At 45.4% G+C, this 59,202-nt stretch overlaps 3 protein-coding genes across 15 annotated transcripts; 2 read left to right on the top strand and 1 right to left on the bottom strand.

Annotated features, from left to right (window-relative positions):
• Nucleotides 1-1,689: 1,689 nt before the first annotated feature.
• Nucleotides 1,690-7,474, top strand: NDUFB8 (NADH:ubiquinone oxidoreductase subunit B8). 2 transcript variants are annotated; one of them, XM_055560463.1, is made up of 5 exons: nt 1,690-1,824; nt 2,177-2,303; nt 3,766-3,865; nt 4,464-4,619; nt 7,288-7,474. In XM_055560463.1, the coding sequence occupies exons 1-5, from the start codon at nt 1,743-1,745 to the stop codon at nt 7,378-7,380; spliced, it is 558 nt and encodes a 185-aa protein (XP_055416438.1). In that variant the 5' UTR covers nt 1,690-1,742; the 3' UTR covers nt 7,381-7,474. The 2 variants fall into 2 exon arrangements, with proteins under 2 accessions (XP_055416438.1, XP_055416436.1); XM_055560461.1 differs by having other exon boundaries at nt 1,757-1,915.
• Nucleotides 7,475-7,599: 125 nt separating this feature from the next.
• On the top strand, nt 7,600-44,133 carry SEC31B (SEC31 homolog B, COPII coat complex component). Of its 12 annotated transcripts, XM_055560455.1 has the most exons (27): nt 10,648-10,760; nt 12,841-12,927; nt 13,279-13,402; nt 20,346-20,541; nt 20,751-20,846; nt 21,832-21,975; nt 22,315-22,457; nt 23,312-23,411; nt 23,530-23,691; nt 24,240-24,374; nt 27,296-27,526; nt 28,507-28,581; nt 28,844-28,942; nt 30,380-30,479; nt 30,974-31,152; nt 31,418-31,544; nt 31,905-32,050; nt 32,732-32,905; nt 33,387-33,548; nt 38,082-38,259; nt 38,899-39,207; nt 39,435-39,493; nt 39,795-39,896; nt 40,234-40,350; nt 40,813-40,884; nt 43,330-43,437; nt 43,657-44,133. In XM_055560455.1, exons 2-26 carry the CDS (start codon nt 12,849-12,851, stop codon nt 43,387-43,389), a joined length of 3,369 nt encoding a protein of 1,122 aa, XP_055416430.1. In that variant the 5' UTR covers nt 10,648-10,760; nt 12,841-12,848; the 3' UTR covers nt 43,390-43,437; nt 43,657-44,133. The 12 variants fall into 12 exon arrangements, with proteins under 12 accessions (XP_055416423.1, XP_055416424.1, XP_055416430.1 ...); XM_055560448.1 differs by lacking the exons at nt 10,648-10,760; nt 43,330-43,437; nt 43,657-44,133 and adding exons at nt 7,600-9,831; nt 41,120-42,252; XM_055560449.1 differs by lacking the exons at nt 10,648-10,760; nt 43,330-43,437; nt 43,657-44,133 and adding exons at nt 9,960-10,528; nt 41,120-42,252.
• Nucleotides 44,134-46,300: 2,167 nt separating this feature from the next.
• WNT8B (Wnt family member 8B) lies at nt 46,301-50,353 on the bottom strand. The gene is made up of 6 exons (XM_055561085.1): nt 50,343-50,353; nt 50,211-50,244; nt 49,323-49,461; nt 48,353-48,478; nt 47,056-47,198; nt 46,301-46,846 (listed from the first exon to the last, which is right to left on the bottom strand). Exons 1-6 carry the CDS (start codon nt 50,351-50,353, stop codon nt 46,301-46,303), a joined length of 999 nt encoding a protein of 332 aa, XP_055417060.1.
• Nucleotides 50,354-59,202: the final 8,849 nt, after the last annotated feature.

The following is a 59,202-nucleotide window of genomic DNA, read 5'->3' as shown; positions in this document are numbered from 1 at the left end:
CACCTAAGGAAGTCAGAAGGAAAAGCAGTTGTCCAATACATAGATGTTGAGCAAAGTTTCATCTGAAGTCCTCTGCAAAAAAATACATGGCAACTTGAATTCTTCCGAAATCAAAGGCGTTTTCTCTTTTTCTTTTTTTTTTGCTTGGCACCATTTGATTTCTCTGCTATCTCACCTACTTAAAAGGCATTTTTTTCTTAGTCCAACTCTGTTTCTCGACTGAATTAGATCAGGGTTTGCTGTTGATCGAGTGCAGATGTCATCCCACCATTCTGAACATCGATTAGTTGCTCATTTGCAAGAGGGCAAGTTGCTATAATTATCCCCCAAATTTCATATACTGAAGAGTATGTATCAATTTTTATTGCTCTGATATATATTTGCGAATGTCTATAATAATGGATTCTACTCCAAAACAATAATCACCCTAAAAGTTCCTGGAAATATGTGCATGTATATACTGTAAATTATGCAAATCATACCTGTGTAAATAAAAACATTCATATTCGGACAATAATGCCCCTCCCATTGTTTTGTTGGGCTGCTGCTGCTGCTAAGTCGCTTCAGTCGTGTCCGACTCTGTGTGACCCCATAGATGGCAGCCCACCAGGCTCCCCTGTCCCTGGGATTCTCCAGGCAAGAACACTGGAGTGGGTTGCCATTTCCTTCTCCAATGCATGAAAGCGAAAAGTGAAAGTGAAGTCGCTCAGTCGTGTCCGACTCTTCGAGACCCCGTGAACTGCAGCCTACCAGGCTCCTCCGTCCATGGGATTTTCCAGGCAAGAGTACTGGCGTGGGGTGCCATCGCCTTCTCCGTAGCAAATCTGAGGCAGGTTCAAATAATAGGACTGATTTTATATTTGTTGGGTCGAGGTGACTGAGACATTCGGATGTAAACACGGGACTGAAACTGAAGAACAGTTTGTGGGGCCGGGGGTAATTCCCTGGTGGTCCAATGGTTGGGACTTCTCGATTTCAAGGCCAAGGGTGCGGATTCAATCCCCGGTCGAGAAATTGGGATTCCCCCAGCCGCGCGGCTGAAACAAAACAACCGGTTTGTGGCCAATTTGTGTGTTGCATCGTGCCTCTAAGTGAAGAAAAAAATTACTCTAGCTGAAGGAAAAAATTAATGTGGAAAACAAAACATGAACAAAGAAAACCAAGCACTAAATTTGAAGAATGATCACGTTTGAATATGGAAAGAGGAACTGCCACTCAAGGAGAGAAACAAGGCAAGCAATCAGAGAAGAGATTCTCTTCTCTTTAGTCGCTAAGTCGTGTCCGACTCTTGTGACCCCATGGACTGTAGCCTGCCAGGCTCCTCTGTCCACGGGATTCTCGGGGCAATAACTCTGGAGTGGGTGGCCATTTCCTTCTCCAGCGGATCTTCCCGACCCAGGAATCGAACCCGAGTCTCCTTTATTGCAGGCAGATTTTTTTACTGACTGAGCTATGAGGGAAGCCCTAGAAAAGAGATTAAACAGGCTCATTTTACTTATACAGGTCCTGGGGGAGGTGGGTCAGCTGTCCACCCAAGATGCTCAGGTTCCGAGTGCCCGCTATTCCGGGATGCGTCTAAGTCAGCAGAAGGGAGAAAAGGGACTCAACAATCAGAAATGTCAAAGCAGTGACCCGCTTGTTTTTCTGTCCTTTCCTCCTTGCCTCTCAGCCTCTACAGATCAGCGCACCTTCCTTCTGGCTTCCCAGCACCGTTTAAGCCCCGCCCTTAGTGAACCTTTAACATGTTTCTCCCTAATCGCGTTTGGCCCGGCTCAGCCGCCGTGACAAGGTCTTTGCGCATGTGCGGGGTGAAACTGAAAGAAGGTGAAGATGGCGGCGGCCAGGGCGGGGGTCCTGGGAGTCCGATGGCTGCAAAAGGCAGCCCGAAACGTGGTGCCGCTGGGTGCACGGACAGGTCCGCTAGAACGGGCGAGGCCTCAATGTGGGTGGGAGGGGGGAGTGCCTGAGGTTTATTGTGTCGGGCGCAGGGTGGATTTGGTGGGGTACCACGGCCGCCGAGTCCGGGGAAGGGCGGAGGTGGAGTTGGGATATCCACGAAAACGGAAGGAAGGTCTGCTGGTCCCTCGAAGCCTCGGGCTCTGACCTTGAAGCCTGAAGCCTTTAGAGTGGCAGGACAAATGGGGTCGCTTCTGATCTGCCCTCGTCTGCCCTCCAGCCTCCCACATTACCAAGGACATGCTCCCGGGACCCTATCCCAACACTCCAGAAGAACGGGCTGCCGCCGCCAAGAAGTATAATATGCGGGTGGAAGACTATGAGCCGTACCCAGATGATGGCATGGGGTGAGATAGGGTCTGCTCGCACCCGGGTAGTAATGGGAGAAGTTCGGACTGGGTGGGTGGCTCTACTTTGACCCTTTTCCCCGAACCTTTTCGTGACCCCTCAGAGTCAGTGGTGTGGGTGCTTTTCTCGGTGGAGAGAGGTGGGAGGGGATCGGTGAGCAGCTGCAGTCGAGAGGACTTTAATTTTCTCCTTGGCTCAGGCTGTTTCCTCAGATGAGGAAGCTGAGATTTTAATAGCTCCCTTGAGGACCCCTGAATAGCGGGAACCTTCCTTGGTCCATCCAGAGTGCAAGGTTTCATTTAGATTGAGCATCTGCTGGGCTCAGGTGGTGTCATCCAGGCACGTGACCAGGCTGGAGCTGGACTGCTGTCATGAGAACCTTATTTGTAGATAGAGTACTCTGCCTTAATATGTGTATATTTCTTTTTTAATCGTTGCTGTTAGCGTTGTGGAAATCTTAGCAACTTTAAAAGGTTAAATAGCTAACTCTTACTCCAGTTGATGATTTTCCCCCATACCCCATAACATCTCTGTGGTTAATTACCTGAATTGATTACTGTCACCCTCATTTTCTCCCTAGCATCACTCTTTCAGCGGTGATTTCAGCAGCTCCTATTCGTCTTGTTGTTTTCCAATCACTTTCTGTGACACATGTCTAGTTGTCATCATTTCCTATGACCTTTATTGTGTTGTGGACAAGAGCAGCCTCCGTAGCAGCCTGTATAAGTTGAACCTGGACTTGTTGGTGAAAAATCCAGCCTATCACACCCATAAGATGTTTGAGACTTGGAGATATGTGTCAGTTTTGTGGTTGAGAAACACAGTTGCTAGGAAGAGTGCTTCTCTCATCTGTACCTTTTTGTTTTTATTCCAGTTAACTGGGCAACCTTAGGTTCAGACTCTAAACTTCAGTTTCTTTTTCTGTCTACTAAGGAAAACAGAGTGATTGATTGTTAAATTCCCTTCCATTGCTAACATTATAACATGGTGTGACTTTTTTTCTTTTTTTTGAAAGAAGATAAGAAAAGCTTACATATGTTAATGTTTCGGAGTTTGACATGAATTTTTAATAACAATTTGGACTTCTGCAGTTAGTGCTGTGCTTAGTGAGTAAAAATTGAGATTTAATAAAACAATAAAATAGCAAATATTTTATTAACGATAATTTTGATACTGGAAAGCATTCAGGAAAATTAATCTCTTTTATACCATTTGTAGGAATGTAAATTGCCATAGTCTTTCTGGGGGGATATTTGGGATATTTACCAGCAGCCCTTTAACCCAACATTTCTCAATATGTGCACCACAGGAAAACACTGAGATCTTGATTGGAAGGTTAGTTCCTCTGTCCTTAGGGGGAGGCCATTATCTTGTCACTTGGTTTCTCATCTCAGAGATGAGAAGGCTCTGCATTGTCGGAGGCTCTCAAAGCCATGTCCAGAAGTTCTTGCTGTCTCTCAGGTATGGTGACTATCCGAAACTGCCTGACCACTCACAGCAGGAGAGGGATCCATGGTATGACTGGGACCACCCAGACCTGCGGTTGAACTGGGGTGAACCGGTGAGAGAACCATGTCCCATTTGCCCTTTCTTCCTTTTCCCTATGTCCTCTGTAGATCAGATGGCACTTTTCTGCCCAAGTGGGCTTTCCTGGTGGCTCAGTGGTGAAGAATCTGCTTGCCACTGCAGGAGACATGGGTTTGATCCCTGATCCGGGAAAATCCCCTGAAGAAGGAAACGGCATCCCACTCCAGCATTCTTGCTGGGAGAACCCCATGGACAGCCCATGGGGTCACAAAGAGTCGGACATGACTTAGCGACTAAACATCAACAACACTAAGGTTTTTCTGCCCAAGGAAGCAGGGTCAAGTTCTCTGAGATCTGAGGTTCCCTGTGTGTGTGTGTGTGTAAAGGACTTCTGAGAATAATTGAAGCTCTGAGTTGTGAATGTTCATGATTGGGACTGTCTCTGATCAACCAAACCCAGACATAAGCCAGCATCCAGTCCTGTGGTCCAGAGTATCTCAGATGTGGCTCTCAGAATATTGCCCAGGGCAGGAGAATGCCTTTCAAGTCTTGTATGAGGCTCTAATCACTCTGGACTGCCTGCCTTTTGCAGGAAGAGCAGTATGTGACGGTGATCTGCCTTTCTGTCTCAGATGCACTGGGACCTGGACATGTATATCAGGAACCGTGTGGACACGTCCCCGACTCCTGTTAATTGGAACCTCATGTGTAAGCACCTCTTCGGCTTCGTCGCCTTCATGCTGTTCATGTTTTGGGTAGGGGAGACTTACCCCGCCTACCAGCCTGTGGTGAGTATCTGATGAGTGCTCCCTCAGGCACACTTTCCTGAGGGAATGCAGTCTCTGGAGTAGAGATCTACCCGATACCAAGCTTGGCTTCCTGGTGAGGCCTATAGAGGGCCTTAGCTACTGGCCTGGAATAAGTACCAGAGCACAGCTTTTGCCTGTATCTTGGGTCAGTCTGAGTGCAAAGAAACTATGTAGGACTAGATGAGGAATGAGAATGAAGAAGCCAGCTAGTCTTTAGAGTTGCCATTTGGGGAACTGTACTTACCACCGTATTTCAGCAAGTGATCTTTTAAGGTAGAGTCCAGGAATCTCAAGTTGAAAGCTTATCCTTTATTGGTGTGAAGGGCATTTTCTATAGGAAGCAATTAAATGTTTACTACAAGCATGGACAGTTAATTTAGAGAACATGAAGTGAAGTGAAGTGAAGTCGCCCAGTCGTGTCCGACTCTTTGCGACCCTGTGGACTGTAGCCTGCCAGGCTCCTCTGTCCATGGGATTCTCCAGGCAAGAATACTGGAGTGGGTTACCATTTCCTTCTCCAGGGGATCTTCCCGACCCAGGGATCGAACCCGGGTCTCCTGCATTGCAGGCAGACGCTTTAACCTCTGAGCCACCAGGGAAGCCCTAGAGAACATGAAGGACACAGCAAATATACTGTCTGTATAGAACAGACTTGTTGCCAGGAAGAGGGTGGGGAAGGGATGGATTGAGAATTTGGGATTAGCAGATGCAAACTAGTATAAATAGAATGGATAAACAACAAGGTCCTATTATAAAGCACAGGGAACTATATTCAATATCCTGTGATAAACCATAATGGAAAAGAATATGAAAAAGTTAACTGATTGATTCAGTTAACACATAACTGAATCACTTTGCTGTACAGCAGAAATTAACAAACATTGTAAATCAACTATACTTAAATAAACTAAAAGAAGAATGAAAATATACTCTCTAGCTTTGAGGACATTTAATTTGGATAAGAAAATTTAGATATGTGATGTGAGCAACATTGGAACATACATAGGAATTTGGCACAGTTTTTGTGTATATATGTGCGTAGTGAATATATGTGCTTGTGCTGTTAGGGAGGATTATGCTAGATGCTAAAACAGATATATTTTTAGATGATGGAGAGAAGTTGAAGAGAACATTTGGGAAAAAAAAAAACAGAATGGAGGAAGAGGACAGTGAGTTAGCTGGAGTGGAATAGGTTTATAAATAGCTCTCAGACAACCAGCTGCACCTGGGGAACTGCTAAAAAGTCAGATTCCTTAGCTCTTGGAGAGCCTAATTCAGTAACTCCACAGTGGGGTTCTACAATCAATATTTAACAAGTTCCCAGGTAATTTTGATGTGCTGGGAAATCAGGTGTGGAAACTGCTGTGTTAGAAATATTGTGAAGTGCATTTGATCAGTTTGGTTGGGCACCTTTTATTGCATGGCTGAGGGATCTGGACTTGATGGTATAGTAATGCATTAATTGAATAAATGTTTATGAAGCTCCTGTCATGTACCAGGTACAGAAGGTGCTAAGGGTTGGGAATACATTGATGACTTGGCCTGCCTCTAAGAAGCAGGGAACCATGTTGGGATTTTGAACAGAAGAATGCTGTAATGATGCCTAGGTTTTTAAAAGATTAACCTGGGAATAGTTTACAGGGCGGACTGTGAGAAAGGTACTGAAAGCGGGAGGCTGCCGTGTCTCCAGTTGGCTGCACAGTGCTGCCTCTGCTGAGATAGGCAGTGTCCTAACGGTAGCGCGCATGTCTGTGCACGGACACAAGCCTTTCTACCGAGCCCCAGGGGCCCCAGGCTGGAGAGTGCACATAGGGCTGGTGTGAGCACTAACTTCACTTCAGGAGAGCAAGAAACGCAGTGTGGCTCCTCCATTTTTCAGTTCTGTAAGCACATCACCCTTTTCTCCTCCCCTTGAGCTGTTCTCTGACAGCTGTTTGTTGGTAAAGCCAGCAGCCCCTAAAGCACGTCCAAGCCACGTTTCCTCTGTGCTCCCCCCACTGCTGCTCCTGCACGCCTCATTTGCTAGGCCACTTTAGTGGTGGAGCCATTAGAGGCTGAGTGACTTAAAGGAGATTGAGTCTGCCTCGACCCCGAGAGAGTGGGATGGATGGATGCATCATCTCATTTAGAAAGCTTCCCTCATGCTCTCCCTTTCTCTCCCTCCCTCTCCCTCCTCTTTCTCTCTCTCTCACACACACATATACTGTAGGCACCACTTCTCTTACACACACACACACTCTTTCTCTCTCCCTACTCTGTAGGCACCCTTTCGCTTACACACACTCTCTCTCTGAAGGCACCCCTTCTCTTACACACACACACACACACACACACACACACACACTCTCTCTCTCTCTCTCTCTGTAGGCACCCCTTTTCTCTCACACACACACACCCACACACACCCCCCCACACACTCTCTCTCTCTCTCTCTCTCTCGGCACTACTTCTCTTACAGTCTAGGCTTTCTCACTGCCTTGGGCTGAGCTGGGAAAAAGAGTGCTGTCCCTGCTGTTCTGGCCCAGCTGGGTCTCACCAGAAGCTACTGTGTACCTGTTTACTGTGTGTGATTCTTCACTCAGGGTAGGCTGTAGCCAGGTGTTGGCTGGATATATGTTGTTCTTGCTGACTTGTGTTTTCTCCTTAGGGGCCAAAGCAGTATCCTTATAATAATCTGTACCTGGAACGAGGCGGCGATCCCAACAAAGAACCTGAGCCAGTGGTTCACTATGAGATCTGAGGAGGCTTCATGAGCTTTGTGTTCCCTAACTGACTCCTTCAATCTTAGAAATTTAACTTTAATGAAATCCCTAATAAAACTTAGTGCTGTGGTATCTGTGCCTCATTTCCTCTGGGAATAGCTACTGCTTAAGCATGACTCATTTGACAAGACCCTGATGCTGGGAAAGATTGAGGGCAGGAGGAGAAGGGGACAACAGAGGATGAGATGGTTAGATGGCATCACCAACTCAATGGACACGAGTTTAGGTAGACTCCGGGAGTTGGTGATGGACAGGGAGGCCTGGCGTGCTGCAGTCCATAGGGTTGCAAAGAGTCAGACATGACGGAGTGACTAAACTGAACTGAAGCATAAGAGGATGTTGATTTGTTAATTTCGCTGGGAAAGGTAGTTGAGGGTTCCAGTTGTGCAGCAGGTAGTTACGGGTAGCTCCCCATTTACAGGGTTTTCTGACTTTTCAAATTGGAACAGATTTATTTCCCATAAAAAAACGTTTAATAATAGTAGTTAGCTAAAAAAAAGTGTATTTTTACATGTTTCAAAATACTATAGGATAAATAGGTGTTCTGGGACAGGCCTAGGGCTGTGATTGCCTCTAATTTTGTATGTATCTCATAAGAATATGTATTTATTAAAAACACACCATTGTAAATAACTATACTTCATTAAAAAAAAAAAAAGAGAATATGTATTCCAAAGCAGCTTCTGAATCCTAGACTGTTATAAGTTGACATTACCTATATTTATGAATTAGAGGATAGTCACTGAGTTATTACTGAACTTATGCATGGCTTTCATTACCTTAATGATTCATCCAAGCTCCTATAATATAATAGCCTTAGAAAGAGAAAAAACATGTTTTTAAGGGTCTATCTCAATGCATCTGTTAAAGAGAACCAATTTATGTTCTTTTCTTCCCTTTAGGGACATTTTCTTAAATTACAATGATACTGCCTAAAAACCTGTCCCATAAAAAAGTATACATTCAGCATGATCTGTGGAAGCAAGTGCATTCACATTAGATAAGCAGTCCTTTAGAGGTGTGAAGACAGTGAAAGATGTTTATGAGATCAGGGAGTAGGTCTGCTGAAATGCCTCTTTTTTTTTCTTCTTTTTTGAAATGCCTCTCTTAAGGTCTCCACTGCTTTTTATGTCTTCATTCTCTGTCCTTTAAAGCATTTGATAATCATTTAACAAACGTCTGCCTAATATATATGACACTGATAGGCCTTGAGGATATAAAGTTGAACAAGAAAATAATTGCCTTCAGTGAGTTACCTAGAAAAGAAAACTAGCATTTATAAAACAAGGTGAAAAGAATTTCTAAGATGTCCCAGTTGCAGAAAGAGTGTGTTTTTTGTTCTTTTTTAAATCATGTCCTACTTGAAACTGTAACCTTATGCCTTTGGTTCAGATTTCTTTCAGAACACACACCTTGGCCTCATTCCCTCCTTTAAGGTGTTGCCTGAGGTTCAGTTTTCAATCCTGTTTCTTCACCAGTACCCTACATTCTTTTCTGTTCTGAGTTCAAAACTCCCATATCCATGTGAAAAGGAAATCTAGAGCTGTGTCACAAAGACAGGGCCCAGTCATAATCAGTTCACCATCTTTGGAGGTATATCAGACTGGACTACAGTAGAATTCATGCATTAAAGTTTTGAATCAAAATAACTTAGGTCCAAAATCTTCAGCTGCCTACAGAACATTTTATTTGGAAATGCCATAATTCCCTCAATCGACATGTATATGATCATAGATATCCCTGCCAACTGTTTACCTGTATCAGTCACAAGAGCCTGTTCAGCTATTACAATCTGTTACAATCCATCAATCCAAGAGTTCATCACCTGGTACCTGAATTGTTCTGTTAGCCTCCTAATTTGATTCCCTGCCTCCAGCTCTGTTCTCTCTGCAAGGGGATCCAGATTGCTAGTGATATAATCTTACTGCATGTTGTTCAGTCACTAAGTTGGTTCCGACTCTTGCAACCCCATGGGCTACAGTCTGCCAGGCTCCTCTATCCATGGTATTTTCCAGGCAAGAAAATACTGGAGTGGGTTGCCTTTTGCTTCTCCAGGGGATCTTCCCAACTCAGGATCAAACCAGAGTCTCCTGCATTAACAGGCAGCTTCTTTACCCCTGAGCCACCATATCTACCTATAATTTTCAGTAACTCCCAATTACCTGCAGAGTGTTAGTATTCCACAATCTGTAGTCAGCCCAGTTCCCCAACTGTAGCCGCTTTCATTCACAGTATGGGAAATGCCAGGGCGCCTATCAGTCTGTTGGGCCCCTTTCTCTTTATTGGGACATCACCTATCTTCTTGAAACTTCAACGTGCAACACCTGTCTCGTCTCTGATACCTTCCGGGTAGCCCCTGGTCTCAGAGAAGGCAACGGCAACCCACTCTAGTACTCTTGCTTGGAAAATCCCATGGACGGAGGAACCTGGTAGGCTGAAGTTCATGGGGTCGGGAAGAGTCGGACACGACTGAGGGACTTCACTTTTACTTTTCACTTTCATGCATTGGAAAAGGAAATGGCAACCCACTCCAGTGTTCTTGCCTGGAGAATCCCAGGGACGGGGGAGCCTGGTGGGCTGCCGTCTATGGGGTCGCACAGAGTCGGACACGACTGAAGTGACTTAGCAGCAGCAGCAGCAGCCCCTGGTCTACGGTACCTCGCTCTCCGCCCATCTACAGCCCTTAATTAGTTTAACCAACGTTTGGGAGCACCAGTTTTTGGTCCGCCACACAAAGTCACTCTGCTATTAAGGCCTGTGCGGGCTAAGTCGTTTCAATTGTGTCCGATTCCTTGTGACCCTATGGACTGTAACCCGCTGGGTGATTCTGTCCACAGGCTTCTCCAGGCAAGGATACTGGAGTGGGTTGCCATGCCGTTCTCCAGGGAATCTTCCCAACCCAGAGAAGGAAGCCGCGTCTCTTACGTCTTCTGCATTGGTTAGGCGGGTTATCGCTAGCCCCACCTGGCCTAGATTGCTTATCACCTCTTCAGCTAAGTGGATTCCACAGAGCGCGCCTGGAGCTAGGACCAGGTCTTTTCCGCTTAATTAGTATTTTCCCTTTGGGAAAATACACCAGAACTTTAATAGTCGCTGGATCTGACACACTGCATAATCACAGGACAGGTGAGGGAAGCCCCACTAAAAGCTACATTTCTATGAGGGAACGTTCTCCGTGGGTTGTCCGGGTCCCGGGCCTGGCGTCTGGCGGCGCCTGTGGCGGTGCCGGCGGCCTGCACTACTTTTGGCCCTCTGCAGCCGCCGTCCACAGCGCCCGCGGAGCTCCAAAGCCCTGAGGGAACCGGCTCCCGATTCCAGCTCTGCGGCGTCAGACCCTTGAGCTGGGCTCTCCGCGCAGGTTGGTTTTCCCCGCCTGTCCCGGGGCTCCTGAAAGCAGAAGGCGCGCCGGGGACCCAGAGCGCGGTTCCTCTCTCGCAGGAGTGCCGGGAGGCGCTCGTCCTCGGCGGAGACCCCGGCCCGCCAGGCTCCTGCCCGGGGGCTCCGGCCGGTGTGCCTCTCAGGGGGCCCCACGATGCCCGCCCTGCTGTCGGACTGCAGCCGGCTCACTCTCCCTGCGGCGCCCGGGCCCCGCAGCCCGACGACGATCTCTCTCCAGCGCTGCCCTCGCGCCTCCCTCAGCAGCCCTGGGCCCTGACCTGTCCGGGGCCCAGAGTCGGCCGCGGGTCCGTGCGTCCCGCCCGGGCGAAAACGCCCGTCGGTGCTGACGCCGGTGAACCGCGGGGAAGGCCGACCGTCCTCCAGAGGGAGTGGACAGCTAAGGAAGGCTGGCTTTCCCCCTTCACTGCACCAGTGTGTCCAGCTCTTGGTTGCATGATCATAGCTCTCCCCACCTTTGACGCTTCTAGGCCCCGCCATTCTGACCACATCGGGGACCATTTTTGCCAACAGTTGTCTCTGAACAAAGTAGATGACAAGCCTATCTTCTCAATTTGTAGGCTGGTATTTAAACACTATGGAGTTTACTTTAGACTGGTATAATGGTTAAAAGCAACGGGCTCTGAAGGCTGGTTGGGGTTCACAGCTTGGCCTAGCCAGTTTTCTTCCCTGTAAAATGGGGATAGTAACTACTGACCCCGGAACCATTGTTAGAATTAAATGGGAGGTGCACGTTAAGTGCACTGAGCTAATTGTAGCTCCCACTTCAGAGACCTTTCTCCAGAAACGTGAAAATCATCTTGACCAGCAGGTGGCACTGGTGACCGTATAGTATGGTGTGCAATCTCGTCAGAGGAGTCCTGTTGTAGCCTCAAGTGTTTAGAGGTGCCCGGGAAGTCTTGGTTGAGTTGGCAGCCCTAAGCTTTCTTCAAGCTGGACAGTACATTTGAGATTAAGTAATAAAACTTTAGTTTTTGTTGGTCAAGACTAACCTGGCTGTGGGCTTGCTCAAGCAGGTCACAGCAGGTCCCAAGTTTACTCCATCAAGTTCATTGTGAAGTGAAGTGGTAGTTGTGAGCAGGGCTCAAGGGGGTTTGTGTTTTATTGAGTGTGATAGAAGCCACTGAAAAACTTTATGCATGGAATGTCAAAATCCTGTTTTTTATTTTAAAAGTTTACTCTTGCTCTATGCAAAGAAAGAATTGGGTGATGGAGATGAGCAGCAGGGAGATGACCAGTAATCTAGGTGATAGATGATAGTGTCTTCAAATAGCATAGTGGTGGTGAAGATGGAGAAAAATAGATTAAGATATATTTTGGAGGTAAAATCTGGAAGACTTAATGATAGATTAGAAGGGAAAGAAGGAGAAGGAGGGATCTAGGATGATTTGCAGGGTTTGGGGTTGAGCAGTTGGCTGTTTGCTGAAATGAAGAAACCTGAAGGAACAACAGATGAAGGGGTGAGATGGTAGAATGGAGAATTCCATTTTAGACAGACTAACTTTTAGGTATCTTTACTATACCCAAGTGGAAGTATTTGATTAGCAGTTGTATATAAGAACTTGTAACTCAGAGGAGAGATTTGTGTTGCTGATAGAAATTTGGCAGTCATCAGCATATGGATAATGTTTAAAACCAAGGGAATGGATAGAGTGGCTGAGATTTTCTGGTTTGATGGTTATCATCACCACTGGGCCTGTGGCAACCAGTGTGGTTCAGTATCTTTTAGGATTTAAAGCCTTAGATTTCAGTAACTGGGTAAGTTCAGTTCAGTGCTCAGTTGTGTCTGACTGTCTGCAACCCCATGGACTGCAGCACACCAGGTTTCCCTGTCCAACTGGGTAAATGAATTGTCATTACAGATCTGCAGTTGATCATGTATTTGTCACCCTGTATTGCCCCCAAATACTCCATCCTATGGTGGAGCAAGGAAAACAGGTGCTCGTGTCCACAGGTGTTCCCTTTATCTGGCCCAAAAGCTTGTGGTTTCTACTGTTGTTTTCAGTAGGCTGAGGATCATGTCACTTTTCTGCCACCCACAGGACAGACCATGAAGCTGAAGGAGCTTGAGCGACAAGCCGTCCAAGTGTGGAGCCCAGCCAGCCAGTACCCTGTGTACCTGGCCACAGGTATGGTGGTACTGTAGATGAGGATCCGCTGGATAGGTTGAAGGGAAACTTAGTATCCAGTGCTCTTGATTGTGCTTCAGAGACAGTTTCAGAGTCACGGAAAGGTGGGGTTGTCTAGCAGCATATTCAAGGGGATATTAGGAGTTTTGGTCCCTGGGGACAATCTTCAGTTATGGCTCAAGGCTAAGCACCTCATGCTTTCTTGCTCTTTTTTGGAGGTACCACTTGAAAAAGGATGTATCCAGTTTTCCCCCATTCCTCCTTTTCTCTACTACCTAACCATTTATACCTCAAATCCATGCATATATTGTTGCTCACATGCTGCCTCTTCCTGACTTTTCTTGTGCCTAGGAACATCTGCCCAGCAGCTAGATGCCTCCTTTAGTACAAATGGCACATTGGAAATCTTTGAGGTTGATTTCAGGGACCCCTCTCTGGACTTGAAACGCAAGGGAGTCCTTTCTGCCTCCAGCAGGTACTATGTCTGAACTGTTGATGGGTATGCAGGGCAGATCCTGATATAAACCTTGATGGGGAATCTCAGGAGTGGTGTGTGCTTCTCAGGGCTCATGAGGGGACAAGTGAGGGGAGAATGATCTTTAAGTTAGAGAGAAGTTAATTCTGGGTTTATTTTGCAAGAAGATTTTGAAAACTCCCACTCACACCTTTGTGGGGAGCAGCAGCAGCAGGCAGAATGATGTGATTGAGACGCCTCACACAAGCCTGGACCCATGAGTACCTGATCTCTCTCTGGAACCCAGAGATGTTGGCTCCTTCCTCCCTTGGCTCTTGTGAAAATAACAGCCTTGCACAGTATCTCCCTTTTCTGCCAATGAGAGGCAAATGAATGATCCTCTCCTTATTGCTGTCAGGCACTGATTGGGCACTCATGGATTTCATGGCTCTGGCAGACTTACAGGGCTGGGTATGAGCATTCACTGAGCATGTGTACACATGCCAGGCACTATGCTGGGGCTCTGTATATTGTATTCATTTCTCAAAATGAGTCTAGCCAATAAATACCATATTCCCATTTTACATAGGAGGGAACCAAAACCCCGGGAAGCTAGAATTTAAGTCTGGTCCTAGCTGACTCCAAGACCTGCTTTCTATTATTCAACTGTTTTTTTATTAATTTTGTAAAGATGAGGCTTATAGTCTGAATCAGTGATCCCCAGATTTTTGCACCATCAGGAGAAATGTGAATATTCACTGCCCTCAAGTATATTTTCAATATAAATAATATACATGTATTACTGTATTATTTTTTAATATAAAAATATAAATCCTTTTCTTATATCCCAGAGGATTTTCTTGCCATCCCCCTTAAAAGATTGCTGGTCTGTTATGTAACTTTTCGTCTTACGCCTATTTTGGTTCGTCTGAGTGATTAAGATACATAGAAGTACCCTCCTCTTTCTTTTCATGGCTTAACTTAATAATGAAAATTAGTTATTCTTCTTACTTTCTTGAGCTCGTATATCACTTTATCACTCCTTTATTATTTATCACTCCTTTATCACTTTATTACAGTATCCCTTATTTTGCAGTTTTTTACATTTCTTTCTATTTCCAGTACCTGTACCTTTTGAAGAGAGGCCTTGGCAATTTTACCAGTAATGATAAGATATTCTTAACCTGTAAGTAGGCATTTCAGAAAGGGCTGCTGAAAGAGGAGAGCTAATTTAATCATGTTTATACTCCTGAAGATAAGAAAAGAGGCAGTGGGCAAGGGCTCTTTTCTTAAACCAGCTAAGTAGCAGCTTCAGCACAGTAATGGCTCCTTAAGGCCAAGAGTTCTTAAGAAAGAGCTAATTGCTTAAGAAACCTTGAAACTGAATCCTGAGAACCACGTAGGCAGAGACTTTTGTCTGTTTTATTTATTGCTGTATCTATAACATCTTAGAATAGTGCCTGGCATTAGGTAGTTGAAAAAATATCTGTGGAATAAATAAGTGATATTAGAAACTTCTGGATTACCAACCTGTGCATTCATATCCATCACTTCAGTTAGTTATGGTCAGTCTTCTGTTGGTCTTAGTGCCTGAAGAGCTTTTCAAGGGTAACAACCTGTTTTGCAGCCAACTAGGTTGAAAAGGCTTCCTTTTTTCACCTCTGTAATTGGGTCTAAAGATTGATTCTCATTCTCGAAGACCTAGGGGGTTACCTTTGATGCAGTTCTGTTGAGGCCGTTCTGAAAAAATCATCTTAGATGCTCCAGGGTCTAAGGCACTCACTTCTTTTCATTCTAGCCTAGGTTAGGCCACTTACTCAAAAGTCAGCATCACAAAAAATTGACCAAAATGATCAGGGTAGATAAAGCTCAACCCACCCTTTGCTTTATGCTTTCCTCTTTTCTGTGTCATCTTCTGCATGGTTAAATGGAAAGCACAGTTGTGTTGGATTGCTGCCTTGCCTAAAACTATGTGACTTCGAGCAAATTTAATTCCATCAGTGATTTTAGGTTTCCTCACTTATGTATAAAGAAGAGGTTGCATAAGATGACTTCTAAGAACCTCAGTTCAGTTCAGTCGCTCAGTCGTGTCCAACTCTTTGCGACCCCATGAATCACAGCACGGCCAGGCCTCCCTGTCCATCACCAACTCCCGGAGTTCACTCAAACTCACGTCCATTGAGTCAGTGATGCCATCTAGCCATCTCATCCTCTGTCGTCCCCTTCTCCTCCTGCCCCCAATCCCTCCCAGCATCAGAGTCTTTTCCAGTGAGTCACCTCTTCGCATGAGGTAGCCAAAAGTCTAAGAACCTACTGGGCTCCAAATTTAGGTCTTATGTTCTACCCTTTTTCTAGCTTAATTTCCTTCCTTTTTCTCTAAAAAAAAAAAAAAAAAAACAAAAACAAAAAAAAAAAAACCCTCTCTGTGTCTCTCTTATTATTGATTTAACATACTTTTCAAAATCTTCCCTCTTCCATTGCCAGCCCTTTTTACCAGACCCAGGCCTCAACTACATTTGAATCCTGAAGATCCCCTTATACTCAATCCATGATGCATCAGAGAAATATTATCTACTTAGAAATACCTGACTGAAAGAGGAATGTTTTGAAAACCATGAGTGTTTGAGTGTAGATAAGAGATAGCCAAAAGCTATAAATAGAGTGAAGAGAGCGTATGGATAAATGCCACTGGATGCAATCAGCATCAAAATGGATTAGCATGTGCACTGATGCGAGTGATGTTTGGTTTGTTAGATGAATCCCACTCAAAAAAGAAAGCTTTTGGTAGAATAATACATTGTTTATGTATTGACTTTTGGGTTAGGGACACGGCTGCCTGTGCCGGAATGAGTTCAGAGGTCAGTGGGTGATTTGCTGCACTCTACCTCTGTCTACACTGAGGTTCGAGATCTCTGAGTGGCCGCTGTAGCCTATGTCTAACTCATCTTCTAGTAACATGGAGAAAGTAAGTGATCTATCTTTCAATACAGTTATGTCAGTTCAGCTCCTTGGCGGGCAGTATGACCCCTCTTTAGGTAAGAGATCATTTTGTTACCACTCCTAGTTTTCTTGTTTCTAAGACTTGCCTTCTCTTTAGAGACATCAGGATCACAGAGTAGAGAGAACATGGGCTTTGTTGTTGGGTTCGAATCCCAGCTTTACCATATTCTGTCCTATTGGGCACCTTATTTTAACTTCTCTGACTCTATTTTCTCTACTGTAAATTTGAGATATATAGTCGGCACATTGTAGCCTAGTGCATACTAGGCAGTCAGAAAAGTAGTTCTCCTCTCAAACAGCCATTGCTCCACCCCACTGTCTTCCTTCTCCAGCTTGGAGCACTGCCTTCATTGCTCTGTTTAACTTCTAAGGAAACTTGGATTTCCTCAGTTATTTTGGCCAGGATGTGGACAAACTCATTTTCAGTCTAACCCACTAACATGAGGTTGGGGTTTTTCATAAGGAACGTTACTAAGCAAATAAAATTAAAATCCAAAATACAGAAGTACAGAAATCATGGGGACACGAATTTATATAGCATGTATTCCTAATCATACGGCAGCTGAAGCTTGGCCTCCGATGAGCTTAGCCGGTTATGATAATCTGATCTCACAGGTCTCAGTTTATTCTCTCCAGCCTTGTCTTTTCCTTTTTACCAAAAGTGTAGCCATGACTTCATTATTGGGGCTAGTTCATTCTTTATGAATTCAGCTACTTCCTGTTGTTGTAGGCTGGTATGCAGCCTGATGTATCTCAACCTTGGCAACTTGTTAGAATCACAGGGGGCACTTGTTAACAATGTAGATTCTAAGGGCCTGACTCTGGACATTCTGCTTCAGAAGGCCTGGGAGGGAATGAAGGAAGCTGTATTTTCTTCAGGTGCCTCCTCTCATTCTGTGATGCTGTACAGTCTCCATCACTGCCATCATTATCCTGGGAAACTCTAGCAAAGAATTCCACCTGTATTTTCATGTTTTCAAAGTTCCCACTTTCCTATACAAACTCTTCTCCCTATACCTTCTCCTTAAATCTTTTAGTTCCTATTTTCAGGCCATCTTTTTTGTTTGTTTGTTTTATAACTTTTTGTCTTCAAGATATTCAAACATAGAAAAGTTGCAGAATATTACAATGATAAAGGCTTCCCTGGTGGCTCAGTGGTAAAGAATCCACCTGCAATGCAAGAGACTCAGGAAACACAGGTTTGATCCCTGGGTCAGGAATATCCCCTGGAGAAGGAAATGGCAACCCACTCCAGTCTTCTTGCCTGGGAAATCCCATGGGCAGAGGAGCCTAGCAGGCTACAGTCCATGGGTTGCAAAGAGTCAAACATGAGTGACTAAGCCCACATACCTTCACTTAGACTCATCAGTTGTTAATGTTTTAACACTAGCAGACATCACATTTGCTCACATGCTGTGTGCTCTCTTTGTACATACACACACACTACTAAATCTTCTTTGCCAGACTCTCCCAGGTGTTCCCCACTCCCAGGTGGTGTCTATCACAGCCATTCAGGCTCTAGTTCCACTCTCAGTGAAGTGTTAACAATAGGAATGTACTTTCTACATGCCTACACAAAGGATAATGATTTTGTCGCACCCTGTATTCTGCAGTTCAGCCACTCTAAAGTAACTGGGCCCTCTTCTTTAACCCTGTGGTGACTCCTTTGAGGTCTTGGGTACCTTTTACTCTGATTTGTATGTCATGTGCTATGACCATACTGAGGTTGCTGCATTCCCATGTGAGTTTCTCTAGGTGCACCTTCCTCTGCTTCTTGTGTGGACTATTTCAGGCTTCTCTGGGTAATCTGCTGTCTTGCTCTCTGCCCATGCTGAGCTCTAGCCCCTGGATGACATGGCATCCTCTGGAGCCAGCATGGAACCATTCTTCTGCCATGGTAACATCAGCGTAACTTTAGAAAGCAGCCTTTCTGACAGTAGCTTTAGACCCACTGTTTGTTCAGCTGTGCTGTTTCTGTTCAGATGCTGGCCTTGTCTGAATTAGTGCTCAGCTCTTCACTTCTGAGAGGTTAGCTCTGATCTAAGGACTGGCTAGACAGGTTCTTGCCTGGTTTCCCCATTCAATTTCTTTGCTGACTGTTCCCAGAGTGTGGAAACATTTAATTTCAGTTAGGGATCTTACATGACATCATTCAGTGTGAAATCTGCCTTCTCAGAAGGGCTGTGGAAATATCCTTCGCTAACAGCTGTGAAATGGAGGGAAGACGACCTGTGAGGCATTGGGGGTTTCACATCCCTTCCCTAGGAGCTTTTCAGGGGACCTATTCTTGACCAGTGAGCCCAGGGTCCATCTCTTTCTAGTGTGCCAGAATGCAAGATGCTCAGAAAGCCAGAAAAGTGTTTCCCAAACAGTGCATTTATTCTTCATGCCTCTGTGTTTCTCTAAGGCTGGCCCACAGAATACATATGGCAGCTCCAGTAGACTAGTCACATGAGCATGGCATGGGAAGGGCAGGTCTATAGATCTTTTCTCACTTCCTATTTAAGAGGGGACAGCAACTGTTGGCCTAGGGAACCTGCTTCTATTCAGGTGTAGAAGAGTTCGGATCTTCCTCTCAATAGAAGACCATATTTTATGATGGTTAAGAGCTCAGGCTTTGGCATAAGATGGGTCTGACTTTGAACCTTGAGTCTGTCACTTCCTAGCTGTTGCTGCTGCTGCTAAGTCGCTTCAGTCGTGTCTGACTCTGTGTAACCCCAGAGATGGCAGCCCACCAGGCTCCTTTGTCCCTGGGATTCTCCAGGCAAGAACACTGGAGTGGGTTGCCATTTCCTTCTCCAATGCATGAAAGTGAAAAGTGAAAGTGAAGTCGCTCAGTCGTGTCCGACTCCTAGCGACCCCATGGACTGCAGCCCACCAGGCTCCTCCATCCATGGGATTTTCCAGGCAAGAGTACTGGAGTGGGTTGCCATTGCCTTCTCCTTCCTAGCTGTCAGTTCAGTTCAGTCGCTTAGTCGTGTCCGACTCTTTGTGACCCCATGAATTGCAGCTTGCCAGGCCTCCCTGTCCATCACCAACTCCCGGAGTTTACTCAAACTCAGGTCCATCGAGTTGGTGATGCCATCCAGCCATCTCATCCTCTGTCGTCCCCTTCTCCTGCCCCCAATCCCTCCCAGCATCAGAGTCTTTTCCAATGAGTCAACTCTTCACATGAGGTGGCCAAAGTACTGGAGTTTCAGCTTTAGCATCATTCCTTCCAAAGAACGCCCAGGACTGATCTCCTTTAGGATGGACTGGTTGGATCTCCTTGCAGTTCAAGGGACTCTCAAGAGTCTTCTCCAACACCACAGTTCAAGAGCATCAATTCTTTGGCGCTCAGCTATCTTCACAGTCCAGCTCTCACATCCATACATGACTACTGGAAAAACTATAGCCTTGACTAGACGGACCTTTGTTGGCAAAGTAATGTCTGTGCTTTTGAATATGCTATCTAGGTTGATCATAACTTTCCTTCCAAGGAGTAAGCGTCTTTTAATTTTATGGCTGCAATCACCATCTGCAGTGATTTTGGAGCCCAAAAAAATAGTCTGACACTGTTTCCCCATCAAATAGGAGTAAAATTACTAGCTGTATAACAGAAGTTTTGTAACTTCTCTGTGCCTCACTTTCCTCAATTGAAAATAAGGTAAATACCTCATGGGATTGTTGATCGGCTAATACATGTAAAGCACTTAAAGCAGTGCCTAGTACATAGGAAGTTATCAATAAGTATTGTTATTTGAGTTGGGAGGATTAAGTGAAGTAATCTGTTTGAAGTATTTTTTTCAGCCAAAGGGCAGGGCCAGGCAGAGGAGACTTCTGTTCTGCATCTGGGAAATGAGGGAGACAGGCAGGCCCTAAGGTTGGGGATGCCTGCATAATGGCAGAGGCTGACAAAATGCCCATTCTCTATTGACTGATGTGGACCTGAGTTGTTGCTGATGCCAGTTCCTCCTCTTTGTAGGTTTCACAAGCTGATCTGGGGGAGCTTTGGCAGTGGGCTTCTGGAAGCCTCCGGGGTCATTGCAGGCGGCGGGGACAATGGCATGCTTACTCTGTACAATGTGACCCACATCTTGTCTTCGGGAAAGGAGCCTGTGATTGCCCAGAGACAGAAGCACTCTGGGGCTGTCAGAGCCCTTGACTTTAATCCTTTCCAGGTACTAGCATCTCAGTTGATCAGACCTGGGAGGCACGGAGCAACAGATCTGAAGGGAAGCATTTACTTGTGACCTCTGGTCTGTAACTCTGAGCCTTCCCAGGTTGTTACGGGGGTGGCTTTGAACCCAAATGTGGGTCTCTTTCCCCTTTTTCTGCTTTCATCTCTTCCTGGGATGGTATGTCTCCAAAGGCATATTCCTTCATACAGGGCAACCTCCTGGCCTCAGGGGCCAATGATTCTGAAATCTTCATTTGGGATTTGAATAACCTGAGTGTGCCAATGACCCCAGGATCCAAGTCACAGGTGAGGAGGCTCCTGGTGCTGCTGCTTAAAAGTGTGCAGCTGATTTTCCCAGAGAGAATTAAATTCTGGAGGCAGCCAGCGCACAGATTTCAGTCTTCACCACTGGAGAGCAGTAAAGCTCCACAGACTAACATGTTGCCTACCAGCCAGATAATAGGGGGATGGAGGTGGGTGGGGACTGGTGCGAGGTTGGGGAATAGGGGTAGGGGTGGAAGTGGCTTGTGGTCATTGACTGTCCTAGAAGTTTCTGGAAGGCAAGAAGAGTGAGGGGAGTAAAAGACACTGAGAGAAGGGGTGACTGTACTGTCTATCATAGTATAATTTAAGCAAGGCTGGGCCCTGGGTTTAGCCAACCAGGGGCAAGAGTAGGACACCCAGATACACACTTGTCCTTTTGTGGAGAGGTCAGCTTTGTCCCTGTGTCTTGTTCCCCCATGTAGCTGAGGGGTCTCCTGTATCTCTGTGTCTGAGTGTACATGTCTTGTCAGTCTGTAACTGGGCCCCCATCTTTTTCTTCCTGGCTTTTCTGTCTTATGCATACAGTATCGTGAGGTAAGTTCAGTATGAATTTGATAGCATTTTGTGCCCTAAAGCATCAATGGCTTTTCTGTCTGCCTCATTCTCCCTGGGGGTCTTGGGTGTCTATATTTCCCTCCTTCCTACCCTCACCTTTCTCCTCTCCCTTTTTCTCTTGTCATAGTTGAGAAGGCTCTTTTTAAAATCTTGACTCTGTCCTCTAAGGAGCATCTTGGGATAGGAGTAAAACCCAGGTGCACCTGTCCTTCTTTCAGCTTCTACATCACTTTCTAAAGGATCCTCTCTGGAAAACTTCCCTTCCAGCTTCCTGAGACTGGCATGGTTTGGGTAGCCCCACGTTTACTCTTGGCTTTTCTGTGGGTGGTTGGGATCAGTGGCAGACCAGCTGTCTCTTGGTCCAGGGGTGACAGGTTGTCCTCATCCCACTCCCTGCCCCATTCTGCCTTAGCAGCCCCTGGAGGATATCAAGGCTCTCTCTTGGAACCGTCAAGTTCAACACATTCTGTCTTCTGCTCACCCCAGCGGCAAGGCAGTCGTGTGGGATCTCAGGAAGAATGAACCTATCATCAAAGTCAGTGATCACAGCAACCGGGTGAGTTAAATACAGGCAGAATATAGGCTCGGGCTCTGCTGTCTCTCTCAGGCCTAGCATTGGAGCTGCTCTTCCCCAGGCCAGGGTTCTGCTTTCAGCTGTTACACGTGTGGATTCAGCCCTGTAGTAGATTTCCTATTGAGAGTGAAAGCTCAGAGAAGCTCCTTGCTTATGGTCATCACTTGTTCCCCAGTGGCTGTGGTGTTCCCAATTACATAAGAAAGGCACAAAACACAAAGACACAAAACCCTCAGAGAGGTCCCATTTCAGCTAGACAAAAAGGGTTCATAAAAAGAAGAGTCAGGTTCTATTGCCCCTTGGGATCTGCTTTGTTCACAGATGCACTGCTCAGGCCTGGCCTGGCACCCAGACATCGCCACCCAGTTGGTGCTTTGTTCAGAAGATGATCGTCTTCCAGTAATTCAGCTGTGGGACTTGCGCTTTGCCTCCTCACCCCTAAAGGTGCTGGAGAGTCACAGCAGGTAACATGTCATCCTTGGTGGAGGGCAGAACATAGCTGACCTGGGTAGAGGGCAATACGTGCCTCACTTTGGCTAGCAGACGTTCTCCCCGGCTTCAGAGCCGTCCTGGTGAACACACAGTTATGCAGTTCTAGCCCCACCTTCAATCAAGAGGAGTTCCTATAGACCCCGGGGTTATAGAAAACAGCCTGAGATTCCATGTAACCTCCAGACATATGAGTGGGGGTAGGGTCATGAGAAATATTGGAGCCAATGTTTAGTTCCTCTGGGAGAGCCCCCAGTCTCTGATCTGAGGACATGCTCATTTCTTAGGTAATTAGGTTGCCTCCTCCAAGACTTCTCAATAAAAGAACATTGGCTCCTGTTTTTCCTGTGAACAGGCCTGCCTCTGAAGCTCTAGCTCTTGGGCCTACAGCAGAAGAAGCAGCCCCATAGTCTGTTCTTTCTAACTCAAGGGTCATGCCTTTGTAACTCCTTGGGGACTTCCGAGAGTTAGGTCCTCACTACCCTCCTGGGCTAAAAGCACCCATAGGAATGCTTGCTTCTCTGATTCATGCTGATTCAGAATTTCCACCCACCCTACAATCAGGGAAGAGAAGCAGGCCATCCTGCAGGGACCTGTGGGTGGCAGAGTGGTTATAGCACATCATGCCCACACTCTGAAATTTGACTTGGATTCTGGCTGCATGACTGCTGCAAGTTCCTCAGTTTCTTCCCAAGCCTCATTTTCCTCATTTGTAAAATGAAGCCACACTGCTTATTTTGAGGGGATGACATTTACCCAAGATACATAAGGCACGCTACTTATAGTAGGCATTCAACAAATGTTAGTTCCTCTTCCCTTTCCTTTTCAGGGGGATCCTGTCAGTGTCATGGAGTCAGGCTGATGCTGAGCTGCTGCTCAGTAGTGCCAAGGACAGCCAGATCTTGTGCTGGAACCTGGGGAGCAGCGAGGTAGGCTGGCCCTTCTGTGGGTGTGCTAGGATGGTAGGGCAGTCTCAGCTGCAGCTCTCTGCTCTAGCTGCCTTACCTAAGTCAGGGTTTCCCTCTTGGTTATGTTCCCAAACAATAGGTGGTGTATAAACTACCCATTCTGAGCAGCTGGTGCTTTGATGTGCAGTGGTGCCCTCGGGACCCTCTGGTGTTCTCTGCTGCCTCCTTTGATGGCTGGATCAATTTATACTCTGTGATGGGTAGGAGCTGGGAAGTCCAGCAGATGAGACAGGCTGACAAGGTTTGAAGGGCTTGGTGGAAAATGCTGGAGGGAAGGGACTGTCTCAGTTCGGTGGGAGAACAAAGAACATAAGCCTGGGGAGAAGTGGGGACTCCTGAAGACTTGGGAGACTAGGGCCCTGGGTTTGGGAACCCCGGGTTTGTGAACCTTTGCACCAGTGTCCATCCTCCTGGAAGGATGTCAGTTCCTGCCCAATACAAAGGAGGCCTCTACCTTGACTCTTGTTCTTGGGTGTTCCTTGTGGTATTTCAGGGGAATTGGGCTTCCATGCTGGGACCCCCACTATTTTGAAGAATGAACTTACCTCCCTATCTCCTATAGATACATTTTGTGTCACACTTCACTGTAGACATCGAATGTAGTTGGCTTTCCAGGAGCCTGCTGCATGGGCATCCCATCCTACTACCAGCCCCCTGAAATATGAGAGTCCTGACTTTTGTGGGCCAGACTGGGTATCTCAGGGATCCCTCCCAAAATGGACTTTGTAGGTGGAGTTCCTGCTAAGCCAGCACCCCACACCGGTGATGCAGGTGTCCTTTTGTCCCCAGATCTCGTCTTCCTTCAGCAAAGGCCAGCCTCTCCCACCATTGCAGGTACCAGAGCAAGTGGCCCAAGCATCACTGATACCTCCCCTGAAAAAACCCCCCAAATGGATGAGGAGGCCAGCAGGTGTTTCATTTGCTGTAAGTGTGGTGTGTGTGTATAGCCTACCGTGTCCCCAGCATGGAGCTGTGTTCTATGAGAAGTTTATTCTCACTGCCTGAGTCTCAGATCAGGTCCCATTTTATTGCTCAAGCAGCGATTTGCTAAGCTTTCTTCTCAGCCCCTTTACCCTGCTTGCAGTGCCAGTCCTGTCTAAAAGAATTGGTTGCTTTTGAACTCTCACTTACGGAGAATTGCCTGCCATTCCATCTGATTTTCCCGCATACCTGGACTGATAGAGAGTCCAGGCATGGTTAGAATACAAAGCAAGAACAGAATGAATAGAAAGCAGAGGAGAAAGAATGTAAATCTCCTCCTCTCCTCTGCTCAAAACCTTTGACCCTCCCCACTGCCATTGCCCTATAGACTCAAGGCCAAATGTACACAGAGCCCCATTTACCTCCAGGGATGGTTAGGGGTTGGGGGTTGTTCTTGTTGTTCAGTTGCTAAGTCATGTCAGACTCTTTGCAACCCCATGGACTGTACCACGCCAGGCACTCCTCTGTCCTCTACTATCTCCCGGAGTTTGCTCAAGTTCATGTCCATTGAGTCAGTGATGCCATCCAACCATCTCATCCTCTGTCACCGCCTTCTCCTTCTGCCCTCAGTCTTTCCCAGCATCAAGGTCTTTTCCAATGAGTTGGCTCTTTGCATCAGGTGGCCAAAGCATTGGAGCTTTGGCATCAGTCCTTCCAATTAATATTCAGGGCTGATTTTCTTTAAGATTGACTGGTTTGATCTCCTTGCAGTCCAAGGGACTCTCAAGAGTCTTCTCTGGTACCATAATCTGAAAGCATAAATTCTTCAGTGTTCAGCCTTCTTTATGGTCCATTTCTCACATCTTTACATGACTACTGGAAAACCATAGCTTTGATTATATGGGCTTTTATTGGCAAAGTGATGTTTCTGCTTTTTAATACTCTGTCTAGGTTTTTCATAGGTCTCCTTCCAACAAGCAAGGGTCTTTTAATTTTGTGGCTGCAGTCACCATTCATAGTGATTTTAGAGCCCAAGAAATAAAATCTGTCACTGCTTCCACTTTTTTCCCCTTTTCTTTGCCATGATGTGATGGAACCAGATGCCATGAGCTTAGTTTTTTGAGTGTTGCATTTTAAGTCAGCTTTGGCACTCTCTTCCTTTACTCTCATCAAGAGGCTCTTTAGTTCCTCTTCACTTTCTGTCATTAAAGTGGTATCTGCATTTCTGAAGCTGTTGATATTTCTCCCAGGAATCTAGATTCCAATTTGTGATTCATCCAGCCCAGCATTTCAAATGATGTACTCTGCATAGAAGTTAAATTAGCAGGGTGACATATGGGGGATGAGGGACACTACCCTAAACATTGTTTATGTACTGTTCTCACATTCCAAACCCAACCCCTCTCCCAGTGGGGGACAGCAGAGGGAAGGATTTTCCTGCATGTCTCCCACCAACATCACCTCTTAACCTTCAGTCCCTCTGTCTGTGGTCCACTGAGACTCAGCTAGGGACTAGGGCCAAGGAGAAATGGAAATCTCTCCTTAGGAAGAACAGGAAGAAGAGGGTAGAGAACTTGATACCCCCCACATCTCCTGCCCTAGAGAACAGAGGTTAGCAAACAGTCCATGCCATCCAACATTCAAAAAAGAATACATATAAGCACTTTGTAAAACGATTGAGTATTATACAAATCAAAGGTTGAGATGGCTGTGTTTAGCACTGACCTGTAGTGTAGATTTTGTGCTATAAGAGTCACGAGAAGAATTCTGGCTGGAAACACTCATTAAAGAGGGAGAGTAGTGAATGGTTGGGGAGTAGAGTAGTAGTTGTCTAGAATGACCGCAATTGGAATAAACTGAAGAACTTTTAAAAAGTTACCAGTGCCTGGGTACCACCTCCAGAGCTTCTGTTTTTTTTTTTGTCTGGGGTATAGCCTGGTGACTTGGGATAACTCCCCAGGTGGTTTTAATGTGCAGCCAAGGGGAAGAACTGCTGGAGTAAAGGAGCTTGACTGGGCTCTGCTTTTGGGCCAGGTGCTTTATATAATAAAGTACCTAATTTGGTGAGAAGGATGCTCAGGTGGGAGTGTTGTGGTGGATGAAGGCATAGAAGCAGGAATGTACTGGGCACAGAGTGATCACATGAATGAACAGAGAGAACGGTGCTAGAGAGGCAGGTCTGGTCCTGATTTTGAAAGATTTTGTGCATTATAGGCAAAGGAGCTTAAACTCTCTCCTGTGGCCTTGTGAAACCAGTACAAGCTCCTGGATGGCCGTAGGAAAAGGGTGGTAGTCTACGGCTTGGGATGGAGGAGGAAAATGCTAGCACAGGGCATGGGAGACACTGAACAAGAAGGGAGAAGATTTTATTGTTGCTCAGCTGTGATAATGACAAGGAGTTTAGTCCAGAGTTACCTGGAATAGTGATAACTATCAGTCGTGTCCAATTCTTTGCGACCCCGTGGACTGTATTCTACCAGGCTCCTCCGTCCATGGGATTTTCCAGGCAAGAGTACTGGAGTGGGTTGCCATTTCCTTCTCCAGGGGACCTTCCCAACCCAGGGATCGAACCCAGGTCTCCCACATTGCAGGCAGATGCTTTACCGTCTGAGCCACCAGGGAAGCCCCCTTCCTGGGATAGTGATAACTATCATATAACTCTAGGAGAATGATGGTACCAGAACAGGTGAGGAAAGGATGAGTACCATGGACTGTACCTTTTAAGTTAATGGTGCTGAAAGTGCAGGGGTGGTTTTGGGATGTGGGCACATTCACTACTCAATTCCTGATTCTTTCCACCCCCAGGAGTTTTGGGGTTTTTTTTACTGCTTTCCTATCTTTTAGGGTTGACCAATAGATAGCCTCCCCTGTAATCCTGACTTGGTGTTAATTTTTGCCCTATCCTTCTTGTTTTTCTTTATCAGTTTGGGGGCAAGCTGGTGACCTTTGGCCTCCCCAGCACCCCTGTCCATCAGGTGCCACAGCCTTGCCTCCGCCTAGTCTTTATCAGTCAGGTCACCACAGAACCTGAACTCCTGACACAGTCAGCTGAGCTGCAGGAGGCCCTCGGATCAGGAAATCTCCTGAATTACTGTCAGAACAAGATCCACCAAGCATCACTGCAAAGTGAAAAGATGCTCTGGCAGTTTCTGAAGGTAGGAAGCCTGAAGGCTGGCTGCTCAGAAGTGTCTCCCCAAAGCCAGATAATCTCAGCCTCTGTCAACAACCACCCTATGGCCCAGATTACAGAGGCCTTAACCCTGTTGGGTTTTTTCCTATACAGCACCCATCCTGGGAACAAAATCTGCATTTTACCAGAGGCTCAGAGACTCTTTGTAGCTAGGGAAACTGAGGCATACAAGTGACATTGGCCTTTTTTCTACTATTGCTGATGTCCTGGGTACTTTACCAGAGCCAAGGTGAAGGCTTTTCCAGTGCCATGCCATGGGGCAGTAGGAAGGGAAGAAGATCAGCTGGAAGGAGTCTTCTCACCTAGCCATTTAGATTCACAAGACTGCATCAAGTGGTTCTCTTCTGTGGGAGTCCTTGTTGCAGTCCATGCAGCAGCTTAGGGTTCTCCCCTTCAGCTCCTCAGAAGACAGCTCAGGTGCAAGGAGATGAGATATACATCAAGCTGGTGTGTTAGCTGCCCTAGCTTAGAAGCCTCAGGCCCACAAGGGCCAATATCTCTTTTATGAACTTCAGAAGCATAACTTCTAGGGTTCCTGCAAGGGATTTGTTTAGTACAAGAGTCCTTGCTCTCAGGGAAGCCCATAGCATGGTGTCCACATCAATTATTAATAGTTTACATAGTTCCAGTCCAGATGCAATTTACCAGTCACAAGCAGAAACATAGCTGACATTTTATTCTTATCAGGTTACCAGCGTAATAGATCTAGGAAGTCAACTTGAAGGTCCAGTTCTCATGCAGAAGGGAGAAAGGATTTGTTAACACATCTACCCATAATCCCACAGGAATCAAGTCTGCGGAAAAGAGTGGAGAGATGGTGTTGGCCTCAGGGGGCACTTCTGGTAGAGCTACATTTGAGGGTACACTAGCACAGATGTCCAGCTGGTGCAGGAGAGAGTCATTCACATTCATATAATGGACACTGCTGTGTTCTGTGGCTTCTAGGTGACGTTAGAGAAGGACTCCAGGATGAAGTTCCTGAAGCTATTAGGATACAGTAAAGATGAACTTCAGAAGAAGGTAAGCTGCCTTCACATCAGAAATACATGTTTGTTGTAGAAAAAGAGAATCCTGCCGGTGGAAACCATCTCAGAATACCTCTTCCTGGGCTTCAGTAATGCATATATGAGGATTTTACCTCCTGGAGTTATTCTGATTCCCAGGAAAATAGTACAAAGATCTCAGTAAGTCCAGTTGGTGGAGTATGAAGGTGGGAAGAAAAGCTTAATATTCATTTGATCTCGTGTTGGGAAGAGTGGTATTCATATGTTTCTCCCTGCAGGTGGCCACATGGTTGAGGAGTGATTTGAGGCTGGGTGAGAGCCCTCAGTCCAAGGGAGATGACCTCAACAGTAACAGACAACAGGCCTTCTCCATACAGGTATAGAAGGAGCCCAGCCAGCCCCATCTAGGGTAGCATAGAAAACCTGCCCTTAAGGAATCTTCCCCTTCCTAGCCCTTCACTTTGATCTCAATAAGTGCTCAACTTCTGTGGAAGTTTTCAAACTCCTCACTCATTTAGAACCAGGGAGAGACACAGAACCCATAAGGTTTGGAGCTAGGAGTGGAGCTCTTTTAACCATGAAGTATAGCACTTCCCAAACTTTACCTGGTTATTCTTTTAGCTTTACCCATTAAGAGCCAACTCTTCTTTTTTTTTAATTGAAATATAGTTGATTTACAGTGTTGTGTTAATTTCTGCTGTACTACAAAGTGATTTAGTTATGTGTGTGTGTATATATATATATATACACATTCTTTTTTATATTCTTTTCGATTATGGTTTATCACAAGATACTGAATATAATTCCCCATGCTGTACAGTAGCACCTTGTTTATGTATTCTATGTACATTAGTTCGAATCTGCTAATCCCACACTCCCACTCCATCCCTTCCTCACCTCCCTCCCCCTTGGCAACCACAAATCTGTTCTCCATGTCCATGAGTCTGTTTCTATTTCATAGAGAAGTTCATTTGTGTTATAATTTAGATTTCACATATAAATTATATCATATGGTATTTGTCTTTCTTCATCTTGCTGCACATGGCATTGTTTCATTTTTTATGGCTGAGTAGTATTCCGTTGTGTATGTATCACATCTTCTTTATCCATTTACCTGTCAGTGAACATTTAGGTTGTTTCCTGTCTTGGCTATTGTGAATAGTGCTGCTGTGAACATAGGGATGCATGTATCTTTTTGAATTATAGTTTTGTCCATATATATGCTCAGGAGAGGGATTCCTGGATCATATGGAAACTCTAGTTTCTTAGGGAACCTCCATACTGTTTTGGCTACACCAGCTTACATTCCCACCAACAGTGTAGGAGGGTTCCCTTTTCTCCACACCCTCTCCAGCATTTATTTGTAGACGTTTTAATGATGGCCATTCTGATTAGTGTAAAGTAATATCTCACTGTAGTTTTGATTTGCATCTCTCAATAATCAAGCATCTTTTCATGTGCCTGTTGACCATTTGTATGTCTTCTTTGGAAAAATATCTGTTTAAGTTGTCTGTCCATTTTTCAGTTGGGTTGTTTTTTGTTGTTGAATTATATGAGCTGTTTTGTATATTTTGAAATTAAGCCCTTGTCAGTCACATCATTTGTAAATATTTTCTTCTATTCTGTTTATTGTCTTTTGTTTTTCTTTGCTGTGCAAAAGCTTGCAAGTTTGATTACGTCCCATTTGTTTATTTTTTCTTTTATTTCTATTGAAGGGACAACTCTTAATAGCACTCCCAGAGAGAGCGACTAAGCCAGCTCTCTGTCTTCTAGGCTCATTTCCCAAGTAGCCACTTTTGTCCTTCTTTGTACAGACCTCCAAACATACCACCTGGGAAGCCTCAGCCTCCTCAGACTTCTTTGATGAGCTGATCCCTCAAAACATGACTCCGTGGGAGATCCCCATCACAGAAGGTACCCTGACCCTGAGGGAGAGGAGCCCTCTGTGGGGGTAGGTGGGCTCAGAGTTCTCGAGACCTGGACGCTGCCTTCTTGTCCCCGGCTTCCTGCTTCCCTTCATGATTGCAAATGCTGGGTGGTCCTGTACCAGTCAGAGCTCTCTCTGGCTAAAGAGTTTCATGGATGGATCCTTCATATGGAAGGCCTTCTACCAAGGTATTCTTCATCCCTCTGTCTTCCTGCTTAAAGAACTGTGATCCTCTTCTTGTTGAGCAAACACACAGCACACCTGTGGTGCTGCCACGAGTCCCTCCCTTGTCTTGGGTTCTGTCCTTAGAGATTTACCACTGGACCTGGGCACCCCTGGACACCTCCCTGTATTTTGTTGTGAAGGAATGAATCTTGGGAGTTTGGGGTGAGGGAGACTCAGGGAGGCAGGGTATAGGAGGTGGGGACAGAAAGCACCGGTCTGAGGGCAGGCTGATGCAGAGGGGATGCTCTGCCTGCAGACACGGAGGGACTCCTGAGCCAGGCTCTCCTGCTTGGAGAACTGGGCCCTGCCGTAGAACTGTGTCTGAAGGAAGAGCGCTTTGCTGATGCCATCATCCTGGCCCAGGCTGGAGGCTCAGATCTGCTGAAGCAAGCACAGGAGCGCTACTTGGCCAAGAAGAAAACCGGAATCGCCCCGGTAACTGCCCACCATGCAGAGAGGAGGAGGAGGGGATTACCTGGACTTTGTCAAGTGGCTGTCCGCACTACGGGACTGGCATTTAGAGGATCTGCCTCTCTCTCCTCCTGCTTCAACCACCCTTACCTTACCCCAAGCCCCTAGTCAGTGGTCAAATAGGAAGGCTACTTGGGAGAGGCTTGTCTCAGCACATCCCTGTGTGTGACTCCTGCTGCCTATGCTGCATGAACAGCTGATGGCCTCCTTCCCTCACTGCCCATTACAGCTGCTAGCCTGCATTATACAGAAGAATTGGAAAGACATGGTGCATGCCTGTAGCCTGAAGAACTGGAGAGAGGCTCTGGCCTTGCTGCTGACATACACAGAGCCAGAGAAATTCCCCGAGCTCTGTGGTAGGTGACCCTTGGCTCCAGGGTGGAGTGGTGTGACTCTAGCGTGGAGTCAGTGGACACACTGAGGGAGGAGACAGGGGCACAGCCTGAACTCTGGGAAGCCAAGCCATGTCGTCAGGGACTAGAGTGCATCTCTACTTTCTGTGGAGGGTATTAATTGTCCTCTTTTAATTTTTCTTGTCAAGTCTCAGTGCAAAAGCTTTGCCCTTCACTGCAGAGCAGGATTAGCCTCGGTGTTGTCTTAAAGCCACTGTGGCTACTTGTCCCATAGCTCATGGTCCCCCACCTGTTTTCAAACAGGAGAAGAAGGAGAAGCATAGGGAAGCTGTGCCATTTTAAGAAGCTTCTATCTCTCTGCAGACAGGCTGGGAACTCGTATGGAGCAGGAGAGTGGCTGGGCACTCACCTCTGAAGCCAGACTCTGTTATGTGTGCTCAGGGAGTGTGGAGCGGCTGGTGGAGTGCTGGGCAAAATGCCAGCCGGCTTCATCCCCCGTGGCTTTACAGGTACCCCTTCACTTCAGGGCCCTGGTCCCTCCATACCAGGCCTTCAGGAGAGGCTAGCAGTGGAGATTGCAGGGACATCAGAGGCGGGTCTTCTAGGTATCCAGGATAGAATCAGGCGTTTTAGGGAAGAGGGAAGGGCCCTCAAAGTCTGGGACCTTTTCCATGGATAAGCTGTCATCTTTCCTCCTTCTCAGTCAAGGGAGATTGAGTAGCAGCTGCTTAGATATTAACTTCGTAATTTTTTTCCACTTCAGGTTTGGGTATATAAGTTTACTCTATATTGGAATAATACTGAGTTTGGGCCTTTTATTAGCATCTATGAAAAGTCCTATGAATCTAAGTTGTACCAGATACTCTGCAGGTGCCCAGAGAAGATGGTGATCACAGTCACGGGGAGACAAAGTCACACATGAAATAAAAGGATAACAGAATCTGAAATTGAGATGTATTAGCATAAAAGATAAAGAATCCAAAATGAAGAGGCAGAAATGTACAAGAGTGTAGGACCCAAACAGCTTGGGAAGTGAAGCCAAGTGGCCCTTCTCTGGCTGTTACGTCTCTTACATATCATATATCATCACCTGGTATCTGTAGCAGGGAAGTCCTTGGTTGAGCTGCCTGAGCTAAGAGAGCAGGGTGTGGGTTGATGAGGACTGACTGCCCTTTTCTTTGTCCCTCCAGGACCTGATGGAGAAAGTGATGGTCCTTAAAAGGAGCTTGGAGCTACTGCGGGGTCCTGATGGGGTGAGCCCAGGCCCTGCCACAACCTACAGAATCACTCAGTATGCCAACCTCCTGGCAGCCCAGGGCAGCCTGGCCACTGCCATGAGCTACCTACCCAGTGACTGTGCTCAGGTGAGTGGGAGCATGTGGAGAGAGCAAACCATTTCTTTCAGTCATCTTAACACTAGCTGAGCACTTCTGTGTTACGGGCACTATGCTAAATGCTAAAGCTCCCAGGATAAATAAGACCTAGTCCTTCAGGAAGTTCACAGTCTCTTGGAGGAAAACCAGATGTCAATAATTTATCCTGCCATAACAGAAGCTTATACTAAGCATTGTGGGACTTCACAGGCAAGGGGCTGGCTTTGTTTGGAGAAGCTGAAGAAGGCTTCTCAGTGGTTTAAAACAGCTGAGTTGGACCTTCAAAGAGAAATAACTAGTAAAGCAGATGTCAGTTTGGCAGGGGTTAGAGATCTTTTGAGTTCTCTAAGATGGCTAAAATGTGGAGGGTCAGCTGAGGTTTGAAAGCTATGTGGGGCTAGGCTTGTAAGAGAGGATGTTTGCTTGTTTTAATTTTACTTAACACAGTCTTTCATTATTGTAACTTTTATAGCTACCAGTTCAGCAGCTGAGAGATCGACTTTTTCATGCCCAGGGTTCTGGTGTCTTGGGCCAGCAGTCTCCCCCTTTCCCTTTTCCCCGGGTTGTTGTGGGAGCTACCCCCTACTCTCAAGAGACATCCTCTCCCAGACTGAAATTCCAGTCTTCTCACCAGGTAAGACCCTGCTTATTCAGTTATTCAAAAATACCTATTAAGTGTCTACCAAGTACTAGGCATGATTGCAATATATTAATTTAAAAAATGATGAAAATTCCTATCTTCATAAAGCATCAGTTCAATTCAGTTCAGTTGCTCAGTCGTGTCCGACTCTTTGTGACCCCATGAATTGCAGCATGCCAGGCCTCCCTGTCCATCACCAACTCCCAGAGTTCACACAAACTCAGGTCCATCAAGTCGGTGATGCAACCAGGCCATCTCATCCTCTGTTGTCCCCTTCTCCTCCTGCCCCCAATCCCTCCCAGCATCAGAGTCTTTTCCAGTGAGTCAACTCTTCACATGAGGTGGCCAAAGTACTGGAGTTTCAGCTTTAGCATCATTCCTTCCAAAGAACACCCAGGACTGATCTCCTTTAGAATGGGCTGGTTGGATCTCCTTGCAGTCCAAGGGACTCTCAAGAGTCTTCTCCAGCACCACAGTTCAAAAGCATCAATTCTTCGGCACTCAGCTTTCTTCGCAGTCCAGCTCTCACATCCATACATGACTACTGGAAAAACCATAGCCTTGACTAGACAGACCTTTGTTGGCAAAGTAATGTCTCTGCTTTTGAATATGCTATCTAGGTTGGTCATAACTTTCCTTCCAAGGAGTAAGCGTCTTTTAATTTCATGGCTGCAGTCACCATCTGCAGTGATTTTGGAGCCCCCAAAAATAAAGTCTGACACTGTTCCCACTGTTTCCCCATCTATTTCCCATGAAGTGATGGGACCAGATGCCATGATCTTTGTTTTCTGAATGTTGAGCTTTAAGCCAACTTTTTCACTCTCCTCTTTCACTTTCATCAAGAGGCACTTTAGTTCCTCTTCACTTTCTGCCATAAGGGTGGTGTCATCTGCATATCTGAGGTTATTGATATTTCTCCCGGAAATCTTGATTCCAGCTTGTGCTTCTTCCAGCCCAGTGTTTCTCATGATGTACTCTGCATATAAGTTAAATAAGCAGGGTGACAATATACAGCCTTGACGTACCCCTTTTCTTATTTGGAACCAGTTTGTTGTTCCATGTCCAGTTCTAACTGTTGCTTCCTGACCTGCATACAGGTTTCTCAAGAGTCAGGTCAGGTGGTCTGGTATGCCCATCTCTTTCAGAATTTTCCACAGTCTATTGTGATCCACAGTCAAAGGCTTTGGCATAGTCAATAAAGCAGAAATAGATGTTTTTCTGGAATTCTCTTGCTTTTTTGATGATCCAGCAGATGTTGGCAATTGGATCTCTGGTTCCTCTGCCTTTTCTAAAACCAGCTTGAACTTCAGGAAGTTCACGGTTCACATATTGCTGAAGCCTGGCTTGGAGAATTTTGAGCATTCCTTTACTAGTGTGTGAGATGAGTACAATTGTGCGGTAGTTTGAGCATTCTTTGGCATTGCCTTTCTTTGGGATTGGAATGAAAACTGACCTTTTCCAGTCCTGTGGCCACTGCTGAGTTTTCCAAATTTGCTGGCATATTGAGTGCAGCACTTTCACAGCATCATCTTTCAGGATTTGAAATAGTTCAACTGGAATTCCATCACCTCCAGTAGCTTTGTTTGTAGTGATGCTTTCTAAGGCCCACTTGACTTCACATTCCAGGATGTCTGGCTCTAGGTGAGTGATCACACCATTGTGATTATCTTGTTCATGAAGATCTTTTTTGTACAGTTCTGTGTATTCTTGCCTGTATTCTTACAGTTCTTGTATTCTTAATATTCTGGCAAGAATATTAAGATATTCTTAATATCTTCTGCTTCTGTTAGGTCCATACCATTTCTGTCCTTTATCAAGCCCATCTCTGCATGAAATGTTCCCTTGGTATTTCTAATTTTCTTGAAGAGATCTCTAGTCTTTCCCATTCTGTTGTTTTCCTCTATTTCTTTGCATTGATCGCTGAGGAAGGCTTTCTTATCTCTTCTTGCCATTCTTTGGAACTCTGCATTCAGATGCTTATATCTTTCCTTTTCTCCTTTGCATTTCGCTTCTCTTCTTTTCACAGTTATTTGTAAGGCCTCCCCAGACAGACATTTTGCTTTTTTGCATTTCTTTTCCATGGGGATGGTCTTGATCCCTGTCTCCTGTACAATGTCACGAACCTCAGTCATAAAGCATAGATTCAGTTATTTTTAAATAGCTGTTTATTGAACAACGGCTAGGCACTTAGAACAGAAAAGTATACAAACCATGATCCTTGCCCTTAATTTGCTCATAGTCTAGTAAGAAGATAGATATGTAAAAATTAACTACAGTAAAATTCATAAATGCCCTGAATGGGATATGATAAAAGAACCCTGAGATCACACGGAAAGCAATTTACTGATATTTGATCTGAGTCTTGAAGATTAAAAGTTATTTAAGCAAAGGAGGAGGGAAGAAAGGTTATTTCAGGCAGAGGGAATGGCATCTGCCAAGGCAGTAAAGGGAAAGTAAGCAAAGCCTGTTTGAGGAATGACTAACATTTTAATGACTTTACAAAGCAGGTGTTATGGCAGTGGAATGAGTTAGTTGAGGCTGGGGTAACAGTAGATCAAGAGAGGCCTGGTATTTCTGTGTTCAAGAGTTTAGAGTTGACCCTGAAGACATTCTGGAGCTATTGAGTGGTCTTGTGCAGGGGAAGGATTAGCTATGTGTCTAGAAAGGGCAAAGCTAGAGACCATTAGGAGCATAGCAGGAGATGATGAAGGAATGAAGTGATCTAAAACTAGAAAGTGAGGTTGGATTTGAGATATTTAGTAGGTAGAATTGACAGAAACTGATGATGATGTAGAGGACAGTGCCCAGATGGATAGGATGCTGTTATTTTATGAGACCAGGAGCCTATCAGAAGGGAGCAAAATCCAGGGAGATTGTAGATAAAGGTATTAGGCAGGAAAATTCTGATTATTTATCCTGTCCCATCTGTTAATTTCCACCCTCATTTTTGTCCCTCCCTCTGCTCCACCTCTTTCTATTATCCTACTTGCTCATTTTCTCTCCCTCCCTCCCCAACCTTCCTCTCTCTTTTCTACTCTGAAATAATTATAGATTCACAAGAAGGCACAATGAAATGTACTGGGAAGTCTCATGCATACCAGACCCACCACATCCGATGTCAGTATCTCAGACAACCACAATACAATAGCAAGACCAGGAAATTGACATTAGTATTATCCACAGATTTCACTGGTTTTACATGTCCTCATATGTGTCTGTGGGTGTATAACTATGTAAGAATTTTTTTTTCATCTTTTTAATAGTCCTTCACAGAGCAACAAAAAAAATTAATTTTATAAGGTCCAATTTATAAAGTTTTCCTTCTGTGGTTCATGCTTTTCATGTTAAGTCAAAGAACTGTTAGCCTAGTACAAGGTCCCCTAAATTTCCTACTGTTTTTTTCTAGAAGTAGTTTTAAGTCCATGTTCCACTTTGGATTAATTTTTGTGTAAGTGTGAAATTTGAGTCAAGGTTTATTTTTTTGCCAATGGATATCCAGAATCACTTATTAAAAAGGCTATCCCTCTTCCTTTTTTCCCAGATTACATGCCTTTAATTTCTCTTGCCTTTTTGTAGTATTAAAATGAGAATGGTGAGTGTGAACACCTTAACCTTGTTTCCAGTCTTAGAGGGAGAACATTCAGTCTTCCAGAACCAAGAATAATGGTAGCTCTACGTTTTTGTAGATGCTCTTTGTGAAGCTAAGGAAATTCCTTCTTTTCCTGGTGTGCTGAGTCTTGAATCAGTGTGCATCATTTTGTATAATCAAATGATTTTTCTTCTGATATGGTGGATTGCATTGATTGATTTTTAAATATATCATGATACACATTCCATGACCAGGAATAAATCCTATTTGGTTGTGGTATATTATTTTTATATACATTGCTGGATTTGATTTACTAAAATTTTGCTGAGGATTTTTGTGCCTAAGTTTATGAGAAATAGTGATCTGTAGTTTTATTTTGTGGTGTTGGTATCAGGGTAGTACTGACCTCATAAAGTAAATTAGGAAATGGTCCTTCTATATTCTGGAAGAGATTATGGAACCTTTGTGTCAATTCTTTGAGTGTTTGGTAAAATTTCTCCAGTGAAACTATCTAGGTCTACCTAGAAACTTTTGGGGGAAGGGGGTGGGAGGAGGTTTTTAATTACAAGTTTAATTCCTTAAATAGTTATAGAACATTCAGGTTTTTGGTTTAATTTTGGCAGAGTTTTGGTAGTTTGTGGTTCTTGAGGAATTGGTCCATTTTTCTAAGTTGTCAAATTATTTGTAAAGTTATTTGTAACATTCCTTATCATCTCTTTCATGGATGCAGGGTCTGTTGGAGTATTCTCTGCTTCATCCTCTATCTTGATGAATTGTGTCTTCTCTATCTTTGTCAGTCTTTATAAAGATTTATCCATTTTGTTGATTTTTTAAAAAATTAGCCTTTGGTTTCATTTTCCCTGTTGTTTTTCCATTTTCAGTTACTTAGTACTTTCTTTTCCCTTCCAAGATGCTGATCCTTTTTTCTCTTCCTACAGGTTCCAATTCTACCTCCAAGGCCAAGGATTTTTACACCTCAGTCATCACTAATGATGCCCTTGACACCTTCCCATCCTAGCCCTTATCAGGGCTCCAGAATGCAGAATACAAGTGACTACAGGCCATCTGGGGTCCAGGAAGCACAGCCTTTGCCTCTGGGCCCTGGGGGAAGGCCTGGTGAGTGACCAACTGAGTGGAAATCTGGCTAGACAGAGTGCAGAGAAAAATAGCTGGCATGGCTGGCATGGATTTGGGAAGTAATATGTCCATATAGTGGAAAATCCCATGGATGGAGGAGCCTGGTGGGCTATAGTCCATGGGGTCGCTAAGAGTCAGACACGACTAAGCGACTTCACTTTCACTTTTCACTTTCATGCATTGGAGAAGGAAAGGGCAACCCACTCCAGTGTTCTTGCCTGCAGAATCCCACGGACAGGGGAGCCTGGTGGGCTGCTATCTATGGGGTTGCACAGGGTCGGACACGACTAAAGTGACTTAGCAGCAACAGCAGCATGTCCATATAGTGGGAGGAGCTTGGAGTCTGACTTCTTAATACTGTCAGTACTTGGCTTTGTACTTTGGGCATTATACCTAGCCACTTTGTTTCTTTTGAAAATTGAGACTGATTGTTATATTGTTCATTTCTACCCCACAGGGTTGTTTTGAGGGTCAAATAAGGAATATAGTTAAAAATAGTTTGTAAATGGTAGATTTCCATACACTTATATTATTAATTATTATTATAGTTTCTTTTTTTTTAATTCCTCCATGATTCCTCTCTGATGTGGTCTGAATCTCCTCTCTGTCCCATTTCAGCTTTATCTCAGCCTCAGCTGTTAGGAGGGCAAAGGGCGCAAGCTCCTAACCCCGTGGGATTCCCTGGAACATGGCCTCTCCTGGCTCCATCCATGGCACCCCCAAACATTATGCAGTCTGGCTCTGTCCCCCTGCCTAGGGCTCCTCCAGTGCCCCCTCTGTTTCCTGTGAGAGCACCAGGCTTCAGCCCTATGAGCTCCCAGCCACCAGCTGCTCCTGTCAGCTTCCCTGTGGCCCACCCTCCAGGAGGGCCAGGTACTCCATGCGCTGGTGTCCTCCCGACCACTGGCATCTTGATTCCTCACCCAGGTCAGTCTTCTCCCATGGCCTTCCTCTCCTCCCCTCCCCACTACCACCTTGGGAGTCTCTTTCCTCAAGCCAGTGAACTAGGATTAGGAATGTCAACTGAGAGTGTGGCTGGTCTGCAGAGGGTGTGTGTGGAAGACTCCAACTAAAACAATTTTACTGATCTTCAGACCAAAAATTTCAGTGTTTCTGGTCATGCCCCTAAATACCCCTATGTTTATACTATGCAGGACCTCAGGATTCCTTGAAAAATGCTCCAGTGCCCAAGGGAAACCTCCAGAGGAAAAAGGTGAATACATCTCTCCCCACTCAACCCTCATACATTCACCAATGAGCCACGCTCTAGTTCCTTACAGAAGCAGCCTGGTTCTTTCCATGCTCAGTTGGGCACTCTGTCCCCTCTCTCTCCCCACTTACTCTTCTCCCCTCAGCCACCTCCTCTTCCTTCTTATTCACCATCTCCTGACTTCTAGGTTCCCCACTCACAGTTCTGTGCCCTTGTTCATTCATAGTTTCTGCCACTCCCTCAAAGCAGGGTGGAAGGGGTCTTTCAGCTTAGACTCATGTGCCTTTCTTTTCTCTCTCTTTAGTTGCCAGAGACATTTATGCCCCCAGCACCAATTACTGCTCCAGTTATGTGCCTCGCCCCTGAGCCTCGAGGGGTCCTTTCCTCACAACCTGCTGTCCCCAGTGTGAGTCATGCTCCCCCCGGAGCCCCGAGAGAACTCAGCCGGCAGATGACAGGAATGATGTGTTTTCCTTCCTCTCGGAAACCTTCTTTTCTTGGGTGTAGAAAAGCAGGGAGCATGAAGGATGGCTTCATTCCTCAAGTTGGAGGCAGACTCTGGGCTGAAAGAGATGGGATAGGGGGCAGATACCAAGTGTCCCTACTGCAGAGAAGGGGGATGCCCCTCCCCAGCTCTGCTCCAGTGGGAGCAGCATGACCCCAAGTCACAGAGGACTAGTCTTGAGGGGAGCCATAAGCAGGACAGCTTGCCTATCTCTCCTGTCTCCCTGCTCCCTCCTCAGCAATGTCAGCAGCCACTGGAGAAGATCAACAGGAAGGAGCTTCCCCCTGAACACCAGTCTTTGAAGATCAGCTTTGAGGCACTTCTGCAGCGCTGCTCCCTATCTGCCACTGATTTAGTAAGTCTGAACCTTCCGCATGATGCTCCCTTCCGACCCCAGCTGGTCCCAGGATCCCTTAACTGTAAGACCAGTTCCTTGTGTGAATCTTCTTACTGTCCCTGGACATGCTGTCTGTAGCTTATACTTATTTGATATTGTTGGTGTGGAATTGGGGAAGACTTGTCTGGTCTGGAGTTTAGCTCCTTGATAGCAGAACCCAACAGCACTGAGACTTAGCTCTTGGAAAGGCAGCAGGGAGTACTAGAAGGAGGGTGAGATCAGTAGTGAGGAGACCTGCCATTCATTCCTGGCTGAGTCAGCTAGAGCAAGTCACTTACCCTCTTCAGGCCTCCATTTGTCCTCTGTCAAATGAAAGAAAGAGCATTGAGCCATTCTAGCTCTAAGGTATCATGATTCTTTACAGTCCTGTGTAGTATTAGGCTTAGGGGCTGGAATTAGAATCCATTTCCCTCCCTGCAGAAGACAAAACGGAAGCTAGATGAAGCTGCGCAACGTCTAGAATGTCTGTATGACAAGCTCTGCGTGGGGACAGTAAGTACACTCAGTGGTTCTCATCTGCCTCCTGCTTTTCCACCCTCACCCATGGCCAAAGGGCACACAGTGTCCCTTCCCATATGCCTCACTAACCTTGGGTTCCCTACAGAATATAGACATGTTGCCTGGACTGGGCTCCAGAACTCCAGAAGGGAGTCTTCGCTTCTCCCTTCCATGCCTCCAGGGTAGGGGTGGAGTTGGGCTTACTAACTCTGGGCCAATCCCTCCACAGCTCTCGCCTCCTGTGCTGGCCGGGCTCCATGAGATTGCCCGATGTGTGGACGCAGGAAGCCCTGAGCGGGGCCTTGCGGTGCATGCCCAGGTGGTGGGCTGCAGCAGCTTCAGTGAGGTCTCCAGCTTCATGCCTGTCCTGAAGTCTGTCCTCACCATTGCTCATAAGCTGCGCGTCTAAACCAGGCAGCTCCTCCTGCCAGGAAACCACTTTTACTGTTACTTAATTCCTTCCTGCAGGAAGGGAATTTTGGAACAGATTGTTTGTTTTTCCCAGCCTTCCTCCCTTGCTGCCAGGTATATGATGCTGTAGACTTGGCTCTGAACCAGCAGAGTGCCTGCTCTCTACCCCTTTATGCCCGGCCCTCTGGGATCTGCCCAGAGCTCGGTCAGCCTGTTCTCCTTCACTTTCCCTAAAACTATCCTCCAACAGGGGCTGGCACAGTGTGCCTTCTCCCCCAGGGGTATTCTGTCCAGGTGGTTTCTGAGAGGGTGAGCAGGGTCATTTTTTCAAGTCTACCTCTGCCGAACCCATCATGTGGGTCTTTTGTCTTCCCCCTTCTGTGGGTTATGAGCCTGACTTTACCTTCTCCTTGCCTTTGACTTCATGTTTCCATACTTCTCTGAGCCCCAGAGACTGGGGTAGAGTTGACTGCTACTCAGCCTTTCAACAAATCCTAGACATGAGTGATGGGTGCTGAGCAGAACCAAGAGAAATAAATCAGGCCCTTTTAAGAAGGGACTTCTCTGCCAGCATTGTTAAGGGTGAACTAGGTGAGGTGGAGGGTGGAAGGGGGTGCACTGCCTTTTGCTGAGAGTTGTCTTAAGCTATGGGATAGGAGCAGAGGGACCACTGCCCATTGGGAGCAGCCCCTGACTCAGCCTGCCTGAGTCCTGGCCCAGGCAAGATATAGACCCATTCATTCTTTGGTTAGAAGCCTGGTTCTGGAATAGGAGCCATATTAATGAAAGACTCTTCTGGCACTCTTCTTCAAGACTTGGAGGCCCTTCTTCCCCACCCCCATGCATCTCAGGGCTGCCTTCTCTCTCTGGCTACACTTTCATGGTTGGACTCTGCACTGAAGCCCTGATGTACTTTATGTGCAATAAAGCTGCTTTAGTTTGGTTTCTTCAGTCATCTCCCAATTATTATCTTCTCTGGGTCCTAGTTTGCTCTTACCTGTCTTCCCAGTCCTTTGTTCTTGCTCCCTGTACCTCAGTAAGGCAAGGGAGAGGCTTGGGGACAGATAGGAAGTCAGGAGAGTTGAAGAAAGGAGGTGGCACTGAATTAAGCTCTCTCCTTGCAGCATTTATGGCCACTCGGAGAGGGGAGTTGTGTGTGTGTGTGGTGTGTGCGCGCATGTGTCTCCATCCGTGCCTGACATTCAGCTCCAGGGTTTTCCCCACATCACTTGGCGTGTGTGTCTCCATCTGTGCCTGACATTCAGTTCCAGGGTTTTCCCCACACCAGTGTGTGTGTGTGTGTGTGTGTGTGTGTGTGTGTGTGTGTGTGTGTCTCCATCCGTGCCTGACATTCAGCTCCAGGGTTTTCCCCACACCACTTCAGGGCTGAGCTCAGCTACACAAAGGGACTGGGTGTGAAGCCAGGGGTACGATCTCTAATCCTGTTGTAGATCGCATCATGTCTGCAGGCTAGATGTGTGTGTTTGGGAGGAAGGGATTGTTAGGCAGTATTTGTTTGTAAAGCCACTTGCTCTTCAGATAATACTTGCACTAACTTCTATTGATGAAGCAGTGTGAGCCCCAGCAAAGTCCTTTCCCAAAGTGTCTTTGAAGCCAAGAGCCCATTGAAGGGAAGAAAGGCCGGGAGAGGGGATTAGTTTGTTCAGCAGCTGTGAATTTCAGTGGGAGGTTGATGAACTCCGAAGTCTTTGTTTAAATTAAAGGGGGGGAGAAAAAAGCCGCTGCTGGAGCGAGAGCCCCACTTGGGGCCCTGAACTAACACAAGGAGAAGTCTGAGCTGCGGGGAGCTGTGTACTGACTGCGAAGACTTTTCCCAAACACTTTCGGAAAGGTGTTGTGAGAAGGGAAGGGGGCGGAGTGGGGGATTAGCATGTGAAATGAAGTTTTCATTGACTCCGGTGGGGGTAGAAGGCTATTTTAATGGCATTTTGTTCTCTTATTTTCTCTTCTTGAGCTCTTTAGAGATATTGTTTTGCTAAGGCCGGCTTTCTTCCCCCTTCTTTCCAGTCTGCAGATTGCCTCTATGGGAGCCAACATAAATATTTCTCCTCCAGGAATGCGGGTTAATTAAAAGGAAATGAATGAGTGGAAGCATCCAATCCAGACCCACAATAGGCGAGTGCCCTGGCTTGCCCTTCCCTCCCACCACCCCCAGCACCGCCAGCGCTGAGCACGACCCTGTCTCTGTCTTTGCCCTAACCTGCTGCTAAGGCCAGTTGAGGCTGAGATTCTTTTCAAGGAAAGAAAGCCCTGCCTGTGTGTAGGCTCACAGGCCAGGGACAGGAAGGAGACAGTGTTTTGTCCCCTCCACCCAGCATCCTTGTCACTTCTCAGGACCTCCCTCCGCTTCTGTCCCCGGGCTGAGACAGATGGACTCCTAAGGAGCACACAAGAGGAGGGGAGGAGCCTGGGTTCCAGAACTCACCCATGGTACCTTACAAGTTGGTGGAACAAGCCAGACATCTTTCTCAGCATCAGTTTAAATCTATAAAACAAAATATTTTTCACTCACTGACCTTGAAGTTGTCTTCCCAAGCAGCCAGTCTGGTCGTCCACATTTATAAAGGGGAACACAGCACTGGCGATTGATTATAAGAGAGAACTTAAACTCCATGAATGCAGGAGGTCAGTATGTTGTTCACCACTGTATTTCTACTGTGGTGTTTGTTGAATGAATAAATGAATCAGTGGATAATGTAAGGGGCAGGGGGAAAGCGATCCAGATCTAAGGTAGCTCAGTATTGTTTTCTTTATAGACACAAATGAATGTGATGTCAATCATAGCCATTTGGGAGTGTAAAACAATAACCTGTGAAAGAACTTTCTGGCAGCATGACATGTTTCAAATACCGACCTGGAGTTGTCACACATGAAGCACGATAGTTCTCCTCCTAGTATGCTGAGAGACCTCCTGGGGAATGTCGCTTTCCTTTATAAGGTTTTACTTTTCTATTTTCTAGCTGCCTTACCAGATTTTCTTACTGAACACTGTCAAGCAATTCTGCCAAGTGGGACAGCCAAGTTAGTGCATGCTGCTGCTTGATTAGGGACAAAGGGCTAGTTGGGAGATCCACGAGGCCCAGATCAAAGCTGAGGAAAGGAGCAAAAGGCCGTTGCTGATAGAACTGGAAGTGAAGTGCTCCAACACCCTGAAGGGCAGCATGTACCCTGTAAGGAGGGAAGGTGAGCCTCTCTCCTCAATAGGTGTTAGTGGGACCAGAAGACGTATAGGGATGAGGCCAGGGATTTGAGGTCTGCCCTTGCTGTTGTCTCAGTTTGGAGCATGGGAGCCATTCTGCGCTCACTGATCGACCCTTAGAGCCTCCTCCCATTTTACCCACTTGGAGCTACTCTTCCTCTGTGCTCTCCTCTACAAGAGATGAGATGAAGTCTTCTAGCATTTGACCCATTCTGCTCCAGAGGGTTGCCTGGCACCCAGATCCAGGACCAGCCTAGGGGAGGGAGATGACTGGGAGGCTCCTTAGGCTGTAGAGGGTCTGTCAGGATTTAGTTCTTCCCTTCCCGAGCCCCATTCCATCAGCAAGTCCCTGCTGTACTGCTTCCTTCTGAGAAGAGAATGAGAAGCACCACAAGTAGCAAGGTCTTAGCCACTGAGTGAATGTATCCGTGGAAGATTTATGGGCATGATTTCCTAATACTTGGCAGATGAACCTCAGTCAGGCCAGGATAACTACTTAGGCCATCATGGAAGTGAGGCCCACAGGAGGATAGTATCCAGGCAAGGTGGGAGGGAGGAGAGGGCGTAGAGGTTACATCTTCCATGCACCCTTCTCCATAGCCCCAAGAATAAGTTCAATACCTGGAAAAAAAGATGTCACAGTGACTGCAATAAATTAAGGTTCAAGGTACTGAACTTCCTATTAACAGTTTCATTGCAGAAAGTTTATATATTGAAGGAAAGTATCCAATTTCTGAATCCTGCCTATTTGAGAATCAGGTTAGTGAAAAGGAGAGATCCCAGCTTCTCATTCCTCATGACCTATCTTCAGAGGTGCAAACCAGGGTCTGAAGGGAAATTAGCTTTATTTATCTCAGTCTTGGCTCAGGGGAATAAGACCCTTTGGGGAAGAGTAGAGGTAAAGTTGGTTGCTAGGAGAATGTAGGTTAGGAGCACAGAGAAGCTTATTTGAAAGGGTAGGAAATAACTGGCACTCTCCCCTTACCTCTTTTCTGGATGTTGTGGGTATGTGTCTGGGGCACCTTGGATGATTGTCTAAGAAGGTTGTTGCCCCACTGGCAAAGTCCATTAGAGACATGACGGGTGAGTGGCACCCTTGGTTTTCATCAAGTCAGCACTCAAGCGTTTTCACTTCCTCCATCTTCAACTTCTACCTCTAGGAACCAACCCCTAAAAACATGCTTTTTCTTGGGTCAGTTTCCTCAGTATCTCTTTCACAGAAGGAAGGAAGGATAAGGGGAGGGAAAGTAGAGATTCTTGGGGAGTCTATGCCAGCAGTTAGGGAATCAGAAGCACAGGAGGGCCTCTGCCCAAGGAAGGTGTGGCTGTGGCAGAGAGCTGACGGCAGAAAATAGGGGAGTAGGGGTAGAGGGGGGAAGATGGGTTAAAAAAAAAAAAAAAACCATGCTTTCTCTGGGCCCTGCATATCTCAGAAGGGTTTTTCCAGTTCCTAAGTTCCACAAGCTAGGTCAGGCATTAGGGCAGGTACGGCCGGGAGAAGGGACGCCCATTCTCTTCAAAGTCCTGGGAAGATCAATAGCTCAGAGTCTCAGAACAGAGCTCTGTCAGGTCTCAGTGTGGTGGGCGGACGATGCCGACAGCAGAGAAACTTGGAAACAGGTTGGAAAGTGGCGAGCTCCGCAGAGAATGCAGCAGCTCTCCCCTTGGGATCCCTGGCCTTGGTAGTGTGGGGTCCCTATTCCCTAGATTCCTCACTACTGGGGTCTCTAAAAAAATCCAAGGACCAACGGGGAAACGAGAAGAGGGAAGAGGAGTCGCTTAGGGTTTTCTCCCAGGTTCGTGCGCCGCGCCCCCAGGTGGCCGGTCCGCGCGGCTGCAGAAGTACTTGGTGACTCGCCGGCGGCACTGCTCGCAGCGGACCGCGCAGCACCAGTGAAACTTGCAGTTGCAACTGGACACGGTCTCGGCGCGGCGCTCCTCTACCGCCAGCCCGCAGTCCCCGCAGAGTCGACGGCAGCTGCGGCGCTCCCAGCGGCCCAGGGCCCGGCCGCGCCGCAAGCACTCTCTGCCTTCGGTGCCCAGCAGCCCTAGCGTCTTGTTCTCCAGGCAGTAGTCCGGGGAGTCCTCCAGGTGCACCAGCTCCCGCGTGGAGATGGAGCGAAAGGTGTCAGCGATGGCGCCGCGGCCCGCCGCGCTGTTGCCTGCACCCTGCAGCAGGTCCACCTTGAGAGCTGCGTGGTACTTCTCTTTCAGATGCGCGCCCACCTCTCGGAACTCCGGCAGCTGCAGCCAGCAGGTCTGTGTGGTGCAGCTGCCAGACACCCCGTGGCACTTACACGTGCGTTTCATGGTGCCCTTCACCGCCTGGGGAGAGAGCTAGGAGTGAGCGGGCCAGGGATTGCGCCCCTGGGGAGTCTCGCCCTCTGTTGAGTTGCGAGGCTTCCTGCAAGTCTACCTGGCCAGCCGGCTTGGTACCACGTTTGCCCAGTCAGATAAGACTTGACAGGCTGTCCTCACCTAGGCCTGGCAGTGGATGGAGCCAGGTGCCTGATTCCAGGGGCTGCAGGACTCACCTTGCGGCCGGCCTCGTTGTTGTGCAGGTTCATGGCTGCCCGAGCATCCTGTCCTGTCTCTAGGGCATCGACGAACTGCTTGGATATTGCCTCTCCGAAGCCCACGTTGTCGCTGCAGCCTCCCCACAGCCAGCCTTGGCCCCCTGGAAAACGTAGTGGGAAGAAAGGCCGTTAAGCAGGCCGCAGGGAGCCTCCTGGGCTGCTGGTTCTAAGTGGGTTAGGGGGATTGAGGAAGGATTCAGGTGGGGCAAGTGCCCTCGCTCTAGATTAGTTTCACCCCAGATTTATTTTTGACACCGTTGTACTCCTAGCTTCAGCCCATCCCCTGCTCAGGACTCCATGATGTAAGTAGCTACCAGGGGAGGCAGGTGCCTGCTTCCCGGGCTGTGTTTCTGGCCTTTGGGCAGAGTGTACATATGTTCTGCCAGAGGTTGACGTCCGGAAGGCACAAAATGGTGTGGAAAAGGCGAGGAAAGTGCAGACACTGAGGGAGAGAGAGGCCAGTTGAGGTAATATGGAACAGCAGTTGGCAGCTGAGGTGGAGGGCAGAGGCCTGCAGAGGACACTGGAGGTAAACAGGGGAAATGAGATAGGGAAGGATGTAAGGTAAGGGAGTTAGAGAAGGTGAGGTTCGAGAAAAAAAAAAAACAAGACTGGCACTTTACAGGAACAGATCACCTTTAATGAGGCAAGAAGGGGCAGCAGTTAGATTAGTGGGCTGTTGCGCTAAGTCAAGAAGAGAGTAGGTATATATAGGAAAACATATATATGCGGAGATACATTATTTTGAGGGGGTCTGTTTTTCCTCATGATTATTTTTGACTAGTTAGCTTTCAACAACTGGGGCAAGGAATTCCTGAGACCAGCCAGAGACTGGGATCGGCTGGGAGCTGAACGTAATCTTAATGTCCATTCCTTTCTTCCGGGAAGAAAGTGCTTTATTCTGTATAGAACAGTGGGGAGGACCTGGAGGGGAGTTTTAACTCCAGGCTATTTTGAGCCTTGTAGCGTTCCTTCATTAGGCACTGTGGAAGGGCCCCCCTCCCATGGTTGAGGGGACTGTTCTTTTATTGCTATTGTACTTAAATTAAGGGAACCTCCCAGTGAGAGAAGGGCTCCCAGCTACCTATAGCCATGTTTGTCCCTGCAGCGCTTGGGCTCAAAGTGGTCCACCTTGATTTTCCTCAGATTTAGAAGACTACCACCCTTCTCCACTCCACCAAGTACCTGCCAAGCTTTTCATTGCCTAAATGAACTTCACTGGGCTGCCCTACCCACCCCCAAGGTCACTACTTACCCAGTTGCCCATTGCGGGAGTCGTCACAGCCACAGTTGTCAAAATCCCCAAGGCTGCAGTTTCTAGTCAGAGTGTACATGACCCCAGCAGAACTGATGGCATGTACAAATGCTGTCTCCCGATTAGCTGACAGGAAGCAAAAATTGAGTGAGTTGGAGGAATTGCAGCCCCAAAGACATACCTTTAATGCCATCATATACCCTCCTCACTGCTCTGTTCTATTGGGTTGGCCCAAAAGTTAGTTCAGGCTTTTCTACAGGATCTTATGGAAAACCCCAACAAACTGTTTGGCCAACCCAATATCTTGCCACGTTTATAATGTACCTTACTCTCTTCCAGGATCTGCTCCAGTCCTGGTTTCACCTCAGCTCTTCTCTCTTCCCATCTTTTCAGGTTACAGATTTTGCGACTTAGTGGTTAGAGTATTGTTGATATGGGTGACATTTAAGTGGGAAAGAGACCAAGAAAGAAATGGGGAAGAATCTGAAGGTCAGGTTGTAAAGAACCCATCCCCACTTTCTCTTGGAACATGGAAGTCTGAGAGGCTTCTGAGAGGTGCTAGCTAGTCCTGAATCATTTCCTGGCATGGCCACTTTTTAATCTTCTGTATGGGAATCTGGTCTCCAAGTCAATTCCCATTTGCTCTGTACCTCTCTACTGAGCCTGCTAAAGGAAGAGGCTAAGAGGCATGAAAATATATGACCTCTACTTACCTACCTATTTTGAGGAGGCTAGGAGGCTGCAGATGGTATAGGGTTGGGGATGAGGCAAGGGCCATTTGTTGAGTAGAGAGGGTGTCAGTAAAGAAAAAGAGGAGCTGGAGCAAAAAACAGAGAAGATACTAGAGAGGGAGATGACCTGAGAGCAGAGACCAACAAAGGTAAAGAGGGGGCTGGGTTCCATCCCTGGAGAGTGGGGCCCTAACCTATGGCCAAGGGGTCCAGGGACCTGTGGCTGAAGCTTTCCTTACCACTGCGAAGGCCACCATGGCTGGACAGCTGCAGGGCTCTCTCAGGGCAGTTCCAGCGGTCCCAAGCAAACTGGTATTTGCATTCTTCAATTCCACTCTGGGCACCAGCTGCCACACTGCTGGAGTAGATCAGGTAAGCCTGCAGGGACACAGGGGTCAAACTTCAGACTCACAGCAGCTGAACTTGGTAGGCATTTGCCTTAAAGTGGCTAAGCACATCTTTTCCTGCCCACTTTCCCACTCCTCCAAATTAATTACAGAGTAAGCACTTTTAATATGCTGTCTCATGTAACATCACAAATTTGTGAAATTGGTACCATTTTATAGAATAGAAATCTAAGGCTCAGAGAGGTGATGTAAAACAATTTGCTCAAGGTCCCACCACTAGCAAATGGTGGAAGTAGGAATGAAACTGGTGTTTCGTTAGACTCTAGACCTCACTACCTCTATTCACTGTACTCTGTCACTTCAAAATGAGACTCAGTTACACGATTCATGAATTTTCAACTGTTCTTATCCTATGAAGAGAACTTTTTGTAGCTGGAAATATTCTTAGAGATCATATAGTAGAAAGCCAGCATTTTAAGGATGGAGGACAGCCTGCCCGCTGTGTGCTGAGAAGGATGGCTAACTATAGCCTGACACTACAAAAGAAAACTTTTATTCTGGCCATAAATTCAGAGTCAATATTTCTGAGTTCTTGTCCTGGCTCTGACATTAGTTTTCTGTGTGATTTGGGGTGCATCCCTTTCTGTGCCACAGTTTTTCTGCCTAAAAGATACACAGTATAATAAAAGATGTGGATATAATGAAAAGATATTGACATGTATAGTCTTCAGTCAAGAAGCTAAGCAAAGTCCAAAGAGATCAAAGGAATTTTTTTCTTACCTTTGGTCCAGTCATCAGGAAATTGTTCACTGACCTAGAAGAGAGAAAAACCACAGAGCATAATAGAGATACACCGACTCATTTATGATGCCAAGAGTTTTAAGAATTACTTCAGCAAATATATAGGCATACCTCAGCGACATTCCTGGTTTGGTTTCAGACCACTGCAATAAAGCAAATTCTGCAATAAAGCCAATCACATGAATCTTTTGGTTTCCCAGTACATATAAAAACTATGTTCACACTATACTGTTGTCTATTAAGTGTACAATAACGTCTTAAAAAATTACAATGTATGTACCCTAATTTTAAAATACTTTATTTTTTGATGGATTTTACAACCTTGACATTTATTTATTTATTTTTGGCTGTGCTGGGTCTTCGTTGCTGCATGCAGACTTTCTCTAGTTGTTGGGGGACGGGCCACTCTTCACTGTGGAGTGTGGGCTTCTCATTGCCACCACTTCTCTTGTTGCAGAGCACAGGTTCTGCAGTGCTGACTTAGTAGTTATGGTGACCAGGCTTAGTTGCCCCATGGCATGTGGAATCTTCCTGAGCAGAGACTGAACACAAGTCCCCTGCAGGTGGATTCTTAACCACTGGCCCGCCAGGGAAGTTCTTAAAAAAAAAAAAAAAAAGCTTGTTGTTAAAAGTGCTAACCATCACCTGAGGCTTCCTGAGTCATAATCTTTTTGCTGGTAGAGGGTCTTGCATTGATGTTGATGTCTGCTGACTGACCGGGGTGTTGGTTGCTGAAGGCTGGAGTAGATATGGCAATTTCTTAAAATAAGACAATAAATTTCACCATATTGATTGGTTCTTCCTTTCATGAATGATTCCTCTGTAGTATGCAGTGCTGTTTGATAGCATTTTGCCCAGAGTAGAACTTCTTTCAAAATTGGAGTCAATCCTCTCAAATAGTGCCACTGTTTTATCAACTAAGTTTATGTAATATTCTAAGTCCTTTGTTGTCATTTCAACAATCTTTACAGCCTCTTCACCATGGGTAGAGTTCATCTCAAGAAACCATTTTCTTTGTTCATCCATAAGAAGCAACTTCTCATCCATTCAAGTTTTATCATGAAATTGCAGCCATTCGGTCACATCTTCAGACTCTGCTTCTAATTCCAGTTCTCTTTCCACCTGCAGTTATTTCCTCCACTGAAATCTTGAACGTCACAAAATCATCCATGAGGATTGAAATCAACTTATTCCAAACCCCTGTTAAACTTGATGCTTTGACATCTTCCCATGAATCCTGAATGTTCTTAGTTATCTAGAATGGTGCAGCCTTTTCAGAAGGTTCTCAATTAACTTTGTACAGAGGACTCATTCATGGCAGTTATAGCCTTATAAAATGTATTTCTTAAATAGTAAGACTTGAAAGTCAAAATTATTCCTTGAGTCATGGACTGCAGAGTGAATGTTGTGTTAGCAGGCATGGAAAATAGCGTTAACCTCACTGTACATCTCCATCCGAGTTCTCAGCTGTGCTGTCAGTGAGCAGTCGTATTCTGAACCAAATCTGTTTTTTCTGAGCAGTAGTTCTCAATATTGGGCTTCAGATATTCAGTAAACCATGTTGTAAACAGATGTGCTGTGATCCAGGCTCTGTTGTTCCATTTATAGAACAGAATTAGCATAGTTCTTTAGGGCCCTGGAATTTTCAAAAGGGTAAATGAACATTGACTTCAGTCTATATCACGAGCTGCCTTAGTCCCTAACAAGAGTCAACCTGTCTTTTGAAGTTCTGAAACTGGCCATTGACTTTTCCTCTCTAGCTGTGAAAGTCCTAGATGGCATCTTCTTTCAGTAGAAGGCTGTTTCATCTACATTGAAAATCTGTTGTTTAATTTAGCCTCCTTCATTAATTATTTTGACTAGATCTGGAATCTGGATACTTTGCTGCAGATTTACATCAGCAGTTGCTGTCTGCCCTTGCATTTTTATATTATGGAGATGGCTTCTTTGCTGTAAGCCTCATGAACCAATCTCTGATAGCTTCAAACATCTCTTTTGCATCTTCCTCACCTCTCTCAGGCTTTACAGGATTCAAAAGAGTTAGGTCCTTGCTTTGGGTTAGGCTTTGGCTTAAGGGAATGTTGTGGCTGGTTTGGTCTTCTATCCAGACCACTAATACTAATACTGTCTCCATATAGACTGTTTAATTTATCATTCTTTTTTTTTTTTTGGCTGTGTTGGGTCCTCATTGCTGTGCAGGCTTTTCTCTAGTTGTAGAGAGCAGGGGCCATTCTCTCGTTGATGGGTGCAGGCTTCTCATTGCTGTGGCTTCTCCTGCTGTGGAGCACAGTCTCTAAAGTGTGTGTGGACTTCAGTAGTTGCAACACATGAGCTCACTAGTTGTGGCTTCCAGGTTCTAGAGCACAGGCTCAGTAGTTGTGGTGCACAGGTTTAGTTGCTACATGGCATGTGGGATCTTCCTGGATCAGTGATCGAACCTGTGTCTCCTACATTGATTGGCAGGCAGATTCTTCACCACTGAGCCACCAAGGAAGCCCCTCACTTATCATTCTTGTTGATAAGAATGATTCTTGTGTTCACTGGAGTAGCACTTTAAATTTCCTTAAGAACTTTTCCTTTGCATTCACAATGTTTGGGAAAGAAGCCTAACTTCCTCTCTAAACTTAATAATTCATAGCTTTTGATTTAGAGTGAGTGATTCATGTTTTCACTGGAACACTTAGAGATCATTGTGGTATTTTCAACTGACCTAATGCAATATTGTTGTGTCAGGGAATAGGGAAGCCCTAGGAGGGGGAAAGATGAGAAGGGCTGGTGGGTGGATCAGTCAGAACCCACACATTTATTGATTAAGTTTGCAGTCTTATATGTCCTTTTAGGGAGTGACATAGAATACAGATTATAGAAGGCATAGTGAGTGTGTAATGTGAGGAGAGCCAAAGAGGAAGGAATTTAAGTGTATATGTGTGCCACCTAGGGACAGTAATATGATTAAAGGAAAGATGCTAACAGACAGTGGAGGATGGAGACGGCTCTACAGAATGTGGTTCAAGCAACATACTACTACTACATGGAGGTGTAAGCTTCCCATTCCCTTTACATACAGTTGCTGGTGACATGACCCAGGCTGGTGTCAAAGGGTTTGTGTCTTTCTGGACCCTCTCAGCTCTTCTCAGGCCTTTTGCTAAACTCCAGACTTGCATAAATACATATAATATATAAAACTCAGTTGTGTCTGACTCTTTGTGACCTCATGGACTATAACCTAACAGGCTCCTCTGTCCATGGAATTCTCCAGGCAAGAAACCTGGAGTGAGTTGCCATTCTCTTCTCCAGCTGACCCAGGGATTGAACCTGGGTCTCCCACATGGCAGGCAGATTCTTTACTGACTGAGCCACCAGGGAAGCGAGATATATATATATATATATATATATATATATATATATATATATATAAAGGAACTAGGGTTTGAGGCACAATTTATTTATTTATGTTTTGGCCATGCTGCATGGCTTACAAGACCTTACTTCCCTGACCAGGGACTGGACCTGGGACCCCTGCAGTGGAAATTCAGAGAGCTAACCACTGGACCACAGGAATTCCCCCAACTATATTCTTGACATCACTTCAGGCTTTAATAGGCAGCTCAAACTTAACATGTCCAAACAGTTTTGATCTTCACTGTCGCCATTTCAAATCTGTTCCTCCCACTGTCTTCCTCATCTAGGGAAAGGACAGTTCTTTCTTCCAGCTGCTGGGTGTCATCTTTAACTCCTTCCTTTCTCTCACATCCTGTGTTCAGTCTGTCATCAACTCCTGCCAGCTCCAGTTCAAAATATATCCAGACCCGAACCAGTTCCCAACGCCTTCACTGCTGTCACCCTGGTCCAAGCCGTCATTATCTCTTGCCTGGACTGTTGTTACGGCCTGCTAACTGCACCCCTTGGTTCTACCCTTATTCTTCTCATAATCTATGCTCAAAATGATTGATCCCTTTAAAAAGTGATCCATTTAAGGATGGGGAACATGTGTATACCTGTGGCAGATTCATGTTGATATATGGCAAAACGAATACAATATTGTAAAGTTAAAAAAAAATTTTTTTTAAAGTGATCCATTTAAAATATAAATCAAATTTTTGCCACTCTGCTGAAAATCCTCTAGTGTTTTGTTTTGATTCTTAAATCTCACATAGAATGATAGCCAAATTCTTACTGTGGTTTATGAGATTCTGTGCAATCTGGTACCCAGTTATGCCTCTGGTCTAATCTCCTGCTACTCTCCCCTCACTTAATCCGCTCCAGCCAGGCTGGTCCTCTTGTTCTTCCAGCACACCAGGTACTCTCCAGCCTCTGGGCTATTGCATGGGCTATCTTTTCTGTCTGGAATGCTTTCCCCATACAACCATATAGCTTGTTCCTTCACTTGCACTGTCCCTTTAATCAAACGTGTCATTTTCCCTGAGGCTTTCCTGGATCATCTATTTAAAAACTGCAACTTCTTCCACTCCCTCTCTCTGCTCCATTTTTCTCCAGGGCACTTTTCATCATCTAAATGCCATGTTTTACATCTTTATTTGTATATTCTCCTTCCACTAGATTGTAAGCTTCATTAGGCAAGGGTTTTTATTTTCCCCCTTGTTTTTTTCTTTTGGTCTGTTTTGTTCACCAAATATTATCCATGCCTTGAACAGTGCCCGAGGATAGTAACCATTTAATAAATATTTGTTGAATGAAAGAACAAAGGAACTCACATTTAGGGGTGGGAGCAGGAAGAAGTATCATCTGAGGAAACTCAGAAGGAACAGCAATCTAGAGAGATGGGGAAAGGAGAGAATCCTTCATTCATGCGCAAGGTCTTACCACCATGAATATGCAATATCTCCCAAATCTTTACCTCCAACCCTGACTTCCATCTTGAGATCCAGAGCTACGTTTTCAAACAAATGCTAGACTTCTCTACTGGGAATGCTTCAGATTGTGAGGGCAATATGTTTATTTTTTTAATTTTTACCATTTAATATGAAAAAGCACACCTTCCAAATAACTTCAATTTAAATATTAACAATGAGAATATCATATGAAGACTCATGGGATGAAGACTCATGGGAAGTTTTAACTCATGGGTTAAAACTTGAGTTTTTTTCTTACAGGGGGAAACACAAAGCTATTAGAAAGCACTCTCAAAACAGTATATTCTTCACAGGTTGGGGTGGGATGGGCAGTTGGTACAAGGGACAAGAGAATAGTAGATTATCTGTGAAAAAGTCCTCCTGGAGATTATAATTAGCCTGCCTCCCCATTCTCATGCTGGTTAAAAGTCACTATTATATTAAGAGAAAAACTCTAAGTACTTTTTTTTAAGAGTTAAAAAAATTTTGCTGTGTGTTCTTGAAATCAGCAAAGTGAATGTAAGAAAAATAGGGAACTATAATAAAAAAGAGCAAAAGTTAAAGAATTAGAAGCCAGTTTTATAGGGCTGTCTTTGAAAGATAATAAGACAGCAAATCCCTAGCTAGAGCCATCAAGAAAAGAGAAACACAAATACATACAATTAAGTTGGTGTGTGCAAAGAAAATACTATAAAAGATTTAAATATATCCTATTTTCTTTAAAATTTATTTAAAGTACAGATGATTCTCTAGGAAACTATTACTAAATTTGCCTTATTATGAGGCAGAAAACCTGAAAGAGGAAGTTCTAGAGCCAGAGGGTCGGTGTCTCAGCTCTGCTACTTATTAACTATGTGACCCTGGGAAAGAGACTAATCTGAGCTCAGTTAACCTCAACTATAACTGATGGGGTTATGAAGTGGCAACTTCAGAGGCTATTGAGAGGGTCAGATGAGATAATACTTGTATAGGACATATGACAAATTGGGGGAGATGCTTACAATATATGACACATGAAGAGCTCTTACATATTAAAACATTTTTTTTTAAAAAAAGGACATGAACAACATAAGTCCCAAAAGAAATAAAAATAGCCAGTAAACAATGGAGGACAGAATATTTAAAAGTTAACTCATCTTCCCTGCCAACTAGCCACTTCTGACTTCACTGTTTCCCACCCCACTACCCCCACTGCCCAGTCTCTCTCAATCCATTCTCGGCATCCAACCAGTTATTAAAACCCGAGTGTATCTTACCTTTGTAATATTTTTCACATACAAGTTCCCTCTTTTCTTTCTCATTGTCTCAGTGACTCTCACTGTTGCAGCCTGAGTTGTGGCCCCCGACCTAAACCACTGTAGAACTCTAGTGATTAACCTCTCTACATAACAGTTTTTATCCACTTCCTGTCAGATACGGTTTGAGCTAGATCAATCTTCTGAAAGCCTGATTCCAACGTCATCCTACTAAAGAATCTTTTGTAGTTCTCCAACTCTGGCCACTTAAGGCCCTCCATAATCTGACCCGACATCCCTTTCCAGCCTCATTTCCCATTAAACACCCCTACTTGTCTAGTCTTCTACTCAGGCCTCTGCTGTGCTTAGTTGCTCAGTTCTGTCTGACTCTTTGTGACCCCATGGACTGTAGCCCACCAGGCTCCTCTGTCCATGGGATTCTCCAGGCAAGAATACATGGAGTGGGTTGCCATGCCCTCCTCCAGAGGATCTTCCTAACCCAGGGATCAAACCCAAGTCTCCTGCATTGCAGGCAGGTTCTTTATTGTCTGAGCCACCAGGAAGCCCCTAGTCAGGCCTAACCAGTTGCTATTCTTGGAAATCCATGCATTCATGCCTCTATGCCTTTGATTATGCTGTTCCATTAATCTTACCTATTCTTAGTATTGTCAGCCAATACTGCTGGGACAACTGGATAGCCACATACAAAAGAATGAGGTTGGATCTCTACCTCATACCACATAAAAATTAACTAAAAATGAATTATAGACCTAAGTGTGAGAGCTAAAACTACAAAACTCTTAGACAAAAACACAGTTTCAATTTTTCATGACCTGGAATTGGGCAACGGTTTCTTAGATATACCAAAAGCACATGTCACCAAAGAAAACATAGATAAACTAGACTTAATCAAGATTAGAAATTTTTATGCTTCAAAAGACACCATCAAGAAAGTAAAAAGACACCCCATAGAATGGAAGAAAATGTCTGCAAGTCATATACCTAGTTAGACACTACCCAGAACATATAAGGAGCACTTCAACTAAAGAGTGAAAAGGCAAATAGCTCAATCTGAAAATGAGCAAAGGACCTACTGTATGGCACAAGGAACTCTACTCAATGCTCTGTGGTGACCTAAATGGGAAGGAAATCCAAAAAAAAAGGAGTTATATGTATACACATAGCTGAGTCACTTTGCTCTACACTGGAAACTAACACAACATTGTAAAGCAAGTATACTCTGATAAAAATTAATTCAAAGAAAAATGGACAGAGGATCTGAATAAAAATTTCTCCAAAGAAGGTGTACAAATGGCCACTAACTACATGATAAGATGCTAAACATCATTGCACACGTCCTAAGGCACTTCAGTCGTGTCTGACTCTTTGCAACCTTATGAACTATAGTCTGTTCATGGGATTCTCCAGGCAAGAATATTGAAGTGGGTGCCATGCCCTCCTCCAGGGGATCTTCCCAACCCAGGGGTCAAACCCGCATCTTCTGTGGCTCTTGCACTGCAGGCAGATTCTTTACTACTGAGCCACCGGGGAAGCCACAGATAACATTGTTAGTTATCATAAAAATACAAATAAAATACACAGCAAGAATTCACACCCACTAAACTAAAAAAACTATAACAAGTATTGTCAAGCATGTGGATAAATCAAAACCGTCATACATTGCTGGTGGGATTACAAAATAGCGTAACTACTTTGGAGAATAATCTGGCAATTCTTCAAAAGGTTAAACACAGAGTGACTATATGACCCTGCAGTTCCACTCCTAGGCATTTACTCAAGAGAATTAAAAGCATGTGTCCAACAAAAACTCGTAATACATGAGTGTTCATAGCAGCATTATTCATGATGGCCCCAAAGTGAAAACAACCCAAATGTCTATCGAGTGATGAATGGCTGAATAAACTGTGGTCTGTTCATGCAATGGAATATTATTTGGCCATAAAAAGGAATGGAGTACCAATGCTACATGAATGAACCTTGAAAATATCATTCTAAATGAAAGCCAGACACAAAAGGCCATACATTATATGATTCTTTTTATGCAAATGTCCAGAACAAGCAATTCCATAGAAACTGAAAGTAGATTCGTAGTTGCCAAGGACTAAGGAGTGGAAGAATGGGACGTGGCTGCTAATGGATAAAGGATTTCTTTTTAAGGTGATGAAAATGCTCTAAAATAGATTGTGGTGAGGGTTGTACAGATTTTTTAATATCCTGAAACCCATTGATGTGTATGCTTTAAGAGGGTAAATTTTACAATGCAAGAATTATATCTCAATTAATATGTAAAAAAGAATAGCAAGGAGAGATAAAGCCTTCCTCAGTGATCAATGCAAAGAAATAGAGGAAAATAATAGAATAGGAAAGACTAGAGATCTCTTCAAGAAAATTAGAGATACCAAAAAACTTTTCATGCAAAGATGGGCACAATAAAGGACAGAAATGGTATGGACCTAACAGAAGCAGAAGATAGTGAGAAGAGGTGGCAAGAATACACAAAAGAACTATACAAAAGAGATCTTCATGACTCAGATAATCACAATGGTGTGATCACTCACCTAGAGCCAGATATCCTGGAACGTGAAGTCAAGAGGGCTTTAGGAAGCATCACTACAAACAAAGCTAGTGGAGGTAATGGAATTCCAGTTGAGCTATTTCAAATCCTAAAAGATGATATTCTGAAAATGCTGCACTCAATATGCCAGCAAATTTGGAAAACTCAACAGTGACCACAGGACTGGAAAAGGTCAGTTTTCATTCCAATCCCAAAGAAAGGCAATGCCAAAGAATGCTCAAACTACCGCACAATTGTACTCATCTGACACGCTAGTAAAGTAATGCTCAAAATTCTCCAAGCCAGAC

The sequence above is a fragment of the Bubalus kerabau genome, chromosome 22 (assembly GCF_029407905.1).
Source record: "Bubalus kerabau isolate K-KA32 ecotype Philippines breed swamp buffalo chromosome 22, PCC_UOA_SB_1v2, whole genome shotgun sequence".
NCBI lineage: Eukaryota > Metazoa > Chordata > Mammalia > Artiodactyla > Bovidae > Bubalus > Bubalus kerabau.
The sequence above is the reverse complement of the archived record's forward strand: the minus strand, read 5'-3'. Positions and strand labels throughout refer to the sequence as shown.

Coding starts and splice junctions, on each gene's coding strand:
- SEC31B (XM_055560448.1), top strand. CDS start 12,849: ATGAAGCTGAAGGAGCTTGAGCGACAAGCCGTCCAAGTGTGGAGCCCA. Junction 28,943..30,379: donor AACAGGCCTTCTCCATACAG/GTATAGAAGGAG, acceptor TTCTTTGTACAG/ACCTCCAAACATACCACCTG. Junction 32,906..33,386: donor TACCCAGTGACTGTGCTCAG/GTGAGTGGGAGC, acceptor TAACTTTTATAG/CTACCAGTTCAGCAGCTGAG.
- WNT8B (XM_055561085.1), bottom strand. Junction 49,462..50,210: donor TCCTGATGACTGGACCAAAG/GTAAGAAAAAAA, acceptor GTGTCCCTGCAG/GCTTACCTGATCTACTCCAG. Junction 47,199..48,352: donor CTCCCGCAATGGGCAACTGG/GTAAGTAGTGAC, acceptor TACGTTTTCCAG/GGGGCCAAGGCTGGCTGTGG.
- NDUFB8 (XM_055560461.1), top strand. CDS start 1,831: ATGGCGGCGGCCAGGGCGGGGGTCCTGGGAGTCCGATGGCTGCAAAAG. Junction 2,304..3,765: donor TACCCAGATGATGGCATGGG/GTGAGATAGGGT, acceptor GCTGTCTCTCAG/GTATGGTGACTATCCGAAAC. Junction 3,866..4,463: donor GGTTGAACTGGGGTGAACCG/GTGAGAGAACCA, acceptor TTTCTGTCTCAG/ATGCACTGGGACCTGGACAT.